The sequence below is a fragment of the Artibeus jamaicensis genome, unplaced genomic scaffold (genome assembly GCF_021234435.1).
Source record: "Artibeus jamaicensis isolate MK-2021 breed Jamaican fruit bat unplaced genomic scaffold, CSHL_Jam_final contig_1044, whole genome shotgun sequence".
In the NCBI taxonomy this organism is placed as follows: domain Eukaryota; kingdom Metazoa; phylum Chordata; class Mammalia; order Chiroptera; family Phyllostomidae; genus Artibeus; species Artibeus jamaicensis.
In genome coordinates, this window is record NW_026521208.1 from 1 (window position 1) to 58,642 (window position 58,642).

General features: G+C 39.8%; 2 protein-coding genes and 2 pseudogenes across 2 annotated transcripts; all 4 read left to right on the plus strand.

Moving 5' to 3' along the window:
• Nucleotides 1–2,719: 2,719 nt before the first annotated feature.
• On the plus strand, nt 2,720–3,654 carry LOC119063004 (olfactory receptor 13-like; annotated as a pseudogene).
• A 9,908-nt stretch (nt 3,655–13,562) lies between these two features.
• On the plus strand, nt 13,563–16,610 carry LOC119045566 (olfactory receptor 13). Its single transcript, XM_037140321.2, has 2 exons — nt 13,563–13,588; nt 15,686–16,610. The coding sequence occupies exon 2, from the start codon at nt 15,690–15,692 to the stop codon at nt 16,608–16,610; it is 921 nt and encodes a 306-aa protein (XP_036996216.2). The 5' UTR covers nt 13,563–13,588; nt 15,686–15,689.
• Nucleotides 16,611–37,856: 21,246 nt separating this feature from the next.
• Nucleotides 37,857–38,467, plus strand: LOC119064568 (olfactory receptor 2A12-like; annotated as a pseudogene).
• An 8,162-nt stretch (nt 38,468–46,629) lies between these two features.
• On the plus strand, nt 46,630–47,744 carry LOC119064573 (olfactory receptor 13). The gene is given in 2 exon segments (XM_037166355.2): nt 46,630–47,541; nt 47,543–47,744. Coding segments are annotated over 2 exon segments (954 nt in total). The 3' UTR covers nt 47,585–47,744.
• The last annotated feature ends 10,898 nt before the right edge of the window (nt 47,745–58,642 follow it).

The window sequence follows — 58,642 nt, forward strand, 5'->3', positions numbered from 1 at the left end:
AAAAACCTATGGGCCCCAGCCGCACTCTGTAACACCTACTTGTATTTGGAGAGTTAGGAGGTGGTGAAATTGAGTTCTTGAGCCATAGTGAATGCAAGGTGTGGTCATTGTAATGTGTGAAGGAGTCCCATAAATCATTCTAGAACTTCTAAATGGATGAACTTGTACGCCACAGTCAGTGAAGGAACCGTCAACACCATTATCTTTCCACAAGTGTCCCTGTGGAGAACACCAGGGATTAGTTAGTCCCTGGAGAGTCCCTTCCCCTGGAAGGGAGCTGATGGCAGTGTCCCTGGTGGGTCTCTATCCCTCCCTATACCAAACACTCAGAAGTATATTGAGAGGTGGTGGAGTGGAGCAGAGAATTAATCATCTCTTCTTGTTCGGGCACCTTTTCTCCTAAGAGAGCCTTATGAGATGGCAATTTCAACACTAACTCACAGATACTATTTTCCTTATTAATGTGTTTTGCTCAACCCAAGTCATATTTAGCTGGTCTTCTTGTGTTTAGCTGTAAGTGTGTGGTAAGTTTCATATGTTGTCCAGTCTTTGTTCACTATTCAGTTTCCGACAGGCTGGGATGAAAAATGAGAGCGCAGAATAGAATTGTTATTGCCTGTCAGTGCCAGGTGTTTGCTATGCATAGACTTAGCAAATAGCATTATTTAAATCACCATCTCATTTAGAGACACCTAAGGTTGATCATTTAGTGTAAAATTCCTTGTTTAAATGATAAAATACATTGGCTGTTTGAGAGATTTGCTTGAAAGTGTTTCCATTGCCCCATAAAATTCAGTCATGTTTTCATAAAATAATGGACCAAACTGACCACAATAGGAGTTTGTTACAGAAGAGCGTCCTCAAGATGTTATTTTTAAAAGTGAAAATCCACTTGATGAGTTATTTGAATTAGGGAATTATCATTTTTGACTCCTTTTAAGAGACCTGTCACTCCAAGCAGGTTCTGTACACCAGCAGATAGGAGTTGTCTTGTCTGTCCTGAGCCAAGACATGTGAAAAGACATGGAATATGTTTGGTAAATACCTGTGGATTTTGTTGTGTTTTTTTTAGCTATGTGCACCAGGTGGGAGGAAGGTGAGATGACAGTCACTGGTCCTTCTGCTTTAGTTAATTGTGTCCTTCATCCTAGGACGTTTTAGAGATAGCACTGCTGTCTTCATTCACCCTAAAGGTGGCAACAAAGCTGAAACAAAACAACTAACACTTTTGTGTACATTTAAGGCCAATGAGTCCTACAGTTGGAAGATACCAGAGCATTTTTCTAGCTTTCCTTCTTCCATAACATGGGAATCCAAAACCCTGAGTTAAAGCATTCCCTGACACAAAGCTTGGTCCTACTAAGACAACCAGCTTTTTTAGTTGTTCACAAAGGTGATTCTACCTGTTATGGCGTTATTTCTTGGAGTAAGACAAAATCATTTCCCAATGTTCGTGCTGTGAATTCTGATTCTTCTTTTCAAGCAGGGTGAAACCTTCAGACCTTTGCTTCTAACACCTTGTGAATATTAACTTATGAGGAAATTTCAATGACAAATTATGAATTTTTGTGAGATTCTTATTTTAGTGAAATTCAGGTGGATGCCGGTCTGAAGAAGGATATGGAATCAGACACAGAAACGCAAACAGTGGTTTAAATTTACAAGTCAACCTTGGAATTCCAACTCTGGGACAAGTTAAAGATTGATAAACCACAGAAAGTAAGGATTCATGATGAATAATGTTTTCATGTCAGAGTTAAGGCATGAAATTTGTTAAAGGTTGTAATGGTATGAGTGTATATTTAGAACTTTAGCTCTAGTTTTGGATATTGAGCAGTAGTTTTAAATCCCAGACCATGACCCCTCAAGAAATCATTCAACCAGCATTTTACTAGCGAAGGAGAGTAGAAAATAATATCAAAATAGAAAGTGCCATACAAAATTGCACATAATAATTTTGCAGTACATATGTGTGTAGGATATGTGTATGTAACTATATACATACCGTTTACTTGATCCACACAACAGACATACAGCATGAATATTCATATAGGGATAATCGTGTGACGGGTAATATTTCACCATGAAACAGCATGGTGAGAGTAGAACATCTGTGGGTACAAAAGTCAAAAGACAAAGGTTTCTCTCTAAATCCAGCTAAAGTGGTTGCAGTCTGCCTGCCATGTTTTCAACTTAATTCAAGATGATGCTACCAGTAAAAATTACAAGGCTAACACAAGTCATCTAATGAAGGCACAAATCTGTGAGATCCCCTGATAGAGGGATCTCCCACAGGCTTCTGGTCCTTCTTCCCACCCTCGCATGGGGGTGTAGATGCAGGGCCACAGTCCCCCTACCCGTGGTGTCTGTGTGTGCACTGGGGGTCGGGACTCCTCCCAGGCAGGACCCCAAAGCAGTCCTGCTGACTGAGGAAAGTGTCCACTGTTAAGGAGGCAGTGGGCTTGTTACCATGTTAGGATCTGTGATGGAACTTTAAAATAAAGGTAAGATTGACTGAACACTATGAAACACTAGCATTTAATTAAAAAGGTGAAAAAAATTTTTCTATGTAATTTGCAGTGTATAGAATTTACTTAGTGATAAACAGACGGAAATGTCACTGAGGATGTTTTCTGAAACAAGAAACGGTGACACACACACGTCTCCCATGTTAATCATGTCCCTCGGGCACTCAGACATGTAGAGCTCTCTCCCTTGTGTCTTTCCCAGGAAAATGGGGGGCAACCAGACCTCTGTCACAGAGTTCCTCCTAGTGGGATTGCCACTCAGCCCAGGGATACAGGTGCTCCTGTTTGGGGTCTTCTCTGGGTTCTATGCCTTCACCCTGTTGGGCAACGGGGTCATCCTGGTGCTCATCTCACTGGACCCCCGACTGCACACCCCCATGTACTTCTTCCTCTCCCAGCTGGCCACTGTGGACATAGCTTATGCCTGCAACACGGTGCCCCAGATGCTGGTCAACCTCCTGAGCCCAGCCCAGCCCATCTCCTTTGCTGGCTGCATGACACAGACCTTTCTCTTCTTGATTTTTGCTCACACTGAATGTCTTCTCCTGGTGGTGATGTCCTATGACAGGTACGTGGCCATCTGCCTGCCCCTTCGGTATTCTACCATCATGAGCTGGAGAGTCTGCCTCACCCTGGGCGTGGTTTCCTGGACTGTAGGAGTCCTCTCAGCCCTAGTAGATATGGTATTGTTGTTACTGTTGCCCTTCTGTGGGCCCCAGAAAGTGAACCACTTTTTCTGTGAAATTCTTGCCGTTCTCAAACTGGCCTGTGGAGATACACACTTTGAAAAGTTTGTGGTTTGGCGGTGGCAACATTGGTGCTGGTGGTTCCACTGTCCGCAATTTTGGTCTCCTATGGTCACATTGTATGGGCAGTTGTGAAGATCCAGTCAGTGCAGGGGCGCCGGAAAGCTTTCTCCACCTGCTCCTCCCACCTGTGCGTGGTGGGGCTCTTTTATGGCACAGCCATGATCATGTATGTTGGACCCCAACATGGGGACCCCCAGGAGAAGAAGAAATACCTCCTCCTGTTTCACAGCCTTTTCAATCCCATGCTGAATCCCCTGATCTACAGTCTGAGGAACAGAGAAGTCAAAGCTGCTCTGAAAAGGAGGCTGAAAAAGTGAGACCTTTGTGAGAGCCTCAGAGTCAAAAAGTAACTGAGCTTCCAGGGACCCAAGAGGTCACCTCACCCAAGACATACACAGGGTACATAAGGATATTCTTGTGCTAGGGCATCCTTTGCGTGTTCTTGATGTTCTCCTGTTACAACCTTTGGAGAAATCCCATTCTTGTCCCTCCCTCTGAGGGTGCTGCACAAGGAAATGAGCCCCTCTGCCAGGTCTCTGCATGGTGTGCACACTTGTGATATGGTCATGAGAGATATTCTGAATAAGATGAAATAAATTTATGTATTCCACAATCAGGATTTGACAACAAAATTTAATTGAATAACCCAAGGTATTGACAGAATATATAAAATATAGGAGGTGAGAGTGATTACATAGTAATTATGAAATATTTTAAATTTCACAACTGGCATCTTAAAAAATTGGTCTACATTTAAAATATTTGTTTTTTTGCATATGTCTATGACAGTAATGTTTTCTGAGGCATCAAGAAATTTAGTTAGGAAGACCATGTGCCAGGCCTTGAAGGGAGAGAAGATTAAGGGTGTAACTCTGATGGAACTGACAAGGAGAGAACCCTGGAGGATGTCCGGTGAAACACACAGACACATTGGAACTTTCTCTGCTGCTGTGTTTCTTGCCTTTGCAGTGTAGATGGAGATCTGGGATGGTGGGGACGAGAGGAAGAAGGCAGAATGGATGTAGCTGAGAGTCCTTGGGAGAATGTACATTTTCTCCCATTGGTTTGGTCACTTGTCTCCTATGGGAAATGACCAAAACTTAGAAATTCTCAAAATAAGAGCAGACTGTGTAATTGCTGTGATGACTGTTTGACTAATGATATGAGACTATAAATTATCAGTAATAATTTGCTCTTTCAAGCAAGAGATGTCAGGTGAGTTAAATAACCATATTAGTCAAATGTAAAATTGAACACAATTATGCAATAATAGAACACAGTTTAAGAGGTTTTTGGGAAATGATATATAAAGAGAGTTTTTACATATTTTATTTTATTTTTTATTTTTTAATGTTTATTTTCTTATTTTTCAGGTACAGTTTTCTGTCTATTTCTCCCATGCCAGCCCACCCTGCCCCGTGCTCCCCACCTCCCTCCCATTTCCACCCCCATTAGTTCTTGTCCTTGTGTCCTTCATACTTGTTCCTCCAAATTCCTCCCCCTTTTCCCCCTTAACTTCCCTTCCCTCTCCCCTCTGGTCACTGTCCCCTTGTTCTCTATTTCAGTGTGTTTGTTTTTACTCTGCTTGCTTGTTTATTTTGTTGTTTAGCTTCATGTGAAAGGTGAGATCATATGGTATTTGTCTTTCTACACCTGGCCTATTTCACTCAGCATAATGCTTTCCAGTTCCATCCATGTTGTTGCAAAGGGTAGTAGCTCCTTCTTTCTCTCTGCTGCATAGAATTCGATTGTGTAAATGTACCACAATTTTTTGATCCATTCATTTCCTGATGGGCACCTAGGTTGCTTCCAACTCTTGGCTATTGTAAATTGTGCTGCTATGAACATTTGGAATTTTCTCAGAAAATAAAAATCAACCTGCCTTTTGACCCAGCAATTCCCCTGCTAGGATTATATCGTAAGAATCCTAAAACATCTATTTTAAAGAGACTTTTTGAAACTGTCCTAAACTTATATATAAAATTCAACCTCAACACTTAAAATGGGACAAAGGAAAATATCTGTTTTTAAAATAATGTGTGTGTGTGTGAAGAATTTTTAAACACGAAAAAAATAAAGATTTCTTTCTTACAAAGCTTTTGTTTTAGAAAGAAGTCTGCTATGTATATAGACATTACTACAGAAAAGAAAAAAAGAGGTTGAAATAAATTGTTTTTAATTTAGATAAAGCCAGGATTTTTACCAAGTTCTGCTATTGCTAGATGTGCAAGCTGATGCATTATAGTGAAATTCTTTGGAGTTTACATTTAGTATATATAGAATAAATTCACTTAAAGTGTCTGCTTTATGGGTTAAGTCCCAGAGTTACAGGTCTTGATGCATTCATGGAAATCATGAATGTAGAGAAGTTTCTTTAGACAAAGCCTGAATGTTGTGACTTTTGTAGGTTTTGGACCCAAAAGCTCCATATTAGTTATGAGAAGCAGATATAGAGTGATTGAGGAAGTCTGCTGCAAGCTGGTCAGTTTTCTTTAATAGAACATGCTTTAGGTTTTAAACATGAAATTGAGATGAATCCATATGAACTTTGTTGCTTGATATCAGTACAATTTACAATAGCCACGTGTTGGAAGCTACCTAAGTGCCGGTGTGTAAATGAATGGATCAAAAAAACTGTGGGACATTTACACAATGGAATTCCTATGAACAGAAAGAAGGAAGGGGCCCCTACCCTCTGTGACAGCATGGATGGAACTGGAAAGCATTGCACCAAGTGAAATAAGCAAGGTGGTGAAAGACACATACTGTGTGATCTCACCTTTAACTTTAACCTAATCAACAAATGAACAAGCAAGCAAAATACAAGCAAGGACATTGAAACTGAGAACAGGCTGACAATAAGCAGAGGAAAGAAGGCAGGGGATAAAGGGAGAAAAGGGTGAAGGGCTTACAGGAACAATGATAAAGGACACATGGATAATAACATGGGGAGGTAGAAACAAGGGAAGGACGTGGGGAAGGCTGGGCTGGTAGGAAGTGTTCTGGGGGTAAAGGCAAAGAAGTGTACTTGAACAACCATAAAAAGTTCTTAGAAATGTTCAGAGGAATTCATGTTCATTTTTAAGTCAGTTGCAAAAACAGTTGTCTAGTCATGGGGAGGAGATCACTCAAAGGTGTGAGTGTGGTGATTTGGGGGCCACAGTAGAAGAAGGTATGCAACTTTGCTCATTCACTTACTGATGCACCATGCACATTGGTCCATGTACATGTAAGTAGATTTGTCTTAAAACCCAGAGAAAGTCAGCGCCAGCTCCAGCAGCAAATCAGCTCTGTAAGGCCACCTGGTGATGTATTCACAGTGGGGAACTGGAAGAGAGGCCTTTCTGAGGAAGAAGACTGCCAGTCCAGTCACCTGTCAGTAATCTTTATTAAACCCCCAATTTCTAACTAGAAGTCTCCTCTGAATGAAGTATTTTAACAAGTTAGTTTGTTTCCCAAAGTGTTTCAGAAGGTTAAGGAAAAAAAAAAAAGACCAAGCATGATAGGAACACAACATTTAAGTTCTTTGTAAACATTGTCAGACACTTTAAAAATAATTCCTCAAATTATCAACACAAGTATAATAGTACATATTAGAATAAAAAGAAGATACAATTGGTTAATAAAACTATATAGGTTTCAGCCCTGGCTGATGTGAGTAAGTGGATTGAGTGCTGGCCTGAGAACCAAAGGGTCACTGGTTCAATTCCCAGTGTGGGCACATTCCAGGGTTGTGGGTTAGGTCCCCAATAGGGAACATATGAGAGACAACCACACATCGATGTTTCTCTCCCTCTCTTTCTCCCTCCCTTCCCCTCTTGTGTAAAGATAAATACATAAAATTTATGGAAAAATAAATTACGTAGGTTTCAGCTGTACAATTCTGTAATACATCATCTGTATATTATAATGTGTGTTCACCACGCTGAGTCAAGTCTCATTCCATCACCATTTATTGCCCATTTACCCTCTTCTACCTCCCTCTTCTCCATTCTCCCTCTGGTAATCAGCATACTGTTGTCTGTGTCTATGGCTTTGATGTATTTATTTATATTTGCTTAATCCCATCAACTTTTTAACTTAGCCCACTAACTCCCTTTCTTCTGATACATGTCGGTCTGTTCTCTCTATATGGGTCTTCTTTGTATATCATGGTAAAGCTTTGAGAAAACAGGTAATACCACACTGTGGTTTTGTTTACCAGGGCAGCTTGGTACATGATAGCAGAGATGAACATTGCAAGTGAGTTGTGATCCAGTAATTCCCATTTAAAGAATTTATCCGAGGAAATAATTATGTGAGCAGAGTCTTCTGTGTAGTGTTAGTTTGTAGTAGGTAAATGTTGAAAACATCCAATATTTCCAACAGGAGACAGGTAAAATACATATTTATAAGGAATATGCGTATTAAAGAATATCATCTTAAAAGTCAGGTTTTGTGGTGTTTATTGGCTTGCAAATATTTAGAATTCTTAGTACATGAAAAAAGATGACTAATGCCATATGTATGCTACGCAATTATTGAGGGAAATGTCATAGAGATAATAAAAAAATGTTTTTCCTCTATGTGCACTTTTGATTTTTGAAATCGAAATTGGATGAATTATCTCTATAACAAATATACCTATATAATGTATGTGTCTATTTGACAAGTATAAAAGTTTTGAAAATAATAGTTTTAAAAGCAAAAATCTATGAAACCAATAGAGGTTTATAAATCTGAGCATGTATAGGCAAGAAAAGATTATGAACTGGAATAATGGAGAATCCAAGAAAGTAGAAACTGAGATATACATCAGAGAAGAAGACAAGACACTTGGAAAAGGGAGGTGATAAGCACCATGAAATAACGCAAGGCAGACAGTAGAACAGGAGGAAGGGGCACATTGAGGAACATACATCACAGGAATAACTGTTTTGGGGCAGGTAATGAGAAGGGAACTTGAATCCTTACAGTGCAGCTCTGTTTGCATCAAGTACTCATTTGTGAAGGGAAGGAGCAGGTATTTAACTCCATCCCCAGGTAGGTTACTTCTGGGATTTCTGTTATAGAAACAATGGCAATACAGCATAGTGGCCATCCTGAAAACCGTGTTAGGAGAAAGCACCTAAAACTACTGGATAGGACATTTTAAAAACCATAACTCTGAAATGTATAACTAGGCTTTAAAGAGGGTAAGTAAAACTCTCAAAGGAGAAAAATGAGGCAGAATTGGCAGCCGAATGGGGGGATCTGAAACCAGCACTGGCTTAAAGTCACTTTCAGTCCCTAAGGTCCGAGGTCGACATGATGGCAACGGCTTAGGAGACCAGCCTTCCCTTCTGCAAGGCAGGGAATTAGAGTACAGGTGCCTCCATGGAACTGGGTCTTCCCTCTAGTACCATGAGGGATGCAGCAGAATAATAATAATTTCTGACTAGTCAGTGGGAACTGTGGAGGGCAGAGGTCAATGAGCAGTACCTGCCAAGTGGTGAAAAGACAACTGTCAATTCAAAAGTCTACATACAGGAAAATACACTTCCAAAATTTAGATGAAATGAACAATTTTCAAACCAAAACACAAGTCAAAAAAAAAAAAAGCAAAATAACCAAACTAACCAAACCCACGTTTTCACTGCCAGCAGGGTTGCATACAAAGGACATTAAAGGATGTACCTTTTTTCCAGCTAAAGTAATGATTCCTGTTGGTAATGGGTAATAATAAATATTTTTTCTGAGTTTTGAGAATATTTTATCATTGGTTTTCAGAAATGTCAGTATAATATTGCTGGATCGTGGTGTTATATATAAATGTGTCCTACTTGTGATTCGCTGAGAATCTGTGCTCATGGGAGCATATTCTTCATCACAGTTGGGAAATTCTCAGAAATAACATCCTCAAAAGTTGTTTTTTCCCCATTTAATCTTTTCTTTCCTCTTGAGTATATGTTAGTACACTTTTTAGTACTTTCAAAAATATCTTTCTGACTGCAGTTTTTCTTTTTATGCCTGTATTTGATACTTTTCTGTTAATTTTCTCTTGAGTTCATTGGTCCTGCTCTGTGTTGGGCATAGCCATGTGTTGTATTTGATATTTTCTTCATTGAAGTCATTATATATTGTTGCTTCAAAATGAAGAATTGTCTGTTTTAGATGCTATACTTCATTGAAATATTTTTTCATTCTTTGTAACTTTGTTTTCCTTTTTGACATAAATTACAGTTATTTGAACAGTTTCTTTTTTTTATTGGTGTTACTGGAACTAAACAGAGGTCTTCCTGGATTACTGGTCACTGTGGCCATGCATCCAGACTGAAGACATGCAGATGACTAGCATCTGTGGGCCAACTGGTCAACTTACCCTGAACTTTTGTCTTTGTGGGGCCCCTGTGGTTGGTGCTGGTGTCCTCCATGTGCATCCACTTCACCATCCTGAGGATCCAGTCTGGGGAGGGCTGCAGGAAGGCCGTCTCTACCTGCTCCTTCCACCTCTGCATGGTTGTGGTCTGCTTTCGCAGTGCCGTTGTCACGTGCATGGCCTCCAAATCTCTTATCCAATGAGCAACAGGATATCGATTCCTGGTTTTACAGACTTTTGAAACCAGTGCTGACCCATTGATCTGCATTCTGAGGAATGCAGAGGTCAGAAGTGCCCTGGGCAGAGCACTGTGGGAGGAGAGTCAATTCTAATTGCAGTGACATTTGAATCCCCACCCTGTGTGCTCAGCTCCCACCTGAATCCAGAGAAGCTAATTGCTGCATTTTGCCGTGGTTTGTCATGATGCGAGCTCTAGCTTTCCCTCTTTTTCTGAAGGAAGCTTTCCATAGTTTACACTCATCAGTTTTTTAAAAATCAGATATAATATTTTCTCATTGCTCATTGAATTGGATATCTGTGAACTTAAAAATTAAATTAATTCCTTTCTGGGTCCCAACGGTTGAATACAGTCTTTCTTCATCTGTACCCTAACTGTGTAAACTCAGTAGCTGCATATGTCATAGGATTTGGGAAGGAAGAAAAAGCATTCGAAGGACATGGTCCTGTTAACCCGAAGGGCTACTTGTTTGTTCTCCCAGATTGTACTTGCCACTTAAAGGCCATCTCAGGGCGCTCTAGTTGCAATGCAGAGATATTGCACATGAAAATTATGGATCCATATTGGGGAGTGAACTTGTGGGCTGTGTGAAGGAACAAACTTAGCACAGGGTGTGTAGGAGAAAGGGGAGAAGGAGAAACCTGCAGACAGTGTGGGAGCCGAGCTCACTGTTTACAACCTTGGGGGCAAACTGCTGAGCCTGTAGCTAGCAAAGGACAGAGCTGGGAATTGGGTCTCAGAGAAACAATTTGGGTTGTGTATGGTCCCCAGGAAGCTTTCAGTGATGAGCTGTGAATGATGTAGTTGCACAGACTGTTTGCATGTTCTCCAGTGTCTTTCACCAGCACACTCACCCAGGTTAGTCCAGGTCTGTGTCATTTCCCTCATGAGAATGTTTATTCTGACACAGGACATTTTACCAGAACCTGTAGGTGACTAGTAGAGTGTGGCTGGTTCTTCTGCCTTGGTGAAATACTGACTTTTACTGATTCCTTCTACTTTTCAAGCATGGTTGTCAGGGATGTGTCCCACAGACTTTAGGTGGCCTCTGAAGGTGTTTCCATAAAGTGTACGTTCTAACCCACTTTGAGGTGAGGTTTGCCAGTTGCTTCCAGAGTTATTCTCAATTTCACACTGAGAGTGAACAGGAGACTTAATCAGAAGAGTAGGTGTGTGCCCTTCACTTGAGAAGTAATGATTACTTAGTGCACTGTCTTTTACCCCACTAAAGTTATTCTTAATATGAAGGATGTAAGCAAATATATAACAAAATGATAAATTAAGTATACTACTTTAACTCAATGAGCTATTTATACAGTTATTAAAATGATGACTGTATAATTTTTATATATACATATCAAAAAGTTATATAACATTTAACTCTTTCGTAAAGGGAAACTGTGAACCAATAGTTGCAAATGTTATATAATTGCAATTATGGTACACATATGTACAATAAAGAGCAAAATCTATGACATAGTAGTATAGTATTGGTTGTAGGGTAGTAGGATGATGACTGTTTATAAAATTTAAAAATTGTGCTTTGTGCTGTAGGAAGGTTTAGAGATGTCAGATCACTATGTTTACACCTGAAATAATCTAACCAGTACGAGCTTGTACACCAACTATGCTTAAAAATTAAGATGTACATGAAAATTGAAAAAATGGAAGCAGATTTAGCTACTGAAGTTCATAAGAATTAAACAAAAACTCTTAAATTTTATCTCTGCCTTTATTGTAAATGCTATAGCACAAAACGTCATTTTAAAAAGCAGCCCAACTCTTACTTACGTTCTGTGGGCAGCAGAGCTCACTGAATATGAAGATCAGATGGGCTCTTATCAGAACAGCTACCGTATTTGTCAATCCCTCACCCAGTGCTGTGCACTACACATCAGTAGCACTTAACATAGAAGTGTCACCCATCCATCCTAACCAGTCCAGGAAGGACGTCCCATTATCAGTCTGTTTTATAAGTGCACGTACCAGAAAGTAAGAAACGTCCGACTGCTACTGAATTGCTGTCACTGCTGAGCCCTTCTTCCCACTGATGGTCCACAAGAGCACCACACATTCTCCTCTGGGTCTGCACTGTCAGTGTGGCAAAGACTGGACCTCAGAGGGGAAGGCCCCTGGCTCACAGTGCTGTGATTAACTAGCATGTTAGCTCCAAGGTAAAGATTCAGCAGACATCCATGAGCATGCCATCTAAACTTTACTTTCCTTTTGGTGTTTTTAAAGTAATTCTTGTGTGTATCCCTTAATGAACTCTTAGTATGAGTGATGTGGAGGTTTGTCTTCATTGATAAGCTTGAGACCGCAGCATCTGGTGTCCATTTTACAACTTTTCTTAACCAAATTGGGACATTTGGACTATTGATTTTCATTTTGAATCCTCATGAAAGGACCTGCTTTGAATTTTTAGAAAGGGGGGGGACAGGAGGGAGTGAAGCAGAGAAGTGTGTATGTGTTTCAAGTGGGACCAAACCCTCAACCTAAATACAATATGGTCCCTGACCAGGAACCAAATGCAGGACATTTCAGTTGATAGGATGATGCTATAACCTAATGAACTACACCAGCCAGGGCAGATGACTGCTTTTAGTGGCTTCCAATTGCTTTTATTGTGTAGGTAGGTAGCTCTATAGCAGACTGGGAGCCCGGAGCAAGGAAAAGGACCTTGATCCTTCCTGTCTACCTGCCTCTCTTGTCAGCCTGGCCCAACAGCTCTTGCTAGTGGTAGCTAAGGCCCCCTGCCCAGCCTTAGTTACTCAGCTTCCCAGAGCCAGGCTCATCATTCCCAGCTGTGGCCACAGTGCTAGTGGGGCGCCCCTTCTCCTCATTGGGTCAAGTCTGAACCCCAACTCCTCTGCCTTCTGGTTCTAATCACCTAGCCTCTGCTGTGTGCCCTTGAACCCTAGGGATGGCAGCTTCATGCAGTTCTGCCTATTCATCCGAGAGCTCTGTGTTTACTGTTGTAGTTTCCCAGTGTCCTTGTAACCATTGTTTTGTGTGGAAGTCTCTCTACTGTCATGCCACAGCAGCACGGTTTCTGTTCCATGTTGGGTTGCCATGTTGTTCAAACAGAAAAAAAAATACAGAGGATACATGTTCTGGTCAGGTATGAGATAAAAGTTAGCCAAGACTAGAGGTTGAGAAAAACCTATGGGCCGCATCTGCCCTGTGTAACACCTACTGTATTTGGAGAGTTAGGAGGTGGTGAAATTGAGTTCTTGAGCCATAGTGAATGCAAGGTGTGGCCATTGTAATGTGTGATGGCGTCCCATAAATTATTATAGAACTTCTAAATGGATGAACATGTTTGCTACAGTCAGTGAAGGAACCGTCAACACCATTATCTTTCCACAAGTGTCCCTGTGGAGAACACCAGAGATTAGTCCCTGGAGAGTCCCTTCCCCTGGAAGGGAGCTGATGGTAGTGTCCCTGGTGGGTTCTATCCCTCCCTACACCAGACACTCAGAAGTATATTGAGAGGTGGTGGAGTGGAGCAGAGAATCAATCATCTCTTCTTGTTCGGGCACCTCTTCTCCTAAGAGATTCTTATGAGACGCCAATTTCAACACTAACTCACAGATAGTATTCTCCTTATTTATGTGTTTTTGCTTAACACAAGTCAGATTTAACTGGTCTTCTCATGTGTAGCTGTAAGTGTTTGGTAAGTTTCATATATTGTCCAGTCTTTGTTCACTATTCAATTTCCGAGAGGCTGGGATGAAAAATGAGAGCGCAGAATTATAGAATCGTCATTGTCTGTCAGTGCCAGGTGTTTGCTATGCATAGACTTAGCAAATAGCATTATTTAAATCACCATCTCATTTAGAGACACCTAAGGTTGATCATTTAGTGTAAAATTCATTGTTTAAATGATAAGATGCATTGGCTGTTTGAGAGATTTGCTTGAAAGTGTTTCCATTGCCACATAAAATTCAGTCATGTTTTCATAAAATAATGGACCAAACTGACCACAATAGGAGTTTGTTACAGAAGAGCGTCCTCAAGATGTTATTTTTAAAAGTGAAAAACCACTTGATGACTTATTTGAATAAGGAAATTATCATTTTTGACTCCTTTTAAGAGACCTGTCACTCCAAGCAGGTTCTGTACACCAGCAGATAGGAGTGGTCTTGTCTGTCCTCAGCCAAGACATGTGAACAGACATGGAATATGGTAAATGCCTGTGGATTTTTGTTGTGTTTTTTAGCTATGTGCACCAGGTAGGAGGAAGGTAGATGACAGTCACTGGTCCTTCTGCTTTAGTTAATTGTGTCCTTAATCCTAGGACATTTTAGAGATAGCACTGCTGTCTTCATCCATCCTAAAGGTGGCAACAAAGCTGAAATGAAAATACCTGACACTTTTGTGTAGGTGTTTAGGGCCAACGAGTCCTGCAGTTGGAAGGTAACTGAGCTTTTTTCTAGCTTGCCTTCTCCCATAACATGGGAATCCAAAACCCTGAGTTAAAGCACTCACTGACACAAAGCTTGGTCCTACTAAAACAACCAGCTTTTTTAGTTGTTCACAAAGGTGATTCTACCTCTTATGGCTATATTTCTTGGAGTGAGACAAAAATCATCTCCAAATGTTTGTGTTGTGAATTTTGATTCTTCTTTTCAAGCAGGGTGAAACATTCAGACCTTTGCTTCTAACACCTTGCAAACATTAACTTAGGAAATTTCAATGAGAAATTATGGATTTTGTGAGATTCTTATTTTAGTGAAATTCAGATGGATGCTGGGCCAAAGAAGGATATGGAATCAGACAAAGAAGCACAAGCAGTAGCTTAAATTTACAAGTCAATCTCAGAATTCCTACCCTGCTACAAGTCCTTTTCTAAAGATTGATAAATCACAGAAAGTAAAGATTCATGATGAATAATATTTTTGTGTTAGGGTTAAGCTGTAAAATACGTTAAAGGTTCTAAATATATGAGTGTATAGTTAGATCTTTAGCTCTAGCTTTGGATATTGGTCAGTAGTTTTAAATCCCAGACCATGACCCCTCAAGAAATTATTCAACCAGCATTTTACTGGTGACGTACAGTAGAAAATAATATCAAAATAGCAAGTGCCATGCAAAATTGCTCATAATAATTGTTGAAGTGCATATGTGTGCAAGATATGTATATGTAACTATATGCATACCACATACTTTATCCACACAAACAAGCATAGAGTATGAATATTCATATAGGGATAAGTGTGTCATGGGTAATATCTCACCATGAAACAGCACGATGAGAGTAGAACATCTGTGGGTACAAAAGGGAAAAGACAAAGTTCTCTCCCTTAAATCCAGCTAAAGTGGTGGCAGTCTGCCTGCTATGCTCTCAACTTAGTTCAAGATGATGCTGCCAGTAGAAATTATGAGGATGACAAATAAGTCATGTAGTGAAGGCACAAATCTGTGAGATCCTCTGATAGGAGGATCTCCCACAGGTTCTTGGTCTTCCTTCCCACCCTCGTGTGTGGGTGCAGGGCCCTACTCACAGCCCCCTCCCCATGGTGTCTGTGTGTGCACTGGGGGTTGGGACTCCTCCCAGGCAGGACCCCAAAGCAGTCCTGCTGACTGAGGAAAGTGTCCACCGATAGGGAGGCAGTAGGCATGTTAACATGTTAGGAACTGTAGTGGAAATTTTAAATAAAGGTAAGATTGACTGAACAGTATAAAACACGGGCATTTAATTAAAAAGGTAAAAGAAAACGTCCCTCAGGCACTGAGACGTGGTGAGCTCTCTTTCTTGTCTCTTTCCCAGGACAATGGGGGGCAACCAGACCTCTGTCACAGAGTTCCTCCTAGTGGGATTCCCACTCAGCCCAGGGATACAGATTCTCCTGTTTGGGGTCTTCTCCGTGTGCTATGCCTTCACCCTGCTGGGCAATGGGGTCATCCTGGGGCTCATCACACTGGACCCCCGACTGCACACCCCCATGTACTTCTTCCTCTCCCACCTGGCCACTGTGGACATAGCCTATGCCTGCAACACGGTGCCCCAGATGCTGGTCAACCTCCTGAGCCCAGCCCAGCCCATCTCCTTTGCTGGCTGCATGACACAGACCTTTCTCTTCTTGATTTTTGGTCACGCTGAATGTATCTTGCTTGTGGTGATGTCCTACGACAGGTATGTGGCCATCTGCCAGCCCCTTCGGTATTCTACCATCATGAGCTGGAGAGTCTGTGTCACCCTGGCAGTGACTTCCTGGACTTTAGCAGTTCTCCTGTCCCTAGTAGATATGGCGTTATTCATACCATTGCCCTTCTGTGGGCCCCAGAAAGTGAACCACTTTTTCTGCGAAATTCTAGCAGTTCTCAAACTGGCCTGTGCAGATACACACTTTGAAAAGTTTGTGGTTTTGGCAGTAGCAACATTGGTGCTGGTGGGACCACTGTCTGCAATTATGGTCTCTTATGGTCACATTGTATGGGCAGTTGTGAAGATCCAGTCAGTGCAGGGGCGCCGGAAAGCTTTCTCCACCTGCTCCTCCCACCTGTGCGTGGTGGGGCTCTTTTATGGCACAGCCATTATCATGTATGTTGGACCCCAACATGGAGATTCACAGGAGCAGAAAAAATACCTCCTCCTGTTTCATAGTGTTTTCAATCCCATGCTGAATCCCCTGATCTACAGTCTGAGGAACAGAGAAGTCAAAGCTGCTCTAACAAGGAGGCTGAAAAGGTGAGACTTTTGTGGGAGCCTCAGAGTCAAAAAGTAACTGAGCTTCCAGGGACCCGAGAAGTCACCTCACCCAAGACATACACAGGATACATAGGGATATTCTTGTGCCAGGGCATCCTTTGCGTGTTCTTGATGTTCTCCTGTTACGACCTTTGGAGAAAGCCCATTCTGCTCCCTCCCTCTGAGGGTGCTGCACAAGGGAATGAGCCCCTCTGCCAGGTCTCTGCATGGTGTGCACACTTGTGATATGGTCATGAGAGATATTCTGAATAAGATGAAATAAATTTATGTATTCCGCAATCAGGATTTGACAACAAAATTGTATTGAATAACCCAAGGTATTGACAGAATATATAAAATATAGGAGATGAGAGTGATTACATAGTAATTATGGAATATTTTAAATTTCACAACTGTCATCTTAAAAAATTGGTCTACATTTAAAATATTTGTTTGTTTGTTTGCATATGTCTGTGACAGTGATGTTTTCTGAGGCATCAAGAAATTTAGTTAGGAAGACCATGTGCCAGGACTTGAAGGGAGAGAAGATTAAGGGTGTAACTCTGATGGAACTGACAAGAAGAGAGTCCACATTGGAAGTTTCTCTGCTGCTGTGTTTCTTGCCTTTGCAGTGTAGGTGGAGATCCGGGATGGTGGGGACGAGAGGAAGAAGGCAGAATGGATGTAGCTGAGAGTCCTTGGGAGAATTACGATTTTCTCTCATTGGTTTGGTCCGTTTTCTGCTATGGGAAATGACCAAAACTTAGAAATTCTCAAAATAAGAGCAGACCGTGTAATTGCTGTGATGACTGTTTGACCAGTGATATGCAACTATATATCAGTAATAATTTGCTCTTTGAAGTAAGAGATGTGAGGTGAGTTAAATAACCATCGTAGTCAAACGTGAAATCCAACACAATTATGCAATCATAGAAAACAGTTTAAGAGGTGTGAGGAATGATGTATAAAGCGAGTTTTTCAAAAACTGTTCTAAATTCATAATGAAATTCAACCTGAACACTTAAAATGGGACAAAGGAAAATATTTGCTTTTAAAATAATGTGTGCGTGTGTGTGTATGTGAAGAGTTTTTAAACAGGAAAAAATACAGATTTCTTTCTTACAAAGCTTTTGTTTTGGAAAGAAGTATGCTATGTATATAGACATTACTCTACTACAGAAAAGAAAAAAAGAAGTTGAAAACAATGGTTTTTAATTTAGGTAAAGCCAGGATTTTTACCAAGTTCTGCTATTGCTAGATATGCAAGCTGATGCATTATACCGAAATTCTTTGGAGTTTATATTTAGTATATATAAAATAAATTCATTTAAGGTATATGCCTTACGGGTTAAGTCCCAGAGTCACAGGTCTTGATGCATTCATCGAATATCCTGAATGTAGAGAAGTTTCTTTAGACAAAGCCTGAATGTTGTGAGTTTTGTAGGTTTGGACCCAAAAGTTCCATATTAGTTATGAGAAGCAGATATAGAATGATTGAGGAAGTCTGCTGCAAGCTGGTCAGTTTTCTGTAATAGAACAAGCTTTAGTGTTTAAACATGAAATTGAAATGAATCCATATGAACTTTGTTGCTTGATTTCAGTACGATTTACAATAGCCAAGTGTTGGAAGCTACCTAAGTGCCGGTGTGTAAATGAATGGATCAAAAAACTGTGGGACATTTACACAATGGAATTCCTATGAACAGAAAGAAGGAAGGGGCCCCTACCCTCTGTGACAGCATGGATGGAACTGGAAAGCATTGCACCAAGTGAAATAAGCAAGGTGGTGAAAGACACATACTGTGTGATCTCACCTTTAACTTTAACCTAATCAACAAATGAACAAGCAAGCAAAATACAAGCAAGGACATTGAAACTGAGAACAGGCTGACAATGAGCAGAGGAAAGAGGGCAGGGGATAAAGGGAGAAAAGGGTGAAGGGCTTACAGGAACAATGATAAAGGACACATGGATAATAACATGGGGAGGTAGAAACAAGGGAAGGACGTGGGGAAGGCTGGGCTGGTAGGAAGTGTTCTGGGGGAAAAGGGAAAGAAGTGTACTTGAACAACAACAAAAAGTGGTTAAAAATGTTCAGAGGAATTCATGTTCATTTTCCAAATCAGTTGCAAAAACAGTTGTCTAGTCATGAGGAGGAGATCACTCAAAGGTGTGAGTGTGGTGATTTGGGGCCCACAGTACTTGTAGTTATGCAGGTTTGCTCATTCATTTACTGATGCACCATGCACATTGGTCCATGTACATGTAAGTAGATTTGCCTTAAAACCCAGAGAAAGTCGGCTCCAGCTCCAGCAGCAAATCAGCTCTGTAAGGCCACCTGGTGATGTATTTACAGTGGGGAACTGGAAGAGAGACCTTTGTGAGAAAGAAGACTGCCAGTCCAGTCACCTGTCAGTAATCTTTATTAAGTCCCCAGTTTCTAACTAGAAGTCTCCTCTGAATGAAGTATTTTAACAAGTTAGTTTGTTTCTCAAAGTGTTTCAAAAAGTTAAGGAAAAAAAAAGACCAATTATAATTGGAACACAACATTTAAGTGTGTTTGTAAACATTCTCACACAATTTAAAAATAATTCCGCAAATTATCAAGATGAATATAATAGTACATATTAGAATAAAAAGAAGATACAATTGGTTAATAAAACTATATAGGTTTCAGCCCTGTCTGATGTGACTAAGTGGATTGAGTTCTGGCCTGAGAACCACAGGGTCACTGGTTGAATTACCAGCCTGGACACATGCCAGGGTTGTGGGTTAGGTCCCCAATAGGGGACACACAAGAGGGAACCACACATTGATGTTTCTCTCCCTCTCTTTTTCCCTCCCTTTCCTTCTGTGTAAAAATAAATACATACAATTTAAAGAAAAATAAAATTACATAGGTTTCAGCTGTACAATTCTGCAATACGTCATCTTTTTATTATAATGTATCTTCACCACGCTGAGTCAAGTGTCCTTCCATCACCATATATTTCCCCTTAACCCTCTTCTACCTCCCCCTACTCCTCCCTCTGGTAATCAGCATACTGTTGTCTGTGTATATGGCTTTGATGTATTTATTTGATTTTGCTTAGTCCCTTCAACTTTTTTACCCAGCCCCCTAAGTCCCTTTCCTCTGATACCTGTCAGTCTGCTCTCCATCTATGAGTCTTCTGTTTCATGGTAAAGCTTTGAGAAAATAGGTAAATACCACACTGTGCTTTTTTTGCCAAGGACAGTTTTGCCCAGGACATCTCTACATAATAGCAGAGATGAACATTGGAAGTTAGTTGCCAGTAATTCCCATTTAAAGAATTTATCTGTGGAAATAATTATGTGAGCAAAGAGTCTTCTGTGTAGTGTTAGTTTGTAGTAGGTAAATATTGAAAACATTTAAGACTTCCTTGAAAAATAACTAAGTAAAATTATTGAGAAAAAAATAAAATAATAAAATAAAAAAAGAAAACGTTTAAGACTTCCAATAGTAGGAGAAAGGTAAAATACATATTTATAAGGAATGTGCATATTAAAGAATATCTTCTTAAAAGTCAGGTTTCATTCTGTATTTATTGGCTTGCAAATTTTACTATTCATAGTACATGAAAAAAGAAGATTAGTAATGCCATATGTATACCACACAATTATTGAGGGAAAACTCGCAGAGATAATAAAGAAAATGTTTTTCCTCTTTGTGCATATTTGATATTTGACATCCAACTCTGATGAATTCTCTCTATAACAAATATATATATATATATAAAATGTGTTGTCTATTTGACAAGTGTAAAGTTTTTGAAAATTATAGTTTTAAAAGCAGAAAATCTCTGAAACCAATAGAGGTTTATAAATCTGAGTATGTATATACAAGAAAAGATTATGAACTAGAATAATGGAGATTCCAAGAAAGTGAAAACTGAGATATAGATCAAAGAAGAAGACAAGACATTTGGAAGAGGGAGGTGATAAGAATCCCATGAAATAACACAAGGCAGGCAGTGGAACAGGAGGAAGGGGCACAGTGAGGAACATTCATCACAGGAATAACTGTTTTTTTGGGGAGGTAATGAGAAGGGCACTTGCATCCTTATAGTGCAGCTCTGTTTGCATCAAGTACTCATTTGTGAAGGGAAGTAGCTGGTATTTGACTCCCTCCCCAGGTAGGTTACTTCTGGGATTTCTGGTATAGAATGAGTGGCAAGAGAAGCAGAGTGGCCAGCCGGAAAACCATGCTAGGAGAAAGCACCTAAAACTACTGGATAGAACATTTAAAAAACCATAACTCTGAAATGTATAACTAGGCTTTAAAGAGGGTAAGTAAAACTCTCAAAGGAGAAAAATGAGGCAGAATTGGCAGCTGAATGGTGAGATCTGAAGCCAGCACTGGCTTAAAGTCACTTTCAGTCCCTAAGGTCCCAGGTCGACATGATGGCAATGGCCTATGAGACCAGCCTTCCCTTCTGCAAGGCAGGGAATTAGAGTCCAGGCGCCTCCATGGAACTGGGTCTTCCCTGTAGTACCATGAGGGATGCAGCAATAATAATAATTTCTGACTGCTCAGTGGGAACTATGGAGTTTAGAGGTCAATGAGCAAGATCTGTGAAGTGTTGAAAAAACAACTGTCAATCTAAAAGTTTACATACAGGAAAATATGCTTCCAAAATTAAGATGAAACAAACATGTTTTCAAACAGAGGTACAAGTCAAGAAAAATCAACAAAGCCAACCAAACCAACAAAACCCACGTTTTCATTGCCAACAGGGTTGCATGCAAAGACACTAAAGGATGTACCTTTTTCCAGCTAAAGCAATGATTCCTGTTGGTAATAGGTAATAATAAATATTTTTTCTGAGTTTTGAGAATATTTACTTTATCATTGGTTTTCAGAAATGTCACTATATTATTGCAGGATGGTGGTGTTGTATGTAAATTTGTCCTACTTGTGATTTGCAGAGATTTCTGTGCTCATGGGACCATATCCTCCATCACAGTAGGAAATTCTCAAATAACATCTTCAGAAGATTTTTTTCCCATTTAATGTTTCTTTCCTCTTGAGTATATGTTAGTATACTTTTTAGCACTTTCAAACACATCTTTCGTACTCAACTCCAGATTTTCATTTTATGCTTGTGTTTTATACTTTTAATTTTCACTTGAGTTCATTAGTCCTCCTTTGTGTTGGGCATAGCCATGTGTTATATTTGATGTTTTTTCTTCATTGAAGCCATTATATATTGCCATTTCAGAATGAATAATTGTTTTCTTGCAGATTGTAATACTTCATTGAAATATTTTATTTTCATTCTTTATAACTTTGTTTCCTTTTTTTGACATAAATTACAGTTACTTGAAGTTTTTTTTACTGGTATTTATTTGACTTGTCTCAATTTACCCCTGTTGCTCCCACAGTCAGTCCCCACTTTGCTGTCCATGTCCATGAATCATTTATACCTGTTTCTTTTTTTCTTTTTAATTTTATTTAGTTATGTTTCATGTACAGTTTTTTTTTGTCTATTTCTCCCATCCCAGCCTCCCCTGCCCCATACTCCCCACCTCCCTCCCTTTTCCACCCCCCTTAGTTTTCGTCCCTGTGTCTTTCCTATTTGTTCCTCCAACCCCCTCCCCTTTTTCCCCCTTAACTTCCCTTCCCTCTCCCCTCTGGTCACTGTCCCCTTGTTCTCTATTTCAGTGTTTTTTGTTTTTTTTTCTGCTTGTTTGTTTGTTCTGTTGTTTAGCTTCCCGTTAAAGGTGAGATCATGTGGTATTTGTATTTCAGCACCTGGCCTACTTCACTCAGCATAATGCTTTCCAGTTCCATCCATGTTGTTGCAAAGGGTAGTAGCTCCTTCTTTCTCTCTGCTGCATAGAATTCCATTGTGTATATGTACCACAATTTTTTGATCAATTCATTTACTGATGGGCACCTAGGTTGCTTCCAACTCTTGGCTATTGTAAATTGTGCTGCTATGAATATTGTGGTGCATAGGTTCTTTGAAACTGATGTTTTAGGATTCTTGGGATATAATCCTAGCAATGGAATTGCTGAGTCAAAAGGCAGGTCAATTTTTATTTTTCTGAGAAAATTCCATACTGTTTTCCATAATGGTTGTACCAGTCTGCAATCCCACCAAGAGTGAACTAAGGACCCCTTTTCCCCACAGCCTCTCCAACATTTGTTGTTTGTTGCTTTGTTTATGATAGCTATCCTGACTGGTGTAAAGTGGTATCTCATTGTGGTTTTAATTTGCATGTCTCTAATAACTAATGATATTGAGCATCTCTTCATGTGTCTCTGGATATTCTGTATGTCCTCTCTGGAGAAGTGTCTGTTCAAGGCCTTTTCCCATTTTTTAATTGGGTTAGTTGTCTTCTTAGAGTGGAGTCTTTTATGTTCTTTGTATATTTTAGAGATTAAACCTTTGTCTGAGGTATCATTGGCAAATATGTTTTCCCATACAGTTGGTTGTCTTTTTAATTTAATACTGTTTTCTTTAGCCATGCAGAAGCTTTTTATTTTGATGAGATCCCATTTGTTTATTCTTTTCTTTATATTCCTTGCTCTAGGGGACATATCAGTAAAAAAGTTGCTGCGTGAAATATCTGAGATTTTCTTGCCAATGTTCTCCTCTAGGACTTTAATGGTATCACGGTTTATATTTAAGTCTTTTATCCACCTTGAATTTAGTTTGGTGTATGGTGTAAGTCTGTGCTCAAGTTTCACTTTTTTGCACGTAGCTGTCCAGTTCTCCCAACACCATTTGTTGAAGAGGCTATCTTTACTCCATTTTATGTTACTGTCCCCTTTGTCAAATATTAATTGACTGTAGAGGGTTGGGTTGATTTCTGGGCTCTCTGTTCTGTTCCATTGGTCTTTGTGCCTGTTTTTATGCCAGTACCATGCTGTTTTGATTACAGTGGCTTTATAATACAGTTTGATATCAGGTATTGTGACCCTCCTACTTTGTTCTTCTTTCTCAAAAGAACAGCTGCTATTCGAGGTCATTTATGATTCCATATAAATTGTTGAAGTGTTTGTTCTATGTCTGTGAAATATGCCATTGGTACTTTAATAGGTATTGCATTGAATGTGTATATTGCTTTGGGTAGTATGGACATTTTGATGATGTTAATTCTTCTAATCCATGAAGAAGGTATATGTTTCCATTTGTTTGTGTCTTCCCTGATATCTTTCTTCAGTGCTGTGTAGTTTTCTGCATACAGGTCTTTTACCTCCTTGGTTAAGTTTATTCCCAGATATTTTATTTTTCTTTTTGCCAATCTTCATTTTTTTTGCACGTAGCTGTCCAGTTCTCCCAACACCATTTGTTGAAGAGGCTATCTTTACTCCATTTTATGTTACTGCCTTCTTTGTGAAATATTAATCCTTTTTCCCAATCTATATCCAATGGGATTTTTTCCTTGATTCCTGCTTCTGCTGATTCATTGTTGGTATACAAAAATGCCTTTGATTTGTGGACATTGACTTTGTATCCTGCTGTTTTGCCAAATTCATTAATTTGAGCAGTTTTTTTGTAGAGCGTATTGGATTTTCCATGTACACTATCATGTCATCTGCAAACAGTGACAGTTTTGATTCCTCCTTTCCTATTTGTATGCCTTTTATTTCCTTTACTTGCCTGATCGCTGTGGCTAAAACTTCCAATACTGTATTGAATAGAAGTGGTGAAAGTGGACATGCTTGTCTTGTTCCTGATCTTAGTGGAAAAGCTTTTAGTTTTTGCTCTTTGAGTATGATATTGGCTGCAGGTCTCTCATATATGGCCTTTATTATACTGAGGAATGCTCCCTCTATTCCCACTATGCTGAGTGTTTTTTTATCATAAATGGGTGCTATACCTTATCAAAAGCTTTTTCCGCATCTATTCATATGATCACGTAGTTTTTGTCTTTGCTTTTGTTTATGTGATGAATTACATTTACTGATTTGCGAATGTTGAAGCATCCTTGCATTCCTGGGATAAATCCCACTTGGTTATGGTGTATAATCTTTTGGATATATTGTTGGATGCGATTTGCCAATATTTTGTTGAGGATTTTAGCATCTATGTTCATCAGTGATATTGGCCTGAAGTTTCCTTTCTTTCTTGTTTCTCTATCTGGTTTTGGAATTAGGATGATGCTGGCTTCATAAAAGGAGTTTGGGAGTTTTCCATCCTTTTGGATTTTTTGGAATAGTCTGTGAAGAATGGGGGTTAGCTCTTCCGTAAATGATTTGTAGAATTCTCCTGTGAATCCATCTGGTCCAGGGCTTTTATGTGATGGGAATTTTTTGATTACTGCTTCAGTTTCTTTTGCTGTTATTGGTCTATTCAGGTTTTCTACTTCTTTTTCATTGAATTTTGGGAGATTATATTTTTCTAGAAATGTGTCCATTTCCCCTAGGTTCTCAAATTTCTTGGCATACAGTTCTTCATAGTAATTTCTTACAATCCTTTCTATTTCTGTGGTAGCAGTTGTAATCTCTCCTCTTTCATTTCTGATTGTGTTTATTTGTGTCCGTTCCCTTCTTTTCTTGATGAGTCTACTTAAAAGCCTTTCTATTTTGTTAATGTTCTCAAAGAACCAACTCCTGGATTCATTGATCCTTAGAATTGTGCTTTTAGTCTCTATGTCATTTAGTTCTGCTGTGATCTTGGTTATTTCCTTCCTTCTACTTGCTTTGGGCTGTTTTTGTTGTTGTTCCTCGAGTTCTTGCAGGCGTAGAGTAAGGTTGTTTGTTTGAAAAGTTTCTATCTTCTTTAGATAGGCCTTTATTGCTATAAACTTCCCTTTCAGGACTGCCTTCTCTGTGTCCCATAAGTTTTGGGTTGTTGTGAGATCGTTTTCATTTGTTTCCAGAAACGTTTTGATTTCTTCCCTAATTTCATTCTTGACCCATTCATTGTTTAATAGCATACCATTCAGTCTCCATCATTTTGGGTGTTTTGGGTTTTTTTCTTTGGGGTTGTTTTCCAATTTCAGTTTCTTGTGGTCAGAGAAGATGCTTGGTATGATTTCAATTTTCTTGAATTTGTTGAGGCTCGTTTTGTGTCCTGTCATGTGGTCGATTTTTGAAAATGTTCCATGTGCATTTGAAAAGAATGTGTATTTAGCTTCTTTGGGATGAAGGGCTCTATATATGTCAGTTAAGTCCATTTCATCTAGGGTGTTGTTTAATGCCACAATATCTTTGCTGATAATTTGTGTGGAAGATATGTCCATTTTTGATCGTGGGGTGTTAAAATCCCCTACTATAATTGTGTTACTGTCAATATCTTTCTTGAAGTCCTCTAAGATTTTCTTGATATATTTGGGTGCCCCTATATTTGGTGCATATATGTTTACAATGTTAATGTCTTCTTGGTGGATTCTTCCCTTGAGTATAATGAAGTGACCTTCTGGGTCCTTTTTTTGAAGTCTATTTTGTCTAGTATGAGAATTGCTACCCCAGCTTTTTTTTCTTGTCCATTTGCTTGGAAAAGTTGTTTCCAGCCTTTCACTTTTAGTCTGTGATGGTCTTTTGTCCTGATGTGGGTCTCTTGTAGGCAGCGTATGTGTGGGTCATGTTTTCTTATCCATTGAGCTATTCTGTGTCTTTTGATTGGAGCATTTAATCCATTACATTTAAGGTTATTATTGATAGGTACTTATTCATTGCCATTTTTGTACCTGTGTTCCTCTCTGTCTCCCTCTTATCCTTCCTTCCCTTAAAGCAGTCCTTTTAGTATTTCTTGTAGAGCTGGTTTGGTGGAGGCGTATTCTTTTAGGCTTCTTTTGTCTTGGAAGCTCTTTATTTGGCCATCTATCTTGATTGAGAGCCTTGCTGGGTAATGTAGCCTTGGTTGTAGGCCTCTGGTTCTCATTCCTTGGAATATTTCTTGCCATTCTCTTCTTGCTTGGAGTGTTACCATTGAGAAGTCAGTAGCTCACCTTATTGGGGCTCCCTTGTATGTTATTTCTTTTTTCTCCCTTGCTGCCTTTAAGAGTCTCTCTTTATCTTGGAATTTTGCCATTTTGATGATGATGTGTCTTGAAGTGGGCCTTCTTGGGTTCCACTTGATTGGGACTCTCTGTGATTCCTGGATTTGTGTGACTTTTTCTCTTATCAAATTAGGGAAATTTTCTCTCATCACTCATTCAAATATGTTTTCTATCCCTTGTTGTTCTTCTTCTCCTTCTGGTATTCCTATTATTCGGATATTATTATATTTCATATTGTCCTCACCTCGCCATTGTCTTGGCTCATTACTATAGAAGCGGCAAAGGTGCTGAGAATGTCCCGGCTCCGGTGGAGGCTCCTCTCCCACCCAGGGTCGTCACAGGCGTTTGGAGTATTCCGGCTTCTGTACCTGATGCCCCGGCATCCAGTCCTGTCTCTATGGAAGTGGCACAAAGGGTTAGAATGTCCAGGGTTCGGTACTTGACTCCCCAGCGCCCAGGCTCATCGCTATGGGAGCGGTACAGGGGCGGAGAATGCCTCGGCTGCGTAGCTGACTCCTCTGCCTCCCAGGACCGTCACAGGGGTTTATAGTGTCCCGGCTCCTGTACCTGGCTCCCTGGCCTAGTCCCATCGCTATGGAAGTGTCACAGGGGCTGAGAATGTTCCAGCTCCCATAGCTGGCTCCTCTGCTGCCCAGGGCCATCACAAGGGTTTTCTCTACCTGTTTCTTGACTTGACCTTTTCCTTCCTTCCCTTCTTATCACCTTCCCACTTCCTCTCTTGTCGCTGTCAGTGTGGTCCTTGTTGTCATTCTTTGGTTCTGTTTGCTTTATTGTTTGTTTTGATCATGAGGTTCCCCTTGCAGTTGAGGTCATATGGTATCTGCCTTTCACTGCCTGGGTTATTTCAGTTAGCATAATACTCTTCAGTTCCATCCATGTTGTCATAAAAGGGAGTAGTTTGTTCTTTCTTTAAGCTAAGTAGTATTCTGTTATGTAAATGTCACAGTTTTGTAAGCTACTCATTTACTCATGTGCAGTAGGCTGTTTGTAGCATATGGCTATTGCAAATAATGCTGCTATGAACATTGAGGATCATAGGTTCTTTTGAATTGGTGTTTTATGCTTCTTAGAATGTAATTGCAGCAGTGGAATGACTAGATCCAAAGACAGTTCCATTTTTAATGTTCTGAAGAAATTCCATACTGTTTTGCACAGGCTCTGCACAAGGTTGCATTCTTACCAACAGTGCACTAGGGTTCCATTACCAGCACATCCTGGCCAGCACTTTCTATTTGTTGATTTGTCAATGATGGCAATTCTGAATGGTGTGAGGAAGTATTTCCTTGTGGTTTCAATTTGCGTCTCTCTGATGGCTACTGATTACTAGCCATCAGAGAGATGCAGTCTCTCTGATGAGCATCCTTTCATATGCCTGTAGGCCCTCTGTTTGTTCTCCTTGGAGAAGTGTCTGTTCAGGTCCTTTGCCCATATTTAATTGGATTGTTTGCCTTCCTGGTGGTGAGTCCTGTGAGTTCTTTATATATTTTGGAGATCAAACCCTTGTCTCAGGTATCATTGGCAAGTATGTTTTCCCATATGATTGGTTCCCTTTTCATTTTTTTTAAAGATTTTATTTATTTATCTTTAGAGGGGAAGGGAAGGATGGAGGGAGAGAAACATCAATATATGGTTGCCTTTTGTGCGTCCGCTGCTGGGATTTGGCCTGCAGGGAACAGGCCTGCAATCCAGGTATGTGCCCTGCCTGGGAATCGAACCACGGTTATCTGGTTCCCAGGCCCGCGCTCAGTCCACTGTGTTACAACAGCCAGGGCTCCCTTTTTAATTTTTATGATGTTTTTTTTAACCACATAGAAGCTTTTTAATTTGATGTAGTCACATTTGTTTATTCTTTTCTTTATTTTCTTTAGTTAGAAGGACATATCAGCAAAAATATTGCTGCATGGATATGTGAAATTTTACTGCCTCTGTTTACCTCTAGGAATCTTATGATGTCACAGCTCGTGTTTAAATCTTTTGTACATTTTGAGTGAATTCTGGTATATGGTTTACCTTCGTGGTCTAGTTTTACTTTTTTTTTCATGTAACATTCCAGTTCCCCCAACACTGTTTTTTGAAGAGGCTATTTTTACTCCATTTTATGCTCCTGCCCCCTTTGTCAAATATTGTTGACATAGAGACATGGATTTACTTTTGGGCTCTTTATCCTGTTTCATTGAAGTATATATCTGTTCTTATGCCAATGCCAGACTCTTTTGATTACAGTGGCCTTGTAATATAGTTTGATATGAGATATTATGATCCCTCCCAATTTGTTCTTCTTTCTCAAGATAGCTGAGTCTATTTGGGGTTGTTTTTATGTTCCATACACATTTTTGAAATATTTGTTTCAAATCTGTGAACTATATCATTGGTATGTTTGTTAATGGAGATTGCATTGAATGTATGTCTTGCTTTAGGTAGTGTGGACATTTTAATGGGGTAAATTCTCCTAATCCATCAGTACCATATATGCTTCCATTTATTTGTATCTTCCTTAATTTCTTTCTTCTGCGTTGTGTAATTTTTTGAGTACAGGTCCTTTACCTCCTTGGTTCAGTTTATTCCTAGGTACTTTGTGTTTCTTGTTGCTGTCATAAAGAGGATTTTGTCCCCTAGTTTCTGTTTCTGACGTTTCATTGTTGGCGTACAGAAGTGCTTTCAACCTGAATATCGACTTTGCATCGCAGTATTTTTCAAATTGACTTATTAGATCGAGCAGTTTTTTGGTGGAGACTATAGGGTTTTCTATGTACACTATCATGTCATCTGCAGACAATGACAGTTTTATTTCCTCCTTTCTAATTTGGTTGCCTTTTATTTATTTTTCTTGTTTGATTTTTGTTTCTTGAAGTTCCCATCCTCTGTTGAATAAAGGTGGTAGAAGTGGACACCTTTGTCTTGTTCTTGGTCCTTAGGAAGAAAGCTTGTAAAGTTTTTCCATTGAGTATGGTGTAGGGTTTAGGTTTCTCTTATATAGCCTTTATTATGTTGAGGCATGCTTCCTCTATTCTCACTACGTTTTTCATCATAAATGGGTACTGTACATTAGCAAATGCTTTTTTAGCATCTGTTGATGTGGTCATGTGATTTTTATGTTTCATTTTGTTTATGTTGAAGTCTTTACTTGTTCCTTTGATTGCCTGTGTTATATCTGGACTCACAATCTTGCCTATTATGTTATATTCCTATAAAGACGACTGAGGTTTTGTGCATGTTCCCTGAATAGGCACTTTCTTTGGGACCTCATTACTCCCAGTGACTTAATGTATTTTGTGTGCTCCTAGACTTCAATTAATATCTCATGACAGGTCTCTTCCCAAAATGCAGTGTTCAAGATCAGTGTTTAATATTGCAGGTCAGTATGAACATCAGTGGCCACTGAATCGAAACTCATGATAGCAAACTCCATGTCCTTGAAGTCTCTTAAAGAGCCTTAAACATAACAAATGAGCTTTAATGTCTATAAGTTTCCAAATAAAAATAGCACTTTTCAGCAGAATGATTTTTTTTGAAGACAAAGATGATTCACTCCCTTGGCAGGAACCAGTTCTTCAAGCTGCTTGCCTTAACAAGTTCCATAGAGGCCACACACACCACATCATGAAGCTTAAAGCATTCTCCTTGCGGGTACAGAGGCAGGCTCCACATCAGATCAGCTGCTCAGAATCCAGATACTCGGGGACTGTGGAGATTGTGCTGTGACACATTCTGTAACATCCGACTACCTGTTACATTTTCATGCCAGGAATATGCTGGGTAGGACCACCCTGACATTTCTCCTGAGTTCTCACTGCTCTACTAGTGCCACACACACCGTCACTCGCACACTCACATGCACTCACACCCTCAGATAACAAAGCTGGAGTTGAGAACAGAAGGTCAGGTTTGTTCTGCTCAGTAGGGAAGACATGGAATGGTGGGAAGACACTTTGCAATTTGTTCTCTGTACTCTAGAGGTATGTGTCTGGGGAATGGATGGGCTTTAGGAGGTCAGAGTGTGAAGCCCTCTCATGAAGAAGCCTCCTGAGCTCCCCTGTGTCCTGTCCTCATGGTCAGGAGAGAAAGAACATCTATATCTCATCACCCAGGAAACACACCTCAGACAGTAGGTGCTTTAGCTCCAACCTCTCCTTTTCCTGTGCATTGAAACCCACTACAAGGAAAATACTGTAAACTGTACCCTCCTCCACGAATATCATTATATATAAGCTGGTTAATGACTAACAGAAGAGCAGGACAAAAGGTTGGCCAAAGTCCTCAAGGTTAGAAGGAAGAGAAAGACAGCTTTCTGAAGACCCTTTCCTGCACTATGCTGGGGGAGGGGCTTTGTCAGAGTAACATCTGACACTCCAGCTGTCAAAGCCTAGGTATCTCAGTCCGCTTAGTTAAAACCCCTCCCTGGTCACATTTGTGGGGAGAGCCTGGCTCCACTACCTGTCCCTGTGTCATGGTAGCCACCTGAGAGGGGCATAAAAGCCATCTAATACTGTTGCCTCCTTTTAAGTGGAAGGTGAAGCTGGAGCTGTTACACAATTTCTCCTTCATGTCTTCCTATGTGAGAACCATCTGCTTCTACCACCTCCTAGAAAGAGCCTTCTTTTCTTTCCTTCCCTGTACAGAGGTGCTAACACGTGGCAACAAGAATATCCTGTAGGAATTTGATAAAAACTCCCATTGTATTTTTCATGTGTCAGTGAAGCTGGTAGAGGCACCTGATTCACTTTTCCTGGTTTGGTATTTCAGGCTTCCTGTCCGTGGATGGCTGTCCTGATCCCAGGGAGACCCATTGTCAGGTGCTAGAATGGGATGTGGCTGCCATTGCTACTCATCAGAATTTAGGAGAAGCGTTAGCTGGTGTAAGTAATGTAAAACAGTTCTGCTAGGAAAACAGTTTCGCTGCTTCACTTTTGTACCTTCCATAGTATCCATGAAAACATGGGTTCTATACAAGATTGTAAATGTAAATGCATTCTTACTCTCTTTACTTTTGAAGTCACTTTGAGAAATGCTGTTAAAAACTAATGATGCTGAAGTGAAGATGTGTTGTTGTTAACTTTTAAAAGTAGTGAGTCAAAGGAGAGAGGAGCCAGCCTGTGTGTGCAAGGTTGTCATGAGACAGTCTGTTCTGTTTGGATCTATTTGAGAAATGCTGCTCCTCTGTGTCCCCCTGGTTTGTATCCTGGAAGGTGTGTTTATCCTTCATATTTAGAATGAAAGTCCCCCTGAAACTTATCTGGGGCCTCATGTGTGGTTGGCCAGGTTAGAGTTTTCTCCATGGGCAGCCGATGGACTGGGCAGTCTTCACAGAAATCACTGGCACTGCCTTTGTGTGTCTGAACTTCCGAGTAACCCAAGCTGCTATATTGATGTATTGGTTTATCTTTGCCCCAGTTCCCCAGTGATTTATTTATGTTGGTTTTCTGATAAACATTAGTAGTCTGTAGTTTAAGTCCTCTTCATTCCTTCTTCCCAAGGCCTTTTGGTAATCCTTGACTTTTTTCATTTCCCTATGTGATATTTAGTAAAAGATGAATTTCCACATGATAAAAGCAACTGCTAGGATTCTGATTTGAATTTCATTGAGTGTATAGGCCAGTTTGCAGAGATTTTTGAATCTTTACAAATTTTCCAATTGTTTTTCATGTATAAATTTTTCATTCTGCACATTGACTTTGAATTCAGAGTTTTATAAATTTGCTTATGAATTTCAGTACTTTACTTGGAGAAGCTTTTTCTATGTAGGCAATTGTGTTTTGTAAATAATGACATTTTATATTCTCCATTTCAATTGTTTTGCCCTTTACTTCTTGTTTTTGTCTTCTTGCTGAATAATTATTGAGTTAACATTCAATAGATATTGTGTTAGTGGAGTACATTTTCTGACTCAGAGAAAAGTCTTTTAATATTTCACCTTTAAATACAATGTTTCTGAAGGTTCAAGAGACACTCTTTCTCAGACTAAAAGAGTTGATTTATAGTTAAAAGTCTTTGGGGCTAGATCCTGAATTTTCTTTTTGTGAGATTGTTCCTTTTATTGTTATTGTCTAGTAGCTCCCATATGCCTAAAAATACTTTGAAGTAATATCAGTTATGCTAGTACCAGTTTTTTTATGACTAGACATGTTTTTTCATAATTTCATGTTTAATTTTTGGGTGTGAGAGAGAGAGAGAGACAAAGAGGGAGAGAGGATGAAAGAAGGGGAATACAGGTATTTTAGGAGTTTTTTTTGTAAAGATTTTGTACCTTTCCTTTCTCTCCTATTGTGATTATCTCTGTGTTTTATTACATCATTGTGGTAATCAATATACATAGATTTATTAATACAAGCTCTATTGTGTTCTTTATTGGAAAATTTAGTTGCCTCTTTATTTCTTCTTTTTTGCTTTCTGCCTGCTTTTGGCTTAATCATGTATTTAGTGTCTTTCACTTGTCATGTAGTTTTAAAAACTGTATTTTCTATGTCTATTTTTGACGAGGTATATTAAGTGTTAACATCCCAGTTGAGGAATTAGCTAAGAAATTTAAAGTTACATGCAATCGGTAAATGTAATACATCACCTAAACAAAAGCAAAGACAAAAACCAGGTGATCATATCAGTAGATGCGGAAAAACCTTTTGATAAGGTACAACACCCATTTATGATGAAAACACTCAGTAAAATGGGAATAGAGGGAGCATTCCTCCATATAATAAAGGCCATATATGAGAGCCATACAGCCAACATCATACTCAATGGGCAAAATCTAATAGCTTTTCTACTAAGATCCGGAACAAAACAAGGATGTCCACTTTCACCACTTCTATTCAATATAATATTGGAAGATTTAGCCACAGCGATCAGACAAGAAAGGGAAATAAAAGGCATTCAAATAGGAAAGGAGGAAACAAAACTGTCACTGTTTGCAGATGACATGATAGTGTACATAGAAAATTGTATAGACTCTACCAAAAAACTACTCCAACTAATTAATGAATTTGTCAAAACAGCAGGATACAAAGTCAATCTCCAGAAATCAAAGGCATTTTTTATACCAACAAGGAATCAGCAGAAGCAGAAATCAAGGAAAAAATCCCATTCGATATAGCAAAAAGAAAAATAAAATATCTGGGAATTAACCTAACTAAGGAGGTTAAAGACCTGTATGCAGAAAACTACACAGCAGTGAAGAAAGAAATCAAGGAAGACAGAAACAAATGGAAACATACACCGTGTTCATGGATTGGAAGAATTAACATCACCAAAATGTCCATACTACCCAAAGCAATATACACATTCAATGCAATACCTATTAAAGTACTAATGGCATATTTCACAGACATAAACACTTCAAAAATTTATATGGAACCATAAACGACCCTGAATAGCAGCTGCTATTTTAAGAAAGAAGAACAAAGTAGGAGGGATCACAATACCTGATATCAAACTCTATTACAAAGCCACTGTAATCAAAACAGCCTGGTACTGGCATAAAAACAGGCACACAGACCAATGGAACAGAACAGAGAGCCCAGAAATCAACCCAACTCTCTACAGTCAATTAATATTTGACAAAGGGGACAGTAACATAAAATGGAGTAAAGATAGCCTCTTCCACAAATGGTGTTGGAAGAATTTGACAGCTACGTGCAAAAAAAATGAAACTTGATTACAAACTTACACCATACACCAAAATAAATTCAAGGTGGATAAAAGACTTAAATATAAGCCTTGAAACCATTATAATCCCAGAGGAGAACATTGGCAGGAAAATCTCAGATATTTCACACAACATTTTTACTGATATGTCCCCTAGAGCAAGGAATATAAAGGAAAGAATAAGCTAATGAGATCTAATGAAAATAAAAAGCTTCTGTGTAGCTAAGGAAAACAATAATAAATTAAAAAGACAACCAACTGTATGGGAAAACATATTTGCCAATGATACCTCACACAAAAGTTTAATCTCCAAAATATACAAGAAACTTACACGACTCCACTCTGAGAAGACACCCAACCCAATTAAAAAATGGGAAAAGGACTTGAACAAACACTTCTCCAAGGAGGACATACAGAACATTCAGAGACACATGAAGAGATGCTCAATATCGTTAGCTATCAGAGAGATGCAAATTAAAACCACAATGAGATACTACTTTACAATGGTCAGGATGGCTGTCATAAACAAAGCAACAAACAGCAAGTGTTGGAGAGGTTGTGGGGAAAAGGGGAACCTAGTTCACTGTTGGTAGGATTGCAGACTGGTACAACCATTATGGAAAACAATATGGAATTTTCTCAGAAAAATAAAAATGGACCTGCCTTTTGACTCAGCAATTCCACTGCTAGGATTATATCCTAAGAACCCTAAAACATCAATTTCAAAGAACCTATGCACCACAATGTTCATAGCAGCACAATTTACAATAGCCAAGAATTGGAAGCAGCCTAGGTACCCATCAGTAAATGAATGTATCAAAAAATTGTGGTACATATACACAATGGAATTCCATGCAGCAGAGAGAAAGAAGGAGTTCTTACCCTTTGCAACAACATGGATGGGACTGGAAAGCATTATTATGCTGAGTGCAATAAGCCAGGTGTTGAAAGACAAATACCATATGATCTCATCTTTAACAGGAAGCTAAACAACAAAACAAACAAGCAAGCAAACTAAAAACAAAAGCACTGAAATAGAGAACAAGGGTACAGCGACTAGAGGAGAGAGGGGAGGGAATTTGAGGAACAAGTATAAAGGACACAAGGACAATAACTAAGGGGGTTGGAAATGGGACGGAGGTGGGTAGCATGGGGCAGGGTGGGCTGGGATGGGAGAAATAGGAAACTGTACTTGAAAAGTAACTAAATAAAAAATTAAAAACAAAACAACAAAAAAATAAAGTCGCTTGCAGTTCCAGTTCTGATCAAGAATCTTAGCAGTCTTTACTGATCAAACGTCTCTTCCTCTGTTTACTTATTAATTCCAAAAGGTTTAATTTCATCCTTTTAAAATACCACAGTAATTACTTTAAGTGAATAGGTAGAAAGTTTGGCGAGATAGTTTTTAAATTATGTTTCTTTGTTGTTTTCATGTATTGCTTTACCTGTGGGTTCATTGGAGTTTATATTGAGGAATACATTTTATTTGTTCATGGACAAGCTGTAGGTCCTTATATCTCCATATTGGCATATTTAATAATGCCTCGCTTTGCTCTCATACACTCAGAGTATTCTTGACAGTATCAAACTGTAAAACAGCAGCTTATCCCTTTTGGAACACTGAAGGTAGTAGCTGATTTCTTTCAGACCCTTTCCTATTGACAAAAGTCACCGTCAGCTGCATGGTGGTTCCTGTAAATGTAATTGTATTTTACTTTTGGTAACTTTTAATTTTCTATTTAAATTTGTGAAATACAGGTTGTGTAAAATAGTTGAACACAGACTGTTTAAGACGGAAATTAAATTGCAGCTTCTCTGAAATACCGTAACACTGATGAAACACTAAAGGGATTCCTAAGGGATCAAACCAAGCAATAGACATAGACAGAATTCCCTTTAAAATCTTAGAAAGCAAAAATAAAGTTATTTAAAAATGTTTTGTAAGCTAGGCAGATGAGACAAATGTCAGCCAGGTGTCAGTCATAGAATGAGTGTGCAATTAGAATATAGTTTGAAAATGTCTAGCACAGGGTGAAGACACTAAAAGGGAAATCAATCTGAAAGGGTAATTAAAGAGAGACATAAGATAGGTTCATTGCCTGCACCACTGTTTGAATAGGCATTCTAGCAGGTGTGGACACAGTGAAATGTAGGGAATGGAAGACAGACGATAGTCAAAGAGATCATTGTTAAGAAATTCCATTCATTGAGAATTTATTCTTTATTTGTGCTGTTCATCCTCAGAGTACATTTTTATTTAAAGACTTATATCATCTTTAGTTATAAAAAGTTTTGAGTATACATTTATTTTTTATTATTGCATTCATTAAGCAGAAAGATTTTTTTTTTGCAAATTAAGGACTTTAGTCTGGTTTCAGTTTTGTAATGTTTTTGGTTAAGTGTCTTCAGCTAATGTTTGTTTACCATTCTCTTTATCTTTCGCTCTAGAAACTTTATAATATGTAAGTTTAGTCTCTCAATCTAGTATTTGTGTCTCTAAACTGCACTTTCTAAAGTGTATCTTTGTGTCTGTGTGAGCCCCAGCCTACGTGCTTGGGTTTGAGGAACCGTGTTGGTGCCCTGTTTTCCAAAATTTTCCTGGGCTCCACACAGGCTGAGTTCCAGGTGTGACCCTCTGCTTTCACGAAGGAGCATGCCCTGTGTCTGATTCATTCCTGTATGAAAGAATTGTCCCTTTTTAAACTCTGGCTTTGTAGTGGGGGTTTGCATTTATATTGTGATCTGTCATGTTCATGGGTTTCAAGTAGAGGAGAACTCAACAACTCACTTTGAGCATCAATCTTTTCTTAAAACTGCAGAACACAACCAATCGTGTAAGTGCCATGATAAAATTAAGTGTCACTCACCTGTCATTCAATTTTTGGGGGAAAATGGAGATTCATAGAAGTTTTGGTGAGTGAGAAGGGATCTGTTTGTCTCCATTAGCTTCAACTGAGTATTGTTTACAGTACATTCCACTGAGTATCAAATCTGCTATTTATTTAATGGAAGGCAGAGACCCTAATTTTTATGTGACACTGGTCAATTTTTGGTATTGGCTAACATCTAAAGTTTCTGAATATCTCTAAAGTCTAATCTGCAGATCAGCATCCCAGGACTGTGGGTGGAATTGAATTCATGACTTACTGATTTATTGCTTTTGGTGTAAATTCTCAGTCTATATGAGCGCACAATTTCTTTTTTTCTTTTCTACTTCTCAGCTGTGAAGTTTCTGTCCTAAGTGCAACTTTGTATCCATCAGTCAAAATAAAATGGAAAATAATCGGACGTGGATCAAGAAGTTATCCTGCTGGGCTTCCAGGTTGACCCAGAACTTGAAATTTTCCTCTTTGGGTTCTTCCTGCTATTCTACAGTGTCACCCTGCTGGGCAGTGGGGTCATCCTGGGGCTCCTGTGCCTGGACTCCCACCTGCACACCCCCATGTACTTCTTCCTCTCAACCTGGCCATCATTGACATGGTATATGCCTCAAGCATTGTTCCTAAAATGCTGGCAAATCTGGTGATGCAGAAGAAAACCATTGCCTTTGGTCCATGCATCCTTAGACTTTCCTGTATTTGTCATTTGCTTTCACACAGTGCATGTGTTAGTGGTGATGTCCTATGATTGGTAGGTGGCCATCTGCCACCCCCTCCAGTACACTATCATCATGAGCTGGAGAGTGTGCATGGTCCTGGCCACCGTATCCTCGGATTTAGCTTTCTCCTGGCTCTGGTTTGCATTACTCTCATCCTAAGGTTGCTCTTTGTGGGCCTCGGGAAATCAACCACTTCTTCTGTCAAATCCTATCAGTGTTCAAATTGGCCTGTGCTGACACTAGGCTCAATGAGCTTGTCCTCTTTGCGGTCTCCATATTTGTTTTAGTGGGGCCCCTGTGCTTGGTGCTGGTGTCCTCCACGTGCATCCCCTTCACCATCCTGAGGATCCAGTCTGGGCAGGGCTGCAGGAAGGTCTTCCACCTTCTCCTCCCACCTCTGTGTGGTTGGGCTCTTCTTTGGCTGGGCCATTGTCTTGTACTTGTTCCCCACATGCCACCACTTTCAGGAAGAAAGGAAGGTGATGTCATTGTTGTACAGCCTTTTCAACCCCATGCTGAATCCATGGATCTACAGAGAGAGTAACACAGAGGTCAAGGGTGCCCTGTGGAGGTTTCTGGGTAGGAGGAGTTTCCTGGGATGGATGGTTGGGAGTATTTTGAGTGTGTGAGCTGGTCGTCATCACACCGAGACCTTGAATGCCCTTTTGAATGTTTTACTTTAACCAACCCAGGACTCTTTGTCTTTAGATTTGTTGTAAAATGAGAAAGTAATTACTCTTATTGTTTATGCCATTGGTACCAAACCTGAGATAAAGTATGAAACTGAAAATTAGTCTAAACCTATTCATGAAAGAGATGCAACTTTCCTAAAGAATATATTAGTAGAAGAAATCCATAAAATAAAATAATTTTACATTTTGGAAAAGTTTTCAATCCCTGAATGCTGGAATTGTTTAATGTTAAAACAAACAATGAAAATAATTGGCCAGATTAACAAATTAAAGACACATATCAGTAGATGTAATAAAGTGTTTGAGAAAATTCATGATGAAATTCTTTACATGCTATTGATAACAAAGAATAAGCATTTCTAAAGAGATTCTATGGAGAAAAAGAAAATAAAACCCAGCAAATATCATACCTAATAATGAAATGGTAACATCTTTTCCCATAAGTAAAGAATGCAGTGGAGTTGTGCACCATGGCCTTGTTTTCATCTTTTTACTAGAGATTCTAACCAGATGTATATTTTGTACACCAGTGTTCAAAGGTATTCAAGATTTGGTGCATTTTTATTGGCGAAGAATTATCCATGTGATAGAGATTTACTTGGAAAAGATAAAACTTAGAAAAGAAGAAATTTCTTTGTTATGAATTAGATGGAGTAATTTCCCTAGACAAAGGAAATTATAGTGGAGTATAGTATGGCATGAGGTTCCATTTGAGGACAGTGAACATACTGGTTATTGTGTAAAATATGCATTTAATTATTATCAGTGTACTCACAGTTCCTAGTGAGTGTGACAACATATTTACTGAACCAAATGTGAAGCCAAATGAGTAGTAACTCTGTGTCTTACCTGTGCGTCTCACTGAGCATAGCATTAAGGACAGGGTCAGGTGGCTAGCATGTGCTCACTGAGTTTGTTTGATTCCTGTGGCTCAGAGGCTATGTTTTTGTGGTGGGGATGGAGAGAGAGTACAGACAAGAAAGCAAGATGTTAGGTGCTGGTGGAGTGAGGTGGAGGAAGGCTGAGGTGGTCAATAATAGTTTAAATTTTCTTTTTATAGGATGTTATGTTGAATGTGCCCCTTTTTATTGCTCCTGCCTTTTCTCCTGAAGCACGTTTTCATGGTAAAATCTTCTCATAGCTCATCACCCTCAACCTGCTTGGGTGCTTCAGGTCCTGTATGAGGAATTTCTCATCCATGCTTTAGATTTCTTTTTTGTCTAGGTGATTTGACAGTTTATCATTAGTAGTTTTAAAAAAATAGGTACCTCATTTCTTACTGTTGGGAAGGGATTCGTTTCTATTCCCAAGTCTTGCTTCAATGAGTTTAACTTGGTTGTGGGTCTAGTTTTCATGGTTTAGATCCATTTTGGAAATTTTCTTCAGGGACTGCATCTTGTTCTCCAAAGCGCCATGGAATTATGCATGAGCCAAAATACCTAAATGTTCATATACTTAAAATTGGAAATGCAGCTGCAAAATGAGCAAGGAAGCGTGCTGGTCTTTGCTATAGAAGTATCTACCCTGGAGGAGAATTTATCACCTAATGGTTGAGAGGTGAACCTGGAGTCAGAACCACAGGGGCTAATGAGAGGTTCTCCTGACCAGGGCTCTGGATTACGGGTCACTGGGGCCATCCATGTAGACTGAAGACATCTCATTGACTAGCATCTGTGAGCCAAATGGTCAGCTTCTCCTGAACTTTTATCTTTGTGGGGCCCCTGTTCTTGGTGCTGGTGTCCTCCATGTGCATCCCCTTCACCATCCCGAGGATCCAGTGTGGGGCGGGCTGCAGGAAGGCCTTCTCCACCTGCTCCTCCCACCTTTGCATGGGCAGGATCTGTTTTGATAGCACCATCATCATGTGCTTGGCCCCATAAAAACTCACCATCCAAAGGAGCCGCAGTGGGTCCTTTTCTTGTTTGAACCCTTTTAACCTCAAGGTGAACCCCCTGATCTGCATCCTGAGGAATGCATATGTCAAAGGTGTCCTGCAGAGAGCACTGTGCGAGGCGAGTCATTTCTAATTTCAGTGACATTTGAATCCCCAGCCTAAGTGCTCAGGTACCACCCGACTCTAGAGAAGCTCACTGCTGCTTCCTTCTGCCGTGGTCCGTCATGATGCAACATCAGGCCTGCCCTCTTCCTCTGAAGGGAGCTTCCCATAGTTTACACTCACCGATATTTTTTACTCAGATATAATTTTTCTTCTATTGCTCATTGAATTGAATATCTGTGAGATCAAAAGTTATATTAATTCCTATTGTGGGTCAGAAAGGTTGAATATAGTCTTTATCCATCTGTATTTTAACTGCATAAACTCAGTAACTGCATATGTCATAGGAAGAATGAAAAACCTGCAGCAGAAGGACATGGTCCTGCAAACCCAAAAGGCTGCTTGTCCATTCTCCCAGATTGTACTTGCCACTTAAAGTCCATCTCATGGAGCTCAAGTTTGTTGCGCTGCATGATGGAGAGATATTTCTTATGAAAAATACAGACCCCTATTGGGGACTGAACAAGTGGGCTCAGTGAAGGAGCAAAATTAATACAGGGTGTGTAGGAGGAAGGGAAGAAGAAAAAACCTGCAGACAGTGTGGGAGCTGAGCTCATTGTTTTCAGCCTTGGGGGCAAACTGCTGAAGCATTAGCTTGCAATGGGCAGAGCTAGGCATTGGGTCTCAGAGAAGCAATTTGGGCTCTGTGTGGTCCCCAGGACCTTTTAAGTGTTGAGTTGTGAATTATGTAATAGTGTTCTTCAGTGTCTTTCACCAGCACTTTCACCCTGGTTGTGTCATTTCCCTCATGAGAATGTTTATTCTGACACAGGACATTTTACCAGACATTGTAGGTGACTAGTAGAGTGTGGCTGGCTCTTCTGCCTTGATGGCAAATTGACTTTTACTGATTCCTTCTACTTCTTAAACACAGTGGTCAGGGATGCGTCCCACACACCTAAGTGGCCTCTGAGGGTTTAACATAAACTGTACTTTCTAACCGGCTTGGAGGTGAGGTTGGCCACTTGCTTCCAGAGTCTTTCTTGATCTGACACTGAGAGTGAGCAGGAGACTTGATCAGAAGAGTAAATGTGTGCCCTTCACTTGGGGAGTAATGATTACTCAGTGTAACTCTCTTTTTCCCCACTAAAATGATCTTTAACATCAAAGTTATAAAGTCACATTTAACAAAATGGTAAAGTGATTGATTATTCCACTTTAACTTAATGAGCTTTTTGTACTCATTAAAATGATTACTGTAGTTTTTACAGATGCGTAGGAAAGATTTATTATAAGAGTTAATGGAAAATGTGAACCAATAATTGCAAATGTTATGTAACTGCAATTATGGTACGTATACATAGTAAATAGCAAAATTTGTGATATATAGTGGTATGGTATTGGTTGTAGGGTGGTAAGATGATGACCGTTTATAACTTGTAAAACTTATGTTTCTTGCTCTAGGAAGGTTTGGAGATGTCAGCTCACTGTGTCTACATCTGAAATAATTTAACTAAACCAGCCTGTACACCAACTATATTTAAATCAAGATATACTTGGAAATTGAGAAAATAGAAATAAAATTCACCAACCAAAGTTCATAAATGTAAGGAAAATCTTGAATTTCATCTCTGTCTTAATTTTAAATACTATAGTATAAAAAAATCATTTGAAAAAGCCACCCAACTCTTAGTTCCTGTGGGCAGCAGAGCTCACTGAATAGGAATATCAGATGGGCTCTTATCAGAACAGCTACCGTATTTGTCCATCCCTCACCCAGTGCTGTGCACTGCACATGGATAGCACTCAACACGTAAAGTCTGATCCAGCCATCCTAACCAGTCTAGGAAGAACATCCCATTATCAGTCTATTTTATAAGTGCATGTATCAGAAAGTAGCAAACCTCCGAGTTTTACTGAGTTGCTGTCACTGTCGAGCCCTCTTTCCCTCTGGTCGTCCACCATTCGGGAGCACCACACATTCTCCTCTGGGTCTGTGCTGTCATTGTGACACAGACTGGACCTCAGAAGGAAGGCCTGTGGCTCACAGTGCTGCCTGTGAGTAGCTAGCACATTCCCTTCAAGGTAAGAAATCAGCAAAACTCTTAGAGCATCACATCTGAACCTCATCTTCCAGTTAGTGTTCTTAAGTACTTCTTGTGTCTGTCCCTTAATGAAGTCTCAGTATGAGTGATGTGGATGTTCTTTATTGACAAACTTGGGACCCCTGTATCTGGTATACAGTTTACAACTTTTCTTAACTAAACTGGGACATATTGACTATTGATTTTTCATCTTTTGTCCTCACCCGAGGACAAGGTTATTGATGTTTTTTAGAGAGAGAGGGGAGGGGAGGGAGGGAGACAGAGAAACATAAACGTAACATCTATTGGTTGCCTCTCTTATGTGTGTCGACTGGGACAAACCTGCAACCTGAATACAATATGGGCTCTGACCAGTCACTGAACCCATGAACTACCTGTTTATGGGACAGTCCTTCAACCTACAGAGCCTCACCAGCCTGGGTGGATTATTGATTTTAGTGGCTTCCAATATCACATTGTGTAGGTAGGGAGCTCTAAAGCAAACTGGGAGCCTGGAGCAGGGGAATAAACCTTGCTCTTTCCTGTCTGCCTGCCTTTCTTGCCATCCTTGTTGCCTCAACAGCTCTTGGGAGTGGCAGCGAAACCCCCCTGTCCAGGCTCAGTTACTCAGCATCCCAGAACCAGCCATGTCATTCCCTACTGGGGACACAAAGCAGCCGAGGAGCCCCTTCTCCTCACAGGGTTAAGTCTGAACCCCAACGTTTTTTTACCTGGGTTCTAATCACCCCGCCTCTGCTCCGTGCTCTTGAACCTCTTAGGGATGGTAGCTTCACACAGTTCTGCTGTTTATCCAAAACTGCTTTTTCTGTTGGAGTTCCCCGATATACTTGTGTTGTGTGAAAGTCTCTCTACTATCATACAACACCAGCAAGGTTTCTGTAACCTGTTGGATTCCCATCTGATTCAAAGAGAGAAACAGAGGACACATGTTCTGGTGAGGTGTGAGATAAAATTCAGTCAAGACTAGAGGTTGGGAAAAACCTCTGGGCCCCAGCTGCCCTGTGTACCACCTACTCTATTTGGAAGGTTTGTAGATGGGGAAATTGAGTTCTCAAGCCATAGTGAATGCAAGGTGTGGTCACTGTAATGTGCGAAGGAGTCCCAGAAGTCATTCTAGAGTTTCTAAATGGATGAACATGGACCCCACAGTGAGTGAAGGAGTCACTAATGCCACTGTCTTGCCACAAGTGTCCCTGTGGAGAACACCAGAGATTAGTTCCTTGAGAGCCCCTTTCCCCTGGAAGGGGGCTGATGGCAGTGTCCCTGGTGGGTCTCTATCCCTCCCTACACAAAAACTGAGAAGTATATTGAGAGGTGGTGGAGTGGAGCAGAGAATAAATCATCTTTTCTTGTTCAGGTACCTTTTCTCGTAAGAGATTCTTATGAGATGGCAATTTCAACATTAACTCACAGATACTTTTCTCTATATTAGTGTGTTTTTGCTTAACCCCAGTCACATTCAGCTGGTCTTCTCGATTTTAGCTCTAAGTCTGTGGTAAGTTTCGCATGTTGTCCAGTCTTTGTTCACTATTCAATTCCAGAAAGGCTGTGATGAAGAATCACAGTGCAGAATAGAATAGTTATTGTCTATCAATGTCAGGCTTTTGCTATGTATAGATTTATCAAATAGGATCATTTAAGTCATCAGTTTGTTTAGAGAGACCTAATGTGGATCATTTACTTTGGTACATTTAGTGTCAAATTCCTTGTTTAAATAATAAGGTACGTCAGCTGTGTGAGAGACTTGTTTTCAACTGTTTCCATTGTCCTGTGTAATTCAGTCATGTTTCCATGAAATAATGGACCTAACTGACCACAAAAGGGTTTTATTACAAAAGAGTGTCCTGAAGGCTTTATTTTTTAAAGCAAACTTGTATTTTGTGAGTTATTTGAATAGGAGAATTTTCATGTCTTGAGTCCTTTTAACAGACTTGTCACTCCAAGAAATTTCTTTTTTTTCTTTTATTATTTTTTATTGCTATTGAAGTACAGTATTTTGCTTTTTTCCGCACCCCCAGCTGGACACTCCAGGTCACCCCAGCTTTCTCCTGTTTTCCATCCACCTGCTCCCTGCCCTCTTGTTGTCCAGGTGTCCTTTATAACTGTTCCTGCAACCCCTTCACCCTTTTCCCCTGAAATTCCCTCCACTCTCCCCTCTGGTCACTGTCAGCCTCTTCTCAGTTTCATTGTCTTTAGTGACATTTTGTCCAAGGAATTTCTATACACTAGCAAATAGGAGTTGCCTTTATATCCTCAGCCAAGATATGTGGATGAATGTTATGTTCAGTGAATATCTGTGTATTTTTGTTTTGTTTTAGCTACTTGCAGCAGAGAGGAGGAAGATGAGATGACAGTCAGTGGTCCTTCTGCTTTAATTTATTGTGTCCTTCATCCTAGGACATTTTAGAGATAGCACTGCTGTCTTCTTTCACCCTAAATGAGGCAACAAACCTGAAAGAAAAAGGGCTAACACTTTTCTATACAGTTAGGGCCAGTGAATCCTATAGTTGGAAGAGACCTGAGAAGTTTTCTTGCTGACCTTCTCCCATAACATGGGAATCCAAACCTCTGAGTTAAAGCACTCACTGACTTAAAGCTCGGTCCTACTAAAACAACCAGCTTTCTTCATGAAGGTGATTCCAACTGTTATGATGTTATTTTTTGGACTAGGATAAAATCATCTGCCAGTGTTTCTGCTTTGAATTCTGATTTTTTTTTCAAAACAGGGTGAAACCTTCACACTTTTGCTTCTATCACCTTGCAAATATTAACTTAGGAAATTTGAGTGGAAAATTGATATAGGACTGGAATCATGAGTTTTGTCAGATTCTTATTATACTGAAACTCAAATGGATGCTGGATTGAAGAAGGATATAAAGTCAGACAGACAAGGAAACAGAAGCAGTGGTTTAATAGTTACAAGTGAAACCTCGGAATTCCCACCCTGGGACAAGTTCTTTTCTAAATATTGATAAATCACAGAAAGTAAGGATTCGTGATTAGTGGTGTTTTCATGTTAGAGTTGAGCTGTAAAATATGTTAAAAGATCTAAGGATATGAGGATATAGTTAGAGCTTAGTCTCTAGCCTTGGATATTGATCAGTAGTTTAAATCCCAGACCATGACCCATCAAGAAAGCATTCAACCAGCATTTTACTAGTGAAGTATGGTAGAAATAGCAACTAGTCTTCCACATAATAAGAATTCAAACACATGTGTGTGCATGTATGTGTGTATGGACTATATATAAAACATAATATTATCCAAACACATACAAGCATGGAATATAATTATATATATAGAGATAAGTGTGTGATGGATGATATATGATCAAGAAACAGCATGATCAGAGTAGAATGTCTGTTGGTAGAAAAGTCAAAGGGGAAAGTTCTCTTTGTTAAATCCAGCTAAGTGGTCGCAGTCTGCCTACCATGCTTTCAACTTAATTCAAGATGATGCTGCCAGTAAAAATCACAAGGCTAACACATAAGTCATCTAGTGAAGGCACAAATCTGTGAGATTCCCTGGCAGGAGGATCTCCCACAGGTTTCTCATCCTGCTTCCCACCCTCATGTGGGGATGCAGGACCAGGCCCACAGCCCCCTCCACACAGCGTCCGTGTATGAACAGGGGGTCGGGACTCCTACCAGGCAAGCCACTGAAAGTGTCACGGACTGAGGAAAGTGTCCACTGTTACGGAGTTAATAGGCATGTTAACTCATTTAAAACTGTGGTGGAACTTTGGAAATAAAGGAAAGATTTACTGAACACTATAATACAACATGAGAATTTGATTGATCAGGGTGAAAAAATGTATGTGTAATTTGCAGTGCATAGTATTCACATAGTAACTGATGAACAGGATAGAAGTGTCACTGAGGATGTTTTCTGAGGGAAGAAAGAATGACATACATGACACACACAGGTCTACCATGTTAAACATGTCCCTCGGGCACTCAGACCTGATGAGCTCTCTCCCTTGTCTCTTCCTTAGGACAATGGGGGGCAACCAGACCTCTGTCACAGAGTTCCTCCTAGTGGGATTCCCAGTCAGCCCAAGGATGCGGGTGCTACTGTTTGGGATCTTCTCTGTGTTCTATGCCTTCACTCTGCTGGTCAACGGGGTCATCCTGGGGCTCATCTCACTGGACCCCCGACTGCACACCCCCATGTACTTCTTCCTCTCCCACCTGGCCACTGTGGACATAGCCTATGCCTGCAACACGGTGCCCCAGATGCTGGTCAACCTCCTGAGCCCAGCCCAGCCCATCTCCTTTGCTGGCTGCCTGACACAGACCTTTCTCTTCTTGATTTTTGCTCACACTGAATGTATCTTGCTTGTGGTGATGTCCTACGACAGGTATGTGGCCATCTGCCTGCCCCTTCGGTATTCTGCCATCATGAGCTGGAGAGTCTGCCTCACCCTGGCAGTGATTTCCTGGATTTCAGCAGTCCTCCTGTCCCTAGTACAACTGGTGTTCCTCTTACCATTGCCCTTCTGTGGGCCCCAGAAAGTGAATCACTTTTTCTGTGAGATTCTAGCTGTTCTTAAACTTGCCTGTGCAGACACCCACCTTAACAAGGTTGTGGTTTTGGCTGGGGCAGCATTTGTGCTGGTCGGACCACTGTCCGCAATTGTGGTCTCCTACAGTTATATTCTGAGGACAGCCCTGAAGATCCAGTCAGCAGAGGGGCGCCAGAAAGCTTTCTCCACCTGCTCCTCTCACCTCTGTGTGGTGGGGCTCTTTTATGGCACAGCCATTATTATGTATGTTGTACCCCAACATGGGGACCCCCAGGAGAAGAAGAAATACGTCCTCCTGTTTCACAGCATTTTCAATCCCATGCTGAATCCCCTGATCTACAGTCTGAGGAACAGAGAAGTCAATGCTGCTCTGAGAAGGAGGCTGGAAAAGGAGAGACCTTCCTGAGAGCCTCAGAGTCAAAAAGTAACTGAACTAACAGGGACCCAAGAAGTCACCTCACCTGATACACAAAATACTTATAAATGCTCTGGGCGTAGGGCAACCTGTACATGTTCTTGAACTTCTCCCGTCACTATCTCTGGAGAAAGCCCATTTTGGTCGCTCCCTACAAGGATGCTGCACAAGGAAATGAGCCCCTCTTCCAGCTCTCTGCTTGGTGCATGCACTTGTAATATGGTCATGAGAGATATTCTGAATAAGATGAAATAAGTTTATATATTCTGTAATCAGGATTTGTACACAAAATTAGATTGAATAAACTAAGGTATTGACAGAATATGTAAAATATAGCAGTTGAGACTGATTATATAGTAATTATTGAAATATTTAAAATTTAACATCTGTCACCTTAAAAATTGTTCTACATTTAAAATATTTAGTGGTTTTCCTGAGTATGTCTATGACAGTGATGTTTTCTGTGGCATCAGCAACATAAATTAGGAAGAGCAGGAGCTAGGACTTCAAGGGAAAGAGGAATAAGGTGTAACTCTGATGGAACTGACAAGGAGAGAACCCTGAAGGATGTCAGGTGAAACACACAGACACACGGAAGTTTCTCTGCTGCTGTGTTTCTCTGCCTTTGCAGTGTAGGTGGAGATCCGGGATGGTGGGGACGAGAGGAAGAAGGCAGAATGGATGTAGCTGAGAGTCCTTGGCAGAATTAACATTTTCTTTCATTGGTTTGGTTACTTGTAGTCTATGGAAAATGACCAAAAGTTAGAACATTCTTCCCAATAAGAGAAGACTGTGTATTTGCTGTCAGGACTGTTTGACCAGTGATCTGAGGCTATAAATGATCAGTAATAATATGTTCTTTAAAGTAAGAGATATGAGATGAGTAAATAACCATTTTAGTCAAACATGAAACTCCAGTACATTTATGAAGTGATAGAACACAGTTTAAGAGGTGGTGGGAAAGCATGTATAAAGAGACTTTTTTCAAAACTGTCCTCAAATTATACACTAAATTAAACCCGAATACTTAAATAGCATCTTAGGGAAATATTTACTTTAAAAATAGTGTTTGTGCGTGTGTGTCTGAAGAGTTTTTAAAGAGGAGAAAATATCGATTTCTTTCTTAGAAAGCCTCCATTTTGTAAGTTCTGCTGTATAAATAAACATTACCGTAAAACAGAAAATGGTTAAAAATCAATGATTTTTAATTTCAGTAAAGCAGAAAATTTTACCAAGTTCTGCTAGTTCCTAGATGTGCAAACTTATACATGGTACTTAAATTGTTTAGAATTTACATTTATTGTATGTAAAATAAATTCGTTAAGTAAGTTCACAGGTTTGTAGAGAGGAAATACTGTGCAATAAATGTTTAGCAGAATCTACGAGTTTTAACAAAAGATCAATAAATTGTAATTATTAACATCATAGCCTAGATCCATTTATCATTTTTAAATATTAAGGAGTTTGACTTAAAAATAAGACAATGTAAATGAAATTTGCTCTTATCCAGGAGAAAAGCAGGAACATTACACAGTGTAGCCCCTTAAGTGAGGCAAAATGCCAAGATTTCAACTAATGAGTCAAATAAATGAGTCATAGAGTCTTTCCTAGCAGTCTCTGTTCTCCAAAGAAATAATATTTAAAAGTAGGTGGGTAAATCAACTCAGAATTGCAAAAAGTTATATCTGTATGTGCCTTCTTTTTTACTCTTTTTTTTGGACTCAATACTATTCATTGGGTTGCTATACCTGTAGCTCTATTTCATTAACTTAATTGTTTCTAACATTACATTCTACAAATCTAGCACAATTCATGGATGATACTTCTGGTGGTACATGTCTGGTGTCTCCAATTCTGGCTGTAACACAGAATTCGTCCATGGATGTAATTATGTACATGCTATGGTGACCATATATGATCATTTGTGTTGAAGACGTAGTCAGGGAGATTCTGGGTCATGAGTGTCCTGGACTTGAATGTGCTTTGGCTTGACCATCCGATAGGCTGTTGGTACCATGATTATCACCTTTCACTCAGCATTTACATTGTTCCCCACACTGAGCTAGACATGGGTGAGACAGTGATGAGTACATACAGCTGACCTTGAACAATGTGGACTGGAACTGAATGGGTTCACTTTTAAGCAGATTATTTTCATAAATACTGTAAATGTATTTTGTCTTTCTCATGATTTTTTTAAGATTTGTCTATTGCTTATGTTATTGTAAGAGTACAGTGTATAGTACATATAAGAAATATAAAAGAGACCCCCAAAATCTGAAATTTATTTCTAAAATATTGTGTATTTATCCTAATTGTTTTAACATCATAACCTTCAAAGTACTCTCTATATGATACAGTACGCTTATGGAGACATTTTTTTCCTCCTCAAAATTTGGAACTCATTGATTCTGATTCCTTTTAGTGCTTCTCTGCCTCTTTGTTTTCATGAGAAGCAAAATGTTTCCCTCTGAGGACTTTTTTATCCAGGGAAAGAAAGAAAAGCTCACTTGGAGCAAGTTTGGGTGACTATGGAGGGCAGCTCAGAAACAGCTGAACAGTCAGTGTGGTGTGGGCAGGTTCACTTGTAAGTCACTCATTATGCAATTGGCAAATGTGTGGAAATAGTCTCCAAAACAATTCACAGCAGCTGAATGCAATCTCTCACAACCATGCCAGCTGGTACCCTGATACAGATGAGTTCCTGAAAGTCTCACCTAGTGGGGGAGCCTGTGCTACCATGGACCCACCCGCTAGATGATAATTTCAGGTTTGTTTTTTTGTTGGTTTGTTTATCCTTGTGGGTATTATTTGACTGTCTAATGGGTGAGCTTTTGTGTCAACGTTAGGCTGTTAAGAATTAAGATTTTAGGAAGTCACATATCTCTGAATGCATGGGGGATCAATTCCCCTAGCCCCTGCATATAGGTGGGTTCTCCTAACCACTTCATTATTCAGTGGTCATCTGTGTATGAAATTTTTATCTACATTTAGGTGGGTTTAGAGTCTAGTAAGAGAGCTTGGCATTACTCTAGTGTATCATATACATAAATGTATTACCAGATCACAAGTCTATTTATGTTTTGTTTTGAATAGTTGAACCAGGAGTAAGGAGCTTAATTACTCCATATCATGGCTTTGTATTCTTAATTAGCAGCCTTGAAGTTTTGGGAGTGTGGAAAATGAAGTTCTGTATGCGTGTCAGGACTACGTGAATTTGTAGACGTTTCCATTGAAGCTCTCTCAATCTTGTTTGCCTGGTTTAAAGAGCCTCTTTCTCATGGCATGTCACCTGGGTCCATGTGTCAGTCTGTCTGTGGACTTGTGTTCCTTGGTGAGGTCAGCTGTAACCTTCTGAGATCTGGCCTCTCAGGAAGTGTCCCAGGACCTGTCTGGTCTCTGACTCTGGAGCATGGGCAGGTCCCAGAGAAATAGGTTTTGATGCTTTCATGAAACATGATGAATGTAGACATCTTTCTTTAGACAAAGCCTCAAACTTACGACTTGTGTATAGTGTTGGATTTAAAAACTCCATTTTAGCTGTCAAAATCAGACATAGAGTGACTGAGAAAGTCTGCTTTAGGCTGGCCAGTTTTTTAAAAATAGAACATGCCTGAGTATTTAGATATAAATTTGAAATGACTCAATATAAAGTATGTTGATTGATTTATCTACCTTAGAACTTTTTAGAGGAATTCCTGTTCATTTTCCAAATCAGATGCAAAATTTTTTCTCTAGTCATGAGGAAGGGATGACTGAAAGCTGTGAGTGTGGCGATTTGGGGGCCACAGTAGACGAATTATGCAACTTTGGTTCTTCACTTACAGTGCATATTGTTCCTTGTTAATATAAGAAGTTGTCCCTTAAAAACACAGAGACAGTCAGCGCCAGCTCCAGCAGCAAATCAGCTCTGTAAGGCCACCTGGTGATTTGTTTACAGTGGGGAACTGGAAAAGGGACCTTTCTGAGGAAGAAGACTGCCAGTCCAGTCACCTGTCAGTAATGTTTATCAAGTCCCCAGTTTCTAACTAGAAGTCTCCTCTGAGTGAAGTATTTTAACAACTTAGTTTGTTTCCCAAAGTGTTTTAAGAGTTTAAAGTAAAAGAAACCAAGCATGATCAGAAAACAACATTTAAGTGTGTTTGTAAACATTCTCTGACACTTTAAAAATAATCCCCCAAATTCTCAGGACAAATATAATAGTATATATTAGAATAAAAAGAAGATACGATTGATTAATAAAATTGTGTAGGTTTCAGCCCTGGCTGATGTGACTAAGTGGATTGAGTGCTGGCCTGAGAACCAAAGGGTCACTGGTTCAATTCCCAGTCTGGACACATGCCAGGGTTGTGGGTTAGGTCCCCAGTAGGGACCATACGAGAGGGAACCATGCATTGATGTTTCTCTCCCTCTCTTTCTCCCTCCCTTCCCCTCTGTGTAAAAATAAATACATAAAATTTAAAGAAAAATAAAATTACATAGGTTTCAGCTGTACAATTCTGCAGTACATCATCTTTTTATTATAATGTATCTTCACCACGCTGAGTCACGTGTCCTTCCATCACCATTTATTGCCCCTTTACCCTCTTCTACCTCCCCCTACTCCTCCCTCTGGTAATCACCATACTGTTGTCTGTGTCTGTGGCTTTGATGTATTTATTTGTTTTGCTTAGTCCCTTCAACTTTTTTACCCAGCCCCCTAAGTCCCTTTCCTCTGAAACCTGTCAGTCCGTTCTCTTCTATGAGTCTTCTTTCTATTTCATAGTAAAACTTTGAGAAAATAGGTAATAGCACACTGTGCTTTTGTTTACCAGGACAGCTTGGTACACGATAGCAGAGATGAACATTGCAGGTGAGTTGTGATCCAGTAATTCCCATTTAAAGAATTTATCTGTGGAAATAATTATGTGAGCAAAGAGTTTTCTGTGTAGTGTTAGTTTGTAGTAGGTAAATATTGAAAACATCCAAGATTTCCAATAGTAGGAGACAGGTAAAATACATATTTATAAGGAACATGCATATTAAAGACTATCTTCTTAAAAGTTAGGTTTTGTTGTGTATTCATTGGCTTGCAAATATTAACAATTCATAGTACGTGAAAAAAGATAATGACTAATTCTGTATGTATAATATGCAATTATTGAGGGAAATCTCACAGAGATAATAAAATGTTTTTCCTCTATGTGCATATTTGATTTTGGAAATCCAAGTCTGATGAATTGTCTCTATAGTAAATATACCTATATAATGTATTGTCTATTTGAGAAGTATAAAATTTTTGAAAATTATAGTTTTCAAAGCAGAAAAATGTGAACCAAATAGAGGTTTATAAATCTGAGCATGTATAGACAAGAAAAGATTATGAACTGGAATAATGGACAATCCAAGAAAATAGGAATTGAGATATGCATTAAAGATGAAGACAAGACACTTGGAAAACAGAGGTGATTAGCATCCCATGAAATAACACAAGGCAGACAGTGGAACAGGAGGTAGGGGCAAGAGTAAGGAACATGCATCACAGGAATAACTGGTTTTTCTGGGCAGGTAATGAGAAGGGCACTTGCATCCTTATAGTGCAGCTCTGTTTGTATCAAGTTCTCATTTGTGAAGGGAAAGAGCAGGTATTTGACCCCCTTTCCAGGTAGGTTACTTCTGGGATTTCTAGAATAGAAACACTGGTAATACAGCAGAGCGGCCATCCTGAAATCCGTGTTAGGAGAAAGCACCTAAAACTACTGGACAGAACATTTTAAAAACCATAAATCTGAAAAGTATAATAGGCTTTAAAGAGGATAAGTAAAACTCTCAAAGGAGAAAAATGAGTCAGAATCAGGAACTGAATGGGGAGATCTGAAGCCAGCACTGGCTTCAAGTCACTTGAACCTGAGAACCTGGTTTCTCAGGTTCCAGGTTGAAATGATGGCAATGGCCTAGGAGACCAGCCTTCCCTTCTGCAAGGGTTGGCATTAGAGTACAGGTGCCTCCATGGAACTGGGTCCTTCCTGTAGTACCATGAGGGATGCAGCAATAATAATAATTTCTGACTGCTCAGTGGGAACTGTGGAGGGCAGAGATCAATGATTAATATCTGAGCAGGGTTGAAAAAAACAGCGGTGAATTCAAAAGTCTATATACAGGAAAATATGCTTCAAAAATTTAGGTGAAATGAAGGTATTTTCAAACAGGAACACAAGTCTAAAAAAACAAGGAAACCAACCAAACCCAGGTTTTCTTTGCCAACAGCGCCGCATGCAAAAGACACTAAATGATGTATCTTTTTCCACCTAAAGAAACAATTCCTGTTGGTAATGGATAACGAATAAATATTTTTTCTGAGTTTTGAGAATATTTACTTTATCATTAGTTTTCATAAATGTCACTATATTATTGCAGGATGGTGGTGTTGTATGTAAATGTGTCCTCTTGGTATTTGCTGAGATTTCTGTGCTCATGGGAGCGTATCCTTCATCACAGTTGGGAAATTCTCAGAAATAACATCCTCACAAGTTGTTTTTTCCCCATTTAATTTTTTTTCTTCTTGCGTATATGTTAGTAACTTTTTATCACTTTCAAAGACATCTTTCTGACTCAACTCCAGTTTTTCATTTTATGCCTGTATTTGATACTTTAACATTAATTTTCACTTGAGTTCATTGGTCCTGCTGTCTGTTGGGCATAGCCATGTGTTGTATTTGGTGTTTTCTTTATTGAAGTGATTATATATTGCTGTTTCAAAATGAATAATTGTTGTGTTTTAGATTCTATACTTCATTGAAATATTTTATTTGTCATTCTTTATAACTTTGTTTTCTTTTTTGACATAAATTACAGTTATTTGAACAATTTCTTTTTTTTTTTTTACTGGTGTTACTGGAACTAATCAGAGGTTTTCCTGGATTACTGGTCACTGTGGCCATCTATCCAGATTGAAGACATCCAGGTGACTAGCATCTGTGGGCCAACTGGTCAACTTTCCCTGGACTTTTGTGTTTGTGAGGCCCCTGTGCTTGGTGCTGGTGTCCCCCATGTGCATCCCCTTCACCATCCTGAGGATCCAGTCAGGGGAGGGGTGCAGGAAGGTCTTCTCCCCCAGCTCCTCCCAGCTCTGCATGGTTGGGGTCTGCTTTTGCAGTGCCATTGTCATGTGCATGGCCCCCAAATCTCTTGTCCAATGAGCAACAGGACATCGGTTCCTGATTTTACAGCCTTTTCAAACCAATACTGACCCACAGATCTGCAGTCTGAGGAATGCAGAGGTCAGAAGTGCCCTCCCTGTTCAGAGCACTGTGGGAGGAGAGTCACTTCTAATTGAAGTGACATATGAATCCCCACCCTATGTCATAGGATTTGGGAGGAATGAAAAAGGTGCAGTATAAGGAAGTGGTCCTGCAAACCCACAGGGCTGCTTGTTCATTGTCTGAGATTGTACTTTCCACTTAAAGGCCATGTCAGGGAGCTCTAGTGGCAATGCAGAGACATTTCACATGAAAATTATGGAGCCGTAGTGGGGAGTGAACTAACAGGCTGAGTGAAGGAAGAAAATTAATGCAGGGTGTGTAGGAGAAAGGGGAAGAGGAGAAACCTGCAGAGAGTGTGGGAGCCGAGCTCACTGTTTGCCCCCCCTTGGGGGCAAACTGCTGAACCAGTAGCTAGCAAAGGGCAGAGCTGGGCACTGGGTCTCAGAGAAACAATTTGGGTTGTGTATGGGGTCCAGGAGCTTTTGAGTGATGAGCTGTGAAGTATGTAGATTTGCAGATTGTTTACATGTTCTCCAGTGTCTTTCACCAGCACATTCACCCCGGTTAGTCCAGGTCTGTGTCATTTCCCTCATGAGAATGGTTATTCTGACACAGGACATTTTACTAGACACTGTAGGTGACTAGTAGAGTGTGGGTGGCTCTTCTGCCTTGGTGTCAGGTTGACTTTTACTGATTCCTTCTACTTTTCAAGCACAGTGGTCGGGGATGTGTTCCACAGACTTTAGGTTGCCTCTGAGGTTGTTACCATAAAGTGTACCTTCTAATGCATTATGAGGTGATGTTGGCCAGTTGCTACCAGAGTCTTTCTTGATCTCACACTGAGAGTGAACAGGAGGAGCCTTAATCAGAAGAGTAGGTGTGTGCCCTTCACTTGGGGAGTAATGATTCCTTAGTGCAACTCTCTTTTTCCCCACTATAGTTATCTTTAATATGAAAGATGTAAACAAATATTTCACAAAATGATAAATTAATCAATTATACCACTTTAACTCTGTGAGCTATTTATACAATCATTAAAATGATGACTGTATAGATTTTATATATACATAGGAAAGAGTTATTATAAAATTTAAAGGGAAAATGTGAACCAATAATTGCAATATTATTTAATTGGAAGTATAATACACATATGCAGTAAAGAGCACAATCTATGACATACAGTAGCATAGTATCGGTTGTAGGATGGTAGGATGATGATTGTTTATAACGTTAAAAAATTGTGCTTTGTGGTGTAGGAAGGTTTAGAGATGTCAGATCACTATGTTTACACCTGAAATAATCTATGCAGTATGAGCTTGTACACCAACTATGCTTAAAAATGAAGATATACATGAAAATTGAAAAAATGGAAGTAAGTTTAACTACTGAAGTTCATGAGAATTAAACAAAAACTCTTAAATTTTATCTGTGCCTTTATTGTAAATGCTATAGCACAAAAGGTCACTTTAAAAAGCAGCCCAACTCTTACTTAGCTCCTGTGGGCAGCAGAGCTCACTGAACATGAAGATCAGATGGGCTCTTATCAGAACAGCTACCGTATTTGTCAACCCCTCACCCAGTGCTGTGCACTGCACATGGATAGCAGCACAGACGTCTCATCTGACCATCTTAACCAGTCCAGGAAGAATGTCCTATTATCAGTTTGTTTTATGAGTGCACGTCCCAGAAAGTAGAAAAGTCCGACTTTTACTGAATTGCTGTCACCGCCCAGCCCTCTTTCTCTGTGGTCATCCACCATTATCGAGTACCACACATTCTCCTCTGGGTCTGTGCTGTCATTGTTACACAGACTGGACCTCAGGGGGAAGGCCTGTGGCTCACAGTGCTGCCTGTGAGTAGCTAGCACATTCCCTTCAAGGTAAAGGAATCAGCAAAACTCTTTGTGCCTTTCATCGAAACTTTACTTTCCTCTTAGTGTTTTTTAATTAATTCTTGTGTCTGTCCCTTAGTGAACTCTCAGGATGAGTGATGTGGAGGTTGTTCTTTAGTGATAAACTAGAGACCCCAGCATCTGGTGTCCATTTTACAACTTTTCTTAACCAAATTGGGACATTTGGAGTATTGATTTTCATTTTGAATCTTCATGAAAGGACCTGCTTATTGAATTTTTAGAGATGCGGGGACAGGAGGGAGTGAAGCAGAGAAGCACGTGTGTGTGTCAAGTGGGACCAAACCCTCAACCTAAATACAATATGGGCCCTGACCAGGAACCAAATGCAGGACATTTCAGTTGATAGGATGATGCTATAACCTAATGAAGTACACCAGCCAGGGCAGATTACTGCTTTCAGTGGCTTCCAATTGCTTTTGTTGTGTAGGTAGGGAGCTCTATAGCAGACTGGGAGCCTGGAGCAGGGAAAAGGACCTTGATCTTTCCTGTCTGCCTGCCTCTCTTGTCAGCCTGGCGCAACAGCTCTTGCTAGTGGTAGCTAAGGCCCCCTGGCCAGCCTTAGTTACTCAGCTTCCCAGAGCCAGGCTCATCATTCCCTGCTGTGGCCACAGTGATAGTGGGGCACCCCTTCTCTTCACAGGGTTAAGTCTGAACCCGTACTCCTCTGATTTTCTGGATTCTGATCACCCAGCCTCTGCTCTGTGCCCTCGAACCCTAGGGATGGCAGCTTCATGCAGTTCTGCTTGTTCATCTGAGAGCTCTGTGTTTACTGTTGTAGTTCCCCAGTGTCCTTGTAACCATTGTTTTGTGTGGAAGTCTCTCTACTGTCATGCCACAGCAGCACAGTTTCTATTCCATGTTGGGTTGCCATCTTGTTCAAACAGAAAAAAAATACAGAGGATACATGTTCTGGTCAGGTATGAGATAAAAGTTAGCCAAGACTAGAAAAACCTATGGGCCACAGCTGCCCTGTGTAACACCTACTGTGTTTGGAGAATTAGGAGGTGGTGAAATTGAGTTCTTGAGCCATAGTGAATGCAAGGTGTGGTCATTGTAATGTGTGATGGAGTCCCATAAATCATTCTAGAGCTTCTAAATGAATGAACATGTTTGCCACAGTCAGTGAAGGAACCGTCAACACCACCATCTTTCCACAAGTGTCCCTGTGGAGAACACCAGGGATTAGTCCCTGGAGAGTCCCTTCCCCTGGAAGGGAGCTGATGGCAGTGTGCCTGGCGGGTCTCTATCCCTCCCTACACCAGACACTCAGAAGTATATTGAGAGGTGGTGGAGTGGAGCAGAGAATCAATCATCTCTTCTTGTTTGGGCACCTTTTCTTCTAAGAGATTCTTATGAGAGGGCAATTTCAACACTAACTCACAGATACTATTCTCCTTTTTAATGTGTTTTTGCTCAGCACAAGTCATATTCTACTGGTCTTCCCATGTGTAGCTGTAAGTGTGTGGTAAGTTTCATATATTGTCCAGTCTTTGTTCACTATTCAATTCCAGAGAGGCTGTGATGAAAAATGAGAGTGCAGAATAGAATTGTTATTGACTGTCAGATCCAGGTGTGTGCTATGCATAGACTTAGCAAATAGCATTATTTAAATCACCATCACCATTTAGAGACACCTAAGGTTGATCATTAGTGTAAATTCCTTGTTTAAATGATAAGATACATTAGATGTTTCAGAGATTTGCTTGAAAGTGTTTCCATTGCCCCATAAAATTCAGTCATGTTTTCATAAAATAATGGACCAAACTGACCACAATAGGAGTTTGTTACAGAAGAGTGTCCTGAAGATTTTATTTTTATCTATCTCTCTATATCTATCTATCTATCTATCTATCTATCTATCTATCTATCTATCTATCTATCTATCTATCTATCTATCTATCTATCTATCTATCTATCT

What these genes read in the sequence shown, in the direction of transcription:
- LOC119045566 (XM_037140321.2), top strand. Translation starts at nt 15,690, where the DNA reads ATGGGGGGCAACCAGACCTCTGTCACAGAGTTCCTCCTAGTGGGATTC.